The sequence below is a fragment of the Peromyscus maniculatus genome, chromosome 1 (assembly GCF_049852395.1).
Source record: "Peromyscus maniculatus bairdii isolate BWxNUB_F1_BW_parent chromosome 1, HU_Pman_BW_mat_3.1, whole genome shotgun sequence".
NCBI classification, from domain to species: Eukaryota; Metazoa; Chordata; class Mammalia; order Rodentia; family Cricetidae; genus Peromyscus; species Peromyscus maniculatus.
The window spans coordinates 68,780,467-68,852,555 of record NC_134852.1 but is presented as its reverse complement, the minus strand read 5'-3'; the positions used below and the strand labels follow the sequence as shown (position 1 = coordinate 68,852,555).

The following is a 72,089-nucleotide window of genomic DNA, read 5'->3' as shown; positions in this document are numbered from 1 at the left end:
CCTGGGTGACTAAGCACAATCCATCCTTTCTTTGACCTCTTGCCCTTATTTCCTAGCTAGTACTTTGGATTCCTGTTGCTAGGCAACTTCAGAGTCTAGAATGTTGCTGGGCCTACAGTGAGCTCAGATGGATGAAATCATCAAGCAGGTGTGACCCAAGGATGAGTCACATATTTACATTTTTTAGAGACAGGAAGCAACAATATCTATTCATAGTCTGTTCCCTGATAATTGGTGTTTTGTGTGCTTCTCAGTGATTTTCATCATCCCTGAACTTTCAAAAATGAATGTGTGCCCTCCCAATTACACGCAGTGAGAAAGCAAATGTTAACAAGGTCTGTAGTGCTTGAAAGAAAAAGCAGACTCTTTCCTGTTCACATTTTAATGTAGATATCGATTTTTAAATTGGCCCTTAAAACACATTATTTTCACATCCCGGATGTGACACAGCTACTCTTGTGCTAGGAAACCATTTGAAAACTCTTCTGTCAGAGGGAGAGGATTGGCCTGATGAATAAACCTGCTTTCTGCTTGGGCCCATTTCACCCTGTCCATTTGTTTCCCTCTTTTGAAAAGAGTCAAAGAAGAAGCAGACTAAGTTCCTCCCCACTAGATGCTCTTTCTTAGGTATCAAAATACTCCTAGTGGCTTGGAGTAAGAAGAAAAGAAACCCACAGTCCTTTAGTAGCGTGGGCTGGCATTCCAGGGAGAGCCTTGGGTCCGATTTAAAGATACAGTCTGTACACACTCAGTAGGTTCTCAGAATGCTGGGCTAGCTGAGGGAGAAGCCTGGGGGGGGGTGGTATTTGGTGTTCCCAGCACTTAGGTAAGGCTTGTCTCCAGATGTCAGCTCTGCCTTTCACTTTCATTAATTGCACTATTGGCTTTGTCCACACTGTCACCAGATGACAGAGCTCAACACTGTCACTAGATGACAGAGCTCAAGCTTTTTTCTTTGTGTTACTAATAGGCTTTTTTTTTTGTCCTGAGCCTTAAATGCCTTTCTTCAAGTTTCTTATTTTTCTGTGTTAAGCACATTAATATATAGTGAATTATCTTCCATAATTCTATAATTCTAAACCACTCCCCAAATCCACAATTAAAGGTTTAAATTCCAGCTTAGTACTATTGGGAGATAATAGTACCTCTAAGATTTGGGCCCAGTGGGAGGTCTTCTGGTCACTGGGAGCAAGTACTGGCAGGAAATTGTGGGACCCCAGTACCTCCTTCTTCCCTCTCATTCATTTATAATCACAAGATAGAACATTTAGCGGGGTCAGAGGGGCTAACTGTGGTGTGCTATCTTGCTAGAGGCTCAAAAACAATGACCCAAACTGATGAAACTGAACAGAAGCAAGTCTTTCTGTTTACAAGCTGATCACCTAAGTTATTTCTCACAGTGACAGAAAGGAGGCTAGCACAGATAATACACCTTAACAAATGATTTTAAGACAGTGTCACTGTGTAGCTAGTCTAGCCCTGAATTTACAATCCTCCTGCACTAAACTCCAAATTCTGGGATAATGAGCCTGTGACATCATACCAGGATCTTATATAAGTTTTTAAAGTATTTTTGATCAAGGTAGTATGACAATTGTTTCTTTTTTATTATTATTGATTAAATTTACTATTTATTTTATAGCCCAACTGCAGTTTCACCTCCCTCCTCTCTTCCCATCCCCTGCCCTCACCTCCCCTTTACTCCCCACCCCAATCCACTCCTCCTCTGTCCCTGGTCAGAAAAGGGTGGGCTTCCCATGGGTGTCAACAAAGCATGGCATATCAAGTTGAGGTAGGACTAAGCTCCTCCCCTCATATTAAGGCTTGGTAAGACAACCCAGTATGAGGAATAGGTTCCCCAAAGCCTGCCAAAGCATCAGAGACAGGTCAAGCTACCACTGCTAGGAGTCCCACAGGTAGATTAAGCTATACAACTGTCACACATATGTAGAGGGCCTAGGTTGGTCCTATGTGGGCCTCTTAGCTGTTGGTGCAGTGTCTGTGAGATCCTATGAGCCCAGAGAAGTTGTCTATGTTATTTCCCTCATGATGACCTTGAACAGCACCCACACCCACACACAAACACACACACCCTGTGGCTAGTATAATCCTCCTTCTCTTCAACAGGATTCCTGTAGCTCAGACCAATGCTTGACTATGGATCTCTGTATCTGTTTCTATCAGTTACTGGATGAAGGCTCTCTGATGACAATTAGAGTAGTCACCAATCTGATTACAAGAGATGGCCAATTCAGGCTACCTAGCCACTATTGCTAGGAGTCTTAGCTGGGTTATCCTTGTGGATTCCTGGGAGTTTACCTGACACCAGGTTTCTACCTGACCCTGAAATGCGCCCCCATCAAGACATCTCTTTCATTATTCTTCCCCTCAATCCCGCCTCCAACCCTACCCTCATGTTCCCATCCCCACCCGCCCCCAGTTTACCAAGGAAATCTCTTCTGTTTCCCCTTCCCAGGGAGATCCACATGTTCATCACCCCTTGAGCCCTCCCTGTTACCTAGCTTCTCTGAGTCTATGATGTAGCGATTTACTTTACAGCTAATATCAATTTATGAGTGAATAAAAAACAGATTTGTCTTTCTGAATCTGGATTACCTCACTCAGGATGATTTTTTTTCTAGCTCCATCCATTTCTCTTCATATTTACTGATGTCATTGTTTTTTAACAACTGAGTAATAATACATTATGTAAATGTACCACATTTTCTGTATCTATTCTTCAGTTGAGGGATATCCAGGTTGTTTCCATGTTCTGGCTATTACAAAGAATGCTGGTATGAACATAGTTGAGCAAGTGTCTTTGGGTACATGCCCAAGATTGGTATAGGTGGGTCTTGAGGTAAATTGATTCCCAATTTTCTGAGTAACTGCCATATTGATTTCCAAAGCGACTGTACAAGTTTGCACTCCCAAACTCCCAACTCCCAGTGAGATTTGTCACCAGCATAAGTTGCTATTAGTGTTTTTCATCTTTTCCATTCTGACAGGTATAAGATGGAATCACAGAATTGTTTTGATTTGCATTTCCCTGATGACTAAGGATGTTGAACAATTATTTAAGTGTCTTTTAGCCATTTGAAATTCTTCTGTTGAGAATGCTCTCTTTAGATCTGTACCCATTTTTTAATTGGATTATTTGGTTTTTTATGTCTAGTTTCTTGAGTTCTTTATATATTTTGGTGAACAGCCCTCTATCAGAATTGGGATTGGTGGAGATCTTTTCCCATTGTGTACCTTTCCCATTCTGTAGGCTGCTGTTTTGCCATATTGACAGTGTCCTATGCCTTACAGAAGCTTTTCAGTCTCATGAGGTCCCATTTATTAATTTTCTCCTGTGCCAATGTGTTCAAACCTACTTCCAACTTTCTCTCCTATCAGGTTTAGAGTAACTGGTTTTGTGTTGAGGTCTTTGATCCACTTGGACTTCAGTTTTGTGCAGAGTGATAGATATTGATCTGGTACATGAGTTGGCTTTTTGGAGCTCATTACCTGTGGTGGGACACCTTGTAGAGCCTTGATACAGGGGAAGGGGCTTGGACCTGCCTTAACTGAATGTACCAAGCTCTACTGCCTCCCCATAGGAGGCTTTACCTTGTCAGAAGAGGAAATGGGGGAGTGGATTGGGGGGTGATCAAGGTTGATGGTTTGGGAGGAGGGAAGAGAGGTGGATCTGTAGTTGATATGCAAAATGAATAAAACATTTCTTCATAAAAAATGTTTGGCTTCTTTGTCAGAATTAAGTGTTCATAGGTGTGTGGAATTATGTCAAGGTCTTCAATTCTATTCCATTGATCAATGTGTCTGTTTTTATGCCAATAGCATATGCTTTTTATTACTATAGTACTGTAGTAGAGCTTGAAATCAGGGATAGTGATACCTCAGGAAGTTCCTTTATTATACAGGATTATTTTAGCTATCCTGGGTGGTGTTTTTTTCATATGAAGATTAATATTCTTCTTTCAAGGTATGTAAAGGATTGTATTGAGATTTTGATGGAGAGTGTGTTGAATCTGTAGATTGCTCTTGGTAAAATGGCCATTTTTACTATGTTAATCTTTCCTATCCATGAGCATGGGAGATCTTTCTATTTTCTGATACCTTCTCCAATTTCTTTCTTCAAAGTTCTTGTCATATAGACCTTTCACTTGCTTGGTTACAGTTACCCCAAGATATTTTATATTATTTGTGACTATTGTGAAGTGTGTTGTTTCCCTGATTTCTTTCTCAGCTCATTTATTGTTTGTATATAGGAGGGCTACCGATTTTGTTGCTGCTGCTGCTGCTGCTGCTGTTGTTGTTGTTAATCTTGTATCTAGTCACATCACTGAAGGTGTTGATCAACTGTAGGAGTTCCCTGGTGGAATTTTTGGTGTCACTTATATATACCATCATATAATCTGCAAATAGCAATACTTTGACTTCTTCCTTTCCAATCTATATTCCTTTGATCTTCTTTTGTTGTCTTATCATTCTAGATAGAACTTCGAATACCATGTTAAATAGGTATGAATAGAGTAGACAGTCTTATACCTGATTTTAGTAGAATTGCTTTGAGTATCTGTCCATTTAATTTGATATTAGCTGTCAGCTTGCTGTATATTGCTCTCACTGTGTTTAGGTATGTTCCTTGTATCCCTGATCTCTCCAAAATCTTTGTCATCAAGGGGTGTTGGATTTTGTTAAAGGATTTTTCAGCATCTAATGAGATTACCATGTGGGATTTTTTTTCTTTTAGTTTGTTTATATGGTGGATTACATTGACAGATTTTTGTATGTTGAACCATCCCTGTATATCTGGGATAAAGCCTACTTGATAATTGTGTATGATTTTTTTTAATGTGTTTTTGGATTTGGTTTGCCTGTAGTTTATTGAGTATTTTCACATCTATGTTTATGAGGGAAATTGGTCTGTAATTCTCTTTCACTGTTCAGTCTTTGTATGGTTTGGGTATCAGGATAACTGTAGCCTCATAAAAAGTATTTGGCAATGTTCCTTCTATTGTGTTGAGTGATTTGTGGAGTATCGGTATTAGCTTTTTTTGAAAGCCAGGTAGAATTCTTTGCTGAAACCATCTTGCCCTGGACACTTTTTAGTTTTTAATAACTTTTAATAATGCTTTTATAACTTCTAATATTACTTTTAATAACTACTTCTATTTCCCTAGGGTTATTATATCTATTTAAATTGATTATCTAGTCTTGGTTTAATTTTGGTATGCAGTGCCTATCAAGTTATTTGCCCATTTCTTTCAGATTTTCCAATTTTGTGGAGTACAGGTTTTGAAGTATGATCTAATGATTCTCTGGATTTCCTCAGTGTCTGTTGTTATGTACCCCTTTTCATTTCTGATTTTGTTAATTTGGATATTCTGTCTCTGCCTTTTGGTTAGTTTGGATAAGAATTTGTCTATCTTATTGATTTTCTCAAAGAACCAACTCTTAGTTTCATTGATTCTTTGTATTGTTCTTTTTTTTATTATTATTATTATTTTTTTTTTTTTGGTTTTTCGAGACAGGGTTTCTCTGTGTAGCTTTGCACCTTTCCTGGAACTCGCTTTGGAGACCAGGCTGGCCTCGAACTCACAGAGATCCGCCTGCCTCTGCCTCCCAAGTGTTGGGATTAAAGGCGTGATCCACCACCGCCCGGCGTATTGTTCTTTTTTTTTTTTTTTTTTATTTAAGCCTTCAATTTGATTATTTCCTGCAGTCTACTCCTCTTCTTGAGTGAGTTTGCTTCTTTTTGTTCTAGACCTTTCAGGTGTGCTGTTAAGTCACTAGTGAGAGATTTCTTCAAATTCTTTATGCAGGCACTTAGTGCTATTTTCTTTCTTCTTAGCACTGCTTCCATTGTTTCCCATAAGTTTGGGTATGATATGCTTTCGTTTTCATTGAATTCTAGGAAGTCTTTATTTCTTTCTTTATTCTTCCTTGACCCAATGGTAATTCAGTTGAGAGTTGTTTAGTTTCCATGGGTTTGTAGGCTTTCTGTAGTTTGTGTTGTTATTGAACTCCAACTTTATCCCATGGTGATCTGTTCTTCAGACTGGTGTGGGCTGTGCCTGTGCCTATGGAGCTTGCTGGAGGTACAGGAAAGGACTGGCCACAGGGAAAATGATAGGGTGGTGGGATTGGGTAGTGGAGTGGGTCTTGGGAGAACAGAATCCAATGGGTGGCAGTGATGGTGGTCCAGCTGGCAGGCAGGTCTCTCACCTGCTTGCTAGCTGGTGGGGACTGCTGGCAATCATTCTTTAAAAACATGTTTTTAAAATTGGGTCTCCCTATGTTTTCCAGGCTATCCCCAAGTTCCTAGACCCCAATTATCTTCCTACTTCTGCCTTCCAACATTACCACACTTGGCTCATTGACTACCAAAGCTCTTACCATGCATTTAGCATCATCAAAGTACAGCCCTTCTTCCTGGGAACTAGTGTGCATCACAGGACTATTCCAGCCCATATCTACCAAGCATGTTTCCAAAAAACCACTTAAAATGTGGTGTTCTGATCTCATTGACTCTTGATTTAAAATATTGTCCTTGGAGCTACCACTGTTCTTTTTTTTCTTAATCTTTCTTATTAAAAAGAGCCTGAAATCCTCAGACTTTTTGCTTTTGATTTCTTTTCTTGCTTCGTGGCATTTGCAGTAGGCATTTTGCTCACACATTGGCCAATTAGTTTCCCATTCTCTGTATTAATCTCCTAATTCCTTAAGGTAATCATGCTGTCAGCATGAACAACATCAACAAAAATCAAGGCGAGGCCGTCAGAAAGGGAGTGATCAGAAAGTGCCTCATTTCTCTTGCCTTCATTTCCCTGCAGAAAATAGTGTCAACATATGGAATCAGCTGGCAGAGCTAAGGCTGCATCTTCTGACTTGAGTCTATAGTCATGTTTCTGTCCCTTGTACATACTATTTGCCGATGCAGAATACACTGAAAAGACCCTTTTTAAAAGTCCCATTAGGACAACTTTAAAGAAAACTGAACAGCTCCATTGCTGGGAAGAAAAGCACATTCTTTTATATATAGGTCCCTGACTATATAGTCCCCAATTCTCATTTGAATGCCAAAAATAGAACAGGCTAAGTCAACATAAGCAAATGTCTTACTCTAGGTCCTGAGCAAGGCACCAAATCTTTGAAATTAAATAGCCAATGAGTGTGGTGAACAAAATCTCATCCTGTAGGATGGGACGTTTTCTTTATAAGAGTCCACAGAGGACAGACACCTTTCATTGCAGGTGACATGTTCTCTCCACAAATGTGTTTTTTAATTAAATTTTGCAATTAAATTTTTATGAAAATGTGATGTTTATTATTGAAATAATCACATGGTAAGATCTCTCTGTAAAGTCAATGAAACAATTCCTAATGATATTTTGCTATACTCATAGATCATTGCCTAGCCCAACTGTCATTAGAGAGGATCAACCAGCAACTGATGGAAACAGATGCAGAAACCCACAGCCAAACATTAGTCAGACCTCAGGAAATCCAGTGGAAGAGGAGGAGGAAGATTATGTAGGCCAGAGGGGCCCAGGACATCATGGGATAACTCACAGAGTCAACTGACTTGGCCTCATGGGAGAACATGGAGACTGAACTGCCAAACAGAGAACTTGCATGGGACTGATCTAGTCTATCTGCACATGTGTTGAAGTTGTGTGGCTTGGTCTTCTTGTGGGACTTCTGGCAAGAGGGAGTGGGGGCTGTCTCTGACTCTGTTACCTGCTCTTGGGATCCTTTCCTCCTGTGGGCTGTCTCAACCAGCCTTTATAGGAGATGAGGTGCCCAGTCATGCTAAAACTTGATAGCCAGTTGCTGGCTGATATACAAGGGAGGCCTGCACTTTTCTAAGGAGAAAGGAGAAGAGGATGGGGAGAACAAGGAGGAAAAAGGAGAAGGTTGTGAAGAGGGACTGGAAGGAGAAGAGGAAGGGAGGGGAAACTGTGATCAGGCTGGCAGATTAATTAACTGATTAGTTAAAAAAAACTCTTTGTAAATCAATGTTATCTGTTTAATTGTAAAGCCAATGTAAACAGAATTAAAGATGGGAATAACAATGAATACCATCATCTTTAACCTCTGAACTGGAATATGATTCAGTTATGTTCTTTTGTAACTTTTGAGGAAAAGGAGTATGTGCTTTACTCAGTTGAAACCATGGGATTTGGAGTTCCAGGCTCTTCTCCCCTACTTTAAGTCTGGGCACAGTGAAACCACCAAACTAGACCATTCTGTGAGTAGAAAAAGAGGTTTATTCAAACTGCCAAGTCTATCTCTAGGGAGCAGCGAACAGAGAGAATAGCCCAAAAAGTGGGGAGAACCTGCCAATTTTAAAGAGACAGATTGTGGTGGGAAGGATCCTGTGAGCTGGAACAGCCTGGGAGTTAGAGTAGTGGGAGTTGGGCATGTGACCCAGGATAGCCTGGGGAGTTAGATCTGCTATGGACATGTCTGAGTTAATAAAGAACTAGATGACTCACTGTGGAGGTAGTTGGCTAGAGGAGCCAATAAGGGAAGCTAGGGCTTTTCCTGATAAACCAAAATCTACTTTACAAGGTTTGTAAGGAATGCTGAGTGTAAGGTTTTATCTGTTAGCAATCCTTCTGTTTACCTAGTCAGAGTCCAACCTGAGCTGATTTACAATATTATCAGCAGTACTGAAGTTTTTTTTTCGGGGGCGGGGGGCACTTTGGACCCAATACCTACATTGTATTTGCTTAAGCATTCTCTACTTTAAAAAATTAGTGTGCATGTATCTTGCTCCCAAGTTTTTACTTTGTCAGTAAATGAGATAAGTATTTTGAGGTCATTAATCCCACCCACTTGTAATTAATTCACAGCAGAAGCAATGGGAAAGACACTGCCCCTTGTGGATGCATGTACAGATGCTCAGGAGAGTGTAGGCACCCTTGGCTGTGAGTAGAAAGACCCACCCCTTCCTCCTTGGTCTTCTGTAGAATCATTTTCTTACTGAATTCCCAGAAACAGAACACTGGACCATAGCATCCTTTGATAACATAGCCAGTGTTTCCAATCTTAATTGTTTTTATTTTGAGTTTATTTCAAATTTCTACTAGTTTGTTTTTTATATGACTTCTTCTGGTTAATAATGATAACCCACTCTTGAGTCTCTTGATTTGGCATTAATCTTAGTTTCATTTGGGAGGAATAGTTTATTTAGCTCACAATTCCTGATTATAATCCACTACTGTGGGGGGATTCAAGGTGGCAGGGACTTGGAACAACTGGTCACATCACATCCACCATCAAGAGCAAGAAGAAAGAATTAATGGATGTGTACTCTCATTCAGCATACTCATTTTTTAGACACTTCTGGATCAAAACCCAGAGAACTATGCCACTCACAGAGAACATGTCTTCCCACTAAATCAAAATAATCCCCACCCCGGGGGCATGAACCTAAATCAATGTGATCTAACAATCCCCTACTGAGTCTCTTGTCCTAAGTTATTCTATATTGTGTGAAGTTGACAATTATAATTAACCATCACAGTTATTTTCTGCAAGGGAATGCACAAATCAGGTAAGTTTTACAAAGTAGGATTTTCTGAAATTGAAGTACATTATAGTTGAGACATAGCATACATAAAATACAATATAGTTGAGACATAAATTAGAGTATAGTTGAGACATTTACACATGCTCTGAGTACAGTAAAGGATATCTTCAGTAAAGCAAAGCTTGAGTGCTGATCCCATGCCCTTTATGATCCTTAACCAAAACAAGTACCCCCAGTTTCTCACAGGACTTTAACTTGTATATATGTCAGTCACATCATTAACCTTGTCTGCTGTAGAGACAAGAAGGAAAAGACAATGTTCTAGTTGTTCTTCCAATGTAATTATTTTGTGTAGCTAATGAGGGAGGTGTATTTTCTAGCTTCTTCTACTGTGACAAAATACCAGAAATAACTTAAAGGGTTATCTGGTCTCATAATCTTAGCAGTTTCAGCCCTGTTTCTTTTGGGTCTATGACAGTACATCATAGAAGAAGTGGCATGATGAAGAAATAGCTCACCTTGTGGTAGCCAAAAAGCTAAGAGAAGAGCTAGGAAGTGATTAGAGTGCCAGCATCTCCCTTAAGAACATTCACCTTTAAGAACTTTCTCCCACTGGGCTCCACCTCCGAGAGTCTCCACATCCTTCCATAGTGCTGCTGGCTTTCCAGGGGCTCTAGGGATACTCCAGTTCCTAATATTTTCCTACTTCATAAAAACCACCAACATTCTCCAGGTCATGCTACCTTCGGGGATTACATTATTCTTCCCACTACAGTGACATTATCCTGATATTGCCTTATGGTTTATATTGGCTAAAATTATATATTTTTTCATATCTGGCCATACCACCCCTGCATACAGCAACACCATGTAAGACACTATATTATGCTTGTAACTCTAGTTCATTTATTCTTAACCATATAATGCATTGTCTTCCAAATTCACTGCAATCAATTTTATACTTTGAATGGATAAACACTTAAGCGGCCCCATGTGTGTGGAGTTTTTGCATATGATGCTATTGTGTACCTTGCTGGCTGCTGTCTTGGTATTATTAATAAGAAGTATTTCTGAGGAAGAAGATCTATCACAATTGATGTGATTATGGGCTCCAGTTTGCTAGAAATAGTCCTGGCCTATGCTGTTGTACGATGAGGTTAGAACCACCATTCAGTCTCCAAAATATGTTCACCCTTGTCATTATGATTCTTATTTCCAGCTCCAGTAATAATGTCAGACAGTTTCCAGTGATGGGAATTTATTTCAGTGATGGGAATTTATAGACCGCTAACAAGAATACCCCCACACCCTCAACACCACACTGTTGTCTTTCTCCCTTGTACTCCAGTTTGAATTTCCCTAGTTGCCAACAAGGCTGGGAGTTTTTTGTGTATTTATTGTCCCTTTTGAGTAACAATCCTATTAGAAAATTCTTGTTTGGAACACATGCCTATTTTTCAATTAAGTAATAGAATGTTTTTCTTATAGATTTGTTTGGAATACTTTTGATATTATGGATGAGTCTTGTGTTGATTGTGAGAATTGTTGATATATTTTTTCACTCCTATTCCTTTTCTTTCACACCATTCCCCATGCCTTCATTTTAATTCTCTCTCTCTTTTTTTCCCTTTCTCCTTCCCTCCCTCCTCCCTCTCTTTCTCTGTGGACACTAAGGATGGAACCTGGGGCTTCATGCATACCAGACAAGTGCCCTTCCACTGAGCTACATCTCTAGCCCCTCCCACTTTCCGAATGATACCTTTTGCAGAACAGGTGTTCTTTCTTTAAATTGGCTTGATGAACTAACTTTTCATCTTATGATTAGCCTTCTTTTAACATCACAATAATATACATTTCTTTCCTTTGAAGGTCAGGAAACTATTTTTCTTTATCGCAACCTTCATGTATTCTGCTTTTTCGGTTTATGTCTGCAATCTACATACACAACTTTTTATAAGCAGCTCAGCTCTAATGCTTTCTTTGAAAGGTTGTACAATTCACTCAATACCATTTGGATAAAATGTTATCCTTTTTCTCCACTGTTTTCTGTACAACCTTAAAAACTATGTCTTAAAATATAAACTAGTCTGTTTCTAGGTATGGTATCATGAAGTATATTTTGGGTTTTGACTCATAACTCCTGACTTAAACCACATAAATTAGAATTTCCCTTCCCAAATGCTATGGAGACTCATCTTCTTCCACCTTTAGTTTGCCACAAGACGTTCTGTGACCTATTTTGTCCAATAATAAATCCCGAGACTCTTCTAATTCCAGGAGTGTCCTATGTTTTACCCATGAGAAAGGGATGCTTAGAATGCAATTCACAGGCCTTGCTGGGTTTCAATATCCAGTCTTACCAATTACATCTCTGCTGTGAAGAATGTTAAAGCCTCTGAGCCCAATTAGGAAGATTTCTGGATAGCTGGACACATAGGGTTTCTAGTGGTGGTTCCTTCAGTGGGCACAGAAGCTCTGAACCCATTCTCCCAGACTTCTCCTTGCATATCTCTCCATCTGTAGCCTTTGTAATATCCTATATAGAGATATATTCTCCTGAATTTTATTGGAGCTTTGCAAAGCTATGAGATAAACCTAATGAGATTGTAAAGAAAACCTTAGTTTAGACTTATTAGCCAGAAGCATAAATTAAACAATTTGGGAGTTGTGACTGCCATCTAAAATGTGGAATAAGCTCAATCTGTGGAACTGGACACTAACTTCAGAAGTGGTGTCAGAATAGAACTGATTGGATTCCATTACATAATCGATCACTCACTTGCTCGTGAATTAATCTGAAATATGAGATGATCCCCTCCCTCCAAAATCTCCCTTTTAGTGTTTTTTCTGGAGATATACCACTTGTCTAGAATTTCTATTTTGCTTTGTTTTGATAAGAACATGTTGGGGTGGCTTCAAGCCTCATTATAAGAAATGGATTTTAAAGACAAAGTGTAGCTAGAGTTTTCCTGCCTGGCCCACAGTCAGGACAAATCTTTCTCACCCGCCAGTCCCACAGCCGCTCAGACCCAACCAAGTAAACACAGAGACTTATATTGCTTACAAACTGTTTGGCCGTGGCAGGCTTCTTGCTAACTGTTCTTTTATCTTAAATTAATCATTTCCATAAATCTATACCTTGCCACGTGGCTGGTGGCTTACCGGCGTCTTCACATGCTGCTGGTCATGGCGGCGGCTGCAGTGTCTCTCCCCCTCAGCCTTCTGCTTCCCACAATTCTCCTCTCCTTGTCCCACCTACTTCCTGCCTGGCCACTGGCCAATCAGTGTTTTATTTATTGACCAATCAGAGCAATTTGACATACAGACCGTCCCACAGCACTTCCCCTTTCTTTTTTTTTTAAAGGAAGGTTTTAACTTTTACACATCTCCAAAGTCAGCTTGGTATATTTGGGAATTTGGGCGTAGCTTCTCTTACTACTTCCTGCTGGAGGGGGGCGCTGTATCTTATGGGGACACAAAGAAAATTTTAGGATCATGGAGTAGTCCGTGAGACCGTATCATCTGAGCCAGTTGCCTTGAAACAATTCTGGATGTTGGATCATCTGGGCCATGGTGTCATCGGAGACCTTTCAGGTGGTCTTGGCTGGTCAAACCTGATGTATCTTAATCTGGAACAAATCCATAGCCTCTGGCTTTCTGTGGAAACAAAAGCAGAGCCTCCTTTCCAAAGCAACATATCCTTACATCCAAATTTTGAAGTTAAGGTACCTTTAAAACACACATTTTGGCATAACTCAACAGATTTTGCAATCAAATGTTTCTCTTCAGTTACGAATATCAAAGAGAACATAATCCAGATTCTCTGTGTGGTAGCCATCTTTATGTGGCTTATGTTTTATATTACCTTGAGCCTATTGCTTTAAACTGCAGCCTTTTAAGCCTGAAATGGTGCTGTGGCTGCTGGCTCTGCCCACTTCAGCTTCCCAACATGGCGGTGGTACGTTTTCCGCCAGCTCTGGGAGCCATCGTGGGTCTGTGCTTTTTCGCGAAGCTGGGACAGCAGGAGGAAGGGTGAGATTTTATCTCTGAGCTCTGAGCTCAGAATTCAGCAAATTCTGGCACCACACTGACAGTTCCTGGTCTTCTAGTAGGCATTTTTTCAAGTGGTTGCAAGTAGTTTTCCACTGATAGCTTAGTTACAGGAAGAGCCTTGAAAGCCAGCAGATGTATGGCATTATCCACAGTTTATACATGAGAAAAATGAAGGCAAAAGCCAGGTAAGTGGTTTGCTTTACCTCCCACATGTATCAACTGACAATGTAGGTATTTGAATTTGGAAAGGCTGGCTTGGGATCTGCAGTTGGAAACTTTCATACAGTATTGCTTTTTACTCCACAGCATACTTTTCTCAGTGAATAAAGAATTGAAAAGAAGATATTCAGTCTTTCATTGATGATCACAAAACAACTGTCACATGCCAGGTGTGTTAGATGCATGGCAGTCAGAACAGAGTGAAGGAAAGCATGGTCCCAGCAAGGTGGAATCCAGGTCTGTTCTATTCAGAGGAACAATGCACCCAGGCTGCTTCCAACAGGTGAGCAAGACTCTGTACAAGAAAAGTCACTTTTCAGTAACGATGAGCTAGGCAGGCTATGAAAAAGTCATCCTGAGTGAGCATTTTACAATGAACTTTAAATTTGAGTTGCCACTTCCAAGGCACAGGAGTATTGCATTCAAACTCACTGTAGCCAGAAGCCTCTCTCCCCAAAATGTTTAGCACTTTTTATTGAATGAAAAACTAAATGGTTGATTGGATTCTTTATTTAAACCCAGTTTTTAATTTGCTTCACTGGAGATTTGCATTAGAAAGGAGAGCAGGATGTCCTGGTGGCCAGGAAGCAGAGAACCATTTGTGTTTGTGACTCTAAATCACCAGAAATGTCAGCACAGCCATTCTCCAGGCAGAAAAGGAAATTAATAAACATATATTGGTCTTATGTGATTTGTATAAAAGTAGGGCAAGAAAATTATATATTTAACAGTAAAATGGGATAAAAATAGGCAACAAGAAGCATTAAAAGACTCCGGTAAAGTCATAGCACTAATATGTGTCAATTGTTTGAGCATCTTGGTCTATCTCAGAGATTGAAGTCCGAAGGATAAAATTGTCATTAGCACAGCACCCTCTCTGCCTCTCCTTCACTTAATCAAGAGTTTGGTCTCAGGAGTAGCTCTGACCCAGCAGCAGCAACTAATTCAAAGAATGAATCTTTCCCTGTGCACAGAGAGGCAGCAGTTCTCACATCAGCTCTGCTGAGCACATAAATAATTCAGACTCTGCATCCTCAGAATCCCAGGGCAGACTTTGCTGCCAGTGGGAGAAAGGCAGAATGAGCTTCCTATGAGTCCTTGTGTAAGTGTGTAAGTGATAATGCTGATTAAAACAGAACGTAAGTCTGTGGTGAAGAGACAGTTGACCATTTTTAAAGGAAACAAAACACGATCAAAGAAAACAAAACTAATATGGGTTAGATTTGAGGGTTCTGGGTTTCCTTTTCACTTTTCACCACCAATTGTATAAACTGTAGACCTGCCATCCCATCCCACCAATGCCTGAGGTGGAATTGGGGCCAGGGAGATTTCCTCTCTCACCTCCTCCCTCCCTCTTTCCCACCTTCCCTCCCTCCCTCTCTCCTTGTCTCCCTTCTCTCTCTAGCTTTCTTGTTTTTTTTTTAATGCCAGAGATCAAACTCAGAGCTTTTCACTACGCTAAACCATAGCTCTTCTGTCAGGCCCTATGCATGTGTGTATAGTGTGTAGTACATACATATATACATGTTCACATGGGTGTGACCTCATGTGTGTGCATGTGGGGACCCAAATTATCAGGAATGTTCTTGCATTCTTCCACCTTCGTCATTGATACAGGTGCTCTCAATCAAATCCAGGGCTAGCTTATTTCATCTTGTTCTGTCTCCATGTTGGGGGCTGGAATTACAGGGGAGCCACCACACTGGCATTTATATGGGTTCTGGGTGTTGGAAACACTCTTTGTTTCCCACAATGAAACATATGACAAAATAAAAGTAACTCTACAAGGCAATTTCTTTTTTTGCAAAAACAATGAATGATAACACAAACTGAGCTAGTGAGCACACTGGGGAAGGGATTTCCTTTAGTGTTTATATCCAGCTCTTGGTGGGCTTTGATAGAAAACAAAACAAAACAAACAAACAAACAAAAAACCCACATTTCTCACAATTCCATTTTTTATTATTTTATTTTATTTTACAATACTATTCAGATCTACATAACAGCCACAGATTCCCTTGTTCTCCCCCTTCCTGCCCCCCTCCCCTTCTCCCCAGCCCACCCCCCATTCCCACCTCCTCCAGAGCAAGGCCTCCCCTGAAGACTGAGATCGACCTGGTAGCCTGAGTCCAGGCAGGTCCAGTCCCCTCCTCCCAGATTGAGCCAAGCGTCCCTGCATAAGTCCCAGGTTTCAAACAGCCAACTCATGCAATGAGCCCAGGACCTGGTACCACTGCCTAGATGCCTCCCAAACAGATCAAGCCAATCAACTTTGTCACCTATTCAGAGGGCCTAATCCAGTTGGGGGCCCCTCAGCCTTTGGTTCATAGTTCATCACAATTTCATTTTATTATGCAGTTTTTTTTTTCTTTTTTTCTTCTTTAAACTCAGCCAGCATACTAGAGACTTTCATCTCTAATAAGATAAATGCAGGCAATTACTGTGTCTTTTCCTCATTGGTTATGTCTGACCTCACAGTCTTTTATGATTGGCTGGTTTTTTAAAGTAATTAACACAAATGGAATAAGGGGGAAAGGAATGACTTCTCAATGCCATCAAGTTCTGGGAATTCAGTAGGTGAACCTTTGTGTCAACAATAGTTTTAGTAAAAGAGAGAGATTAAAAGATTTGCATAGAAGTTTTACTAGGTAGGGGCGATTAAAAGATTTTCATTTCTTTGCATACATGTTTTAGAAGGTGGGAGGTATTTATCAAGTTTTAGCCTTAATGAGCCCCAGGTTCTCAAGTAAATGAATTAAAGTGAGCTTGCCTTCTTAGAGGTCACTTGGGCTTGAGAAGAATGTCTGGCTCTTTGAGTCTTCCTTTTACCAATTGGTGCACCTTTGTGAGAATAAGTCAAAGGCCTTGCCTAGTTGTGCTTCAGTTGGAAGCTCTGGAGAAGTTTTTCCTTTTTACTAACCCTCCTTTGTGTAGACAGGACACTAGTTAGAGTTTATGAGGTGGGTCTCTAAACAAGAGCACACATGAATCCCCATAGTTACTGGGCATTTCCAGAAATTCCCCCACAGTTCCCTTGTTGTGGAAATGTATGCCTCCAGTGAGAAATCACTATACACAAAGATGAAGGAAAATATCTTCACTGAGTAAAGCACCTGACTACTTGAAGCTAATGTCCAAGTAAGAGTTGACCCCAAACAGATTACATTAGTTTGTCTATGCCTTAAGCTTATGCATTTTACAAATAATGTCATTGTCTCTTTTGGGTACTGACCCATGTTACACTTTGAACAATTTAAACAAAGACAGGAGATTGCAAGTCTGGCTGCTTAGGCAGATAAGGGATTTATACAGCACAGACATTAAATATTGTCAGAATTTTTTAAATTATACCAGTGTTGTTATTATTTGAATAGCTGTTCCCCAGGTTCATCTTGTCCACCTGACAGAATCGGTTTTTTGTTTGTTTGTTTGTTTGTTTGTTTGTTTTCCAGATAAGAGGAAGGGGACTTATTGGCAGGCCTAGACCTAATGATGGTTATGACCCTAAACTGCTTCCTTTGAGGTGCTCTTTAAAGGTATGCCTCAAAAATGGTAATCGGGGACTATGGCTGGTTGTAAGTTGGGCCTATCTTCTTTGTTATGGGAATGGACTCCAATGGCTGGTCAATCCTGGTGAATAAACATTTCCATTCTACCACCCTGAATTTCTCTCATCCCTAACAGACCTGGTCAGCAGACTACTTATCTTTGGGGTATTTTGGAGACAGTGCTCTATTAGCTAAATAAATTCTACTTGTGTGACTTAATGTCTCCTAAGAAAATATATTAGTAAATACATTATAATAGCAATTCTATCACTTCAGTTTCTTCTAGGCCCTGGATTCTAGTAGACCTTGGGAGGCAAGAGGCAAAATATTGTCTCTTTTTAATCCTTCTGACTATATTAGTATAGGCCTCCACGTATGACTATTGAAATCCCAGGCCAGGCAGTGGTGGTGCAAGGCTTTAATTCCAGCTCTCAGGAAGCAGAGGCAGGTGGATCTCAGGAGTTTGAGGCCAGACTGGTCTACAGAGTTGTAGCAGGGTCCTTGCTGTTGTTCCCTTTGGGGGTGGGGGCCAAGTAGGTGCAGATCAAACCACACAGACTCCAGGAGAATGTCAAAACAACAAGCTCAGTTTATTCAGGACGAGGCAAGCCTTATATACCCTCCACCCCACCCTGGGGGGAGGTCTGATGAATATGCATCTGCTGGTGTGACATGGCTGCCTCTCATTGGTCCAGGTCATCTCCAGATCATGTTTCAGCTGCTGTTGCTAAGACCCTTAGGCAGACCCAGGCTGACTCTCAGAAAGTGTCTTTTTTACTTGTTTGAGCTGTCTGGCCCTCAAGTCCGTGAGGGATGAGTCATCCCACACAGAGTGAGTTCTAGGACAGGCTCCAAAGCTGTCCAAAGCAGAGAAACCCTGTCTTGAAAAACCAAAAAAAGAAAGAAAGAAAGAAAGAAAGAAAGAAAGAAAGGAAGGAAGGAAGGAAGGAAGGAAGGAAGGAAGGAAGGAAGGAAGGAAGGAAGGAAGGAAAGAGAAAAGAAGAAGAAAGAAAAGAAAAGAAAAATCCCAGAAGGTCACTTACCAGTCTGGTATTTCTAACTATTCTATAGTATTTTGAAAAAATTAGACAAAACCCAAAAACTTTTAAATAAGCTTCCTTTAAACATACATTTTTCTTTTTGTTAACCCAGCTTTTATAATTACGTATGAGAAGCATACCAATGGCTCTGTTGATTTAGACAGATGTTTGGCCACAACATATTAAACTTTGACCCTAGAAATTTTAATATCACTCATGAAGTATCATCTTTTAGGGACCTTATATTGTTTGTCCAGATCATCATAACTGGCTTCAACTTTCTAGCTTTCTGTTACATTCTAGAAAAACTTCCAACTATTTCGTACTTTATCATAAGTACTCTTTACTAAAAATATTTCCATTCTTGCATCTAACATTTTATTTTATTTACTGGTTTTCTTTCTTAAGACCTTTCTTAATACATAAGAACATTCACAACTAAATTTAGCATCTGTTGTGAGAATTTTCTTCTTGGGGATGGTGGGGGCTTATTATGTAATGCCTTTTCTCTCTCCATTAGTTCCCAATGACGAAACAAAATTTGATTTCACCAATGTTCACCCCACAGAACCAATGACTTTATTGACCTTACTTACAGAGCACTTATAGAGCATGGGTGAGGTATTACCGACAAGAGTATAAGTGACCTGAAAGTAATCACACTAGAAAATCTACTGCCTAATATGGCCTCCTCATGGCCACATAGGTGGCATCCCCTCTTCGTAGTCTTCTCCAGCCCATATACTTTAAGTCCTCCCCAGGACTCCAAGGCCACATGCCATTAGGGTAGAACTGCATACAACTGGCTGGGAAGAGAGGCTGAATACTCAGAAGAGGGCCCAATGGCTTTGCCCATCTCCTCCTTCTATGAAGGAGCAGCAATAATTCATAAGCCCAGCTGTGGTGATCTTTTATAAAAAGGCAAAAGTGCTCTTATGAAGATGGCAGTTGTTTAGCTTAGAGGACAGTTCTGTGCTTTAATAAAAGAAAGCTGAATCCAAACTAAGCACACTGGATAATGTTGTGTGTATACATAAATATTGGTAAATGATGGGGCTTTATAAGTTCCTCCCCGCCAAAATATTATAGAAAACACAAGACAGTCAAAAATAGTTGTTCTGTTTCATAAAGTTGACAGAATGATCTACCATTGTCTATCATAGGCTTGCTTTTGGTTTTGAATGAGCACAAATAGCAGAGAGGGAAACCAGAAATACATAGTAAAACACTGTTAGATTGATGTCTACAAGGGCCCAACAGAATTCAGCCAAGGAAGACCTGTTAAAACTATGATGCCAAAATTACTACTATAAGATTACTTTAAGGCAGAGGGTTTTTTCTATCCATAGACTGACTGTCAACAGTTTTTTTTTTATATTAGTAGTCATATTGGTAGTAGTAATATCAATAATCTAGAATATACAGAACAGAGAAAACAGTAACTTAAGAACCTAGAAATGTATTTCCTTAGCCTGTTTATGTCATTGTAACTGAAGTAAAAACAAAAACAAGAGTTCCCAGAACTTTCTGTGGCAGAAACAAGAGCAGACAAAAAGCATGGAGCAAAGGAGTCTGGAGAAGGTAAAGAATGTTATTTCTCAAAGAAAAACAGGCTAGGGGATGGCAGGCAGACAAAACAAGCTTCAAGCCCCAGCATGGTCCAAGTCTCCAACCTCATAACTATAAAAAATAAGAATCTTACTCTATAATAACCAACTCGAGAGACTAGTAAAAATGAAGCAGCTTTAATATAGCATTCTGTAGAAAGTGATACTGCCATAGAGAGAAGGCAAAATGTCTGGTGTGCTTATTTAGCATAAGATGCTCATTTTGAAGTCCCCCATCATTAGAAATTTCTGTCCTCTTTCCCATAGGCTAGTACTTGTATATTCCCATATTCCCCCATCCACTTAGTTTAGGGCACAAAGCTTTATCTAATGAATAATCTGAGCCTTGAGACCACTCCCTTTTCTTATTGTGGACTCAGTTATTTAGCAGACTTCCTGAAACTTTCCAACTCTCCGAATTCTGGAGCAAATAGGCACTAGATACTAGCTAGGGAATTTAAGGGCTTAGTGTTTCTTGCTTATCTGTAACTCTGATGAACTCTAAGTGTACCTCATAATGAAATTTGACCATAACAGTTTATTTCATGCATGCCCAAGCGGTTGATATCTCTTTGCTTCTAGCTATTACAGGATCCTGCTGGTAGCAGCTTATTTAGTATCTGTAAATCCATTGTTTGTGTCCCTGTTGGGATCTGTATTTCTCCAAGTCTTGGTCACTGCAAAGTCACATAAGTTGTCCAGGTGTAGCCATCACAGTGTTACTCCCGTTGGTAGCTGGCTAGTGTTAGAGGCACACAGCTAGAAAAACTGGTAAGTTCTTTCTAGAAACCAGTACATATATTATGTCAAACAGTTGCCCAAATTAAAAGTAAAACCCACCTTGGAAGGCTGGCTTTGCCCCCTAAGTTTGATATAAAAATACACTGATCTTCCACTTGGCAGGACAGCGCTTGGAGTCTACTCTCAATTTCTCATTTTCAGGTTCACATTGGGCAACTGAGAAGGTAAAAACAAAAAGGGAAGAAAATTGGAGAAGAGGATTAGGACATGTGACTGAATTTCTCTGTAAACCCATACAAATCTTTCCTTCTATAGGTTGCCTGGGTTGTGATATATTATCACAGCAACAGAAAAGTAAAATAATATAAGGAGACAGTACATGTGGCATAGGCACGTAAGCCCAAAACAGCAAAAGAAAGAAACAGAAGGAATTTCATGATCTCGGTGCAAGAAAACTGAGTCTACACATCTTACCCCACAGACTAACTGTGATCACATGGTGGTGCAAGCTTTAGTGTTGTTCTCCACAGTGACTGCACTACTCACATTTCTACCAACAATGATGAGTTTCTTTTCTGGGATTTTAAGACAGTCCTTATGACTGTATTAGGGTAGTGATTTCTGGTCTAGATTGAGGACTCCTCCAGCTGTGCTTTGGGTCCCTGGAGCATGCACAGGACTCTCCTCCTCTGTGAGCTGCATTGCTTTATCAAAGATGACCTACTTCTGAGATCTAGGCAGCAAGCCAAGGCATAGGAACATGTAACTGAAAAGGAGAGAACCTCATCTGTCTTCTCTGTTTCATTTGGGTCACACTGCGAATGGCATCAGGACAGGGAGGACATATTTGTCTACTGTTTTGAATGAGGGTTGCAGTGGACCCCGGTCTGCACACTATCTGGCGGGGCACACCCAGAACTGAATCTACACATGGTCTACTCCCTGACTGTTCACCTCCCTCCACCCCCTGGTAACAGTTCAACTTCCTCTCAAATCAGTGTCTATCTTAATGCTATCTTTCTTTTCCTACTCTTCATCCTCCTATCAGACTCCATAGCTGCCCCTTCTTTTCTTTTCCCTGATGTATTTTTCCTTCCCCTTTCTCATTGTCCTTCTCTTTGAGTTTTTACTTTTTCAAATTTTCTTCACTGATATTTCTCTGTTTGTGTCTTACAGTATCTGCTGTGATATGTGGATATTCAAGAAAATTTAGACTCTTAGAATAGGCAGATTCCTCTAAATCCAGTGAAGTTAGTCTCTCCTTGTGCCCAGGGATGATATCTAATCACTTGACAAAGCAGTCTAACAGCATGAAGACAGGAAGAATCATGCATGATGAGAAATTATGGTCATGAGGCTGGGGATACCTCTCAGAGTATTTGTGCAGTATGTGTGAGGTCCTAGGAACAATCTCAATCCCTAGTAGTACACACACACTCACATGTGCACACACATATATATATATATTATACATACAAATACATATACATATATATGTAATTAGTAACAGTCATGATTGTAAGATTCCCAAGTAGATACCAGAGAGTGAGCATAAAGAAATGAACATACCACTTCTATCATTAAGAACATAAGCTTACATCCATGGTCTGGCTCCAGAGTTGTCCAGTTAGCTTTCACTGTTTCACATAAAGAAGACGACAGGAGTAGGGCTCAGCATGGATGCATGCAACCATTAAGTGAGTTAACTAATGCCCAATGATTTGATCATGACTCAAAGCAACAACTACCTGTTTTACCCTAAATATTTGCAGCTGAATTGTGGTAGACAAGACCTGGATGGGATCCCAGTTGAATCATATTGTCTAACAGGTAATCTAAGGTCTACAAAAACTCCTTTGAACGACTTTTTATGGTGAACTAAACCAGAATGTGCTGCAGCCCGCACAGCTGGAGCACAAAATCTGGCGAGGGACGCCAAGGTTAAACAGCACTCTAGACACCCAGTTTCAGTTCGGCAGGGAAGCAGCTCTCTTTATTCATACCAACATGGGCTTATATACCCCTCTAACAGCAGGAGTCAAGGAATGGTTACTCTGTATCTGGAGGCAAGCAAGACACTGTTTTCCAAACAGGAAAAACCACAGGGGAACTGATCCCCAGCACCCTCCAGAACCCAACTGCACATTTTTCACACAAACAACTTAACTGGGACAGAACAAAAAAAGGGCATTTAAAATTAAGGCAGCAAACTTACTGCTGCCGACACGAATGTAAATCATTAACCACACTCATGTAATATAACCTTTATTTATTTTTTGGAATCTGGATAGAAATAAGATGTAAAGTGATCTTGGGCTTCCATGGTTAAGGTATTCCCAGAAGAAACATCTCTGAAACAATATCATTAGTTTATGTATGGTAAGCATACCAGACATCTTCTCTGCCTATACTAAGGAGCACGTAATGTCATGCACTGTCAAATTGATGGAGTTTCTTTGTTTTTGTTTTGTTTGTCTGTTTGTTTGGTTGATTTTTTGTTTGTTTTTTGTTTTTCGAGACAGGGTTTCTCTGTGTAGATTTAGTGCTTTTTCTGGATCTTGCTCTGTAGACTAGGCTGGCTTCAAACTCATGGAGACCCACCTGGCTTTGCCTCCTTAGTGCTAGGATTAAAGGCATGTGCCACCACTGCCCAGCTTTTTTTTTTTTTTTTTTAAATCAATGTTGGTTTTCTTTAACCATTTATTTATATTTTTATTATGTATACAGTGTTCTGCTTGCATGTATTCCTGCATGCCAGAAGAGGACAACAGACCTCATTATTGATGGTTGTGAGCTACCATGTGGTTGCTGGGAATTGAACTCAGGACCTCTGGAAGAACAGCCAGTGCTCTTAACCTCTGAGCTATCTCTCCAGCCCTTGATGGAGTTTCTCAATGAATTCAACAGCAACTCTAAGGGGCTAAGCATTTTTATGTAGGATCCACGGTGTTATTAGATTCTGGTGAAAACATGTCATGATAATGATAAATCTCCTCAGCTGTAACCTCCAAGTTTCACACAGTACAAAAATTATCAAAACCAATCTCAAATACTCATGCTTCTTAATAATGTGGTCATGTTAGGGCTTAATAAGCATTTGTAATGTATATCTCTCAAGAGTCCATTGCAATGCTTGCCTCCTATCAAGCAGGTGACTAATTAAATTTGTGGATAGTTGACTTGATCTGGTAAATCCAATTGACCAGATGGATCACTCATTTCCCATCATTGCTTACAACATCCCCTCTATATATTCTCTTGCTGTTTAATCAGGTCAATCTCCCTAATGAACATAAACTCAAAATTTCTCAATAATGTAATGACAAGAACACACTCAAGAGATTACTGACCATAATCAAGTTGTCTTTATTCCAGAGATACAGAAGTGATTCAACTTGTGCATACAAATAAACATAATTTGCCACATAATAGACTCAAGGACACAAATCATACGGTCATTTTAAAGAACAATTCTTTAATGATTCTTTGGGAAATTCACATCATGCACCCTAATCCCACTCACCTCCTAGTCCCACCATATCCACCCCTCAGCCCTGCAATGTCCCCCCACCCAGAGAACCCAAAAAAATTAATTAAAAAAGAAAACAAACAAAAAACCACCTTGCTCCTCCATCTTTCCTGCCTCTCCAACACTTCTCCATTAGTCCTAGTGGCATCAAAAGCTGCAGTATGTCATGCAGTATATCCTTTTGCTCAGTCAGTCCTACCTACAAATGTTCACTACTATGATTCATTGGTCTGGTTCAAGGCCTCTGGCCTCTGGAAGAGCATTATCACTGGATCCTCATTGGAACTCATCTAGGATATCTTGCCATTGTCCCAAGTCATGGAGATCCCATGGCCATGGTTCCACAGGACCAACCCATTCATTCGCTCTTGTAAGTCATAAATGGGGTAGATGTGAGGGTGGGTGAACCCAAAGGCCAAAACGTGGGCCTAGGTAGTAGCTGTACCGGTCAATTCAGGCCACTGGGACTGCCCCTCTTAGGTGAGAGGCAGAGCCAGTTCCCTTACATTCATGCCATCAAAGTCAGCTCTCTCATGCCTGTGGTGAGGGGTAGCCTAAATGTGGGAAAGTCAGCTTTCCCATGAGGGGTGAGGCCAGCTCTCCTGCTGCAGCATCCAGTGAAGGGCAGGGGCAGGGATAGATATCTATCTTAAGGCAAGTAAAGGATGGGGCTGGCTCAGCATGGCCCTCAGATTTCAACCTGCATGGTTCCTGTGGCCCACAGTGATAACATGTGATATGGACATCAACACAGATCCCAGTTGCAGCAGGACCACTGACCAGACATAACTATAGGCAGCAACTCAGGCCTGGACATCACCATGGCCCCTGGTGGTAATGCAGATCACCCAGATCAGCATGGCCCCTGCAGTCATATGGCCCTCAGACACCAACATGGTTTCAGGTGGCTGACCAGACCCTGGGCATCTGAACTTTCATTGGTAACAGGAGCCATGGACATCAACTCAGACCCTGGCTACTGCAGGGCCAAGAACCCAAACTTGGCTTCTCCTGCAGCCCAGGCCTGGATGTCACCATGGCCCTAGGTGGCAGTGCAGGACACTTAGATCGGCATGACTCCAGTGGCAATATGGTTCTTGGACACCAACAAGGCCCCAGATGTCAGCCCAGACCCTTAGCATTGGCATGGTCTTCCATGGAAACAGGAGCCATAGACATCAACAGACACTAGCTGCAGTAGGGCTACGGACCCAGACATGGCCCTATGTGATAGCCTATGGCTCAGATGTCACCATGACCCTTGGTGGCAGCACAGGTCACTCAGATCAGCATGGCCCCAATGGCAGCATGGCTCTGTCACCAACCTGGTTGACTAGACCCTGGGCATCCTATGGCCTTTGGTGGCAACATGGGCCATGGATGTCAACACAGACCCTGGGTGCAGTGGGACCATGGACCCAGACATGGCCCTTGGCAGCAGCCCAGGCCCAGACATCACCCTAGGCTTAGGTGGCAAACAGGCCACTCATATCAGCCTGTTCTTCACTACTCTCATCTCTTCAACTCTGCCTTTTTCCATAGCATTTGAACCACTCTGGTTCTCTTCCTCTCCCAATTCTCCACCATATATTTGCACATCATAATGGCATCTATGTTGGTGGCCTGTGGCTGTCTTTCACCCACCTGAGCCAGCAGCCTGTCCAGACTGCAAGGACCCAGGCTGGCCTATGGGTTTCTTTCACCTATCTGAGCCAAGTGGCCTCATATGGTCATTTTAACTGAAGCAGAAAAGTCCTTTTACAAAATCCAACCTTTCTCCAAGATAAAATTCCCAATAAGAGTAGGAAGGGAGGAAACATATCTCAATATATTAAAAGCCATATATAACAAACCTATAGCTGCCATGAAATTAAATGGAGAAAAGGTTGAAGCATTTCCCCTAATATTAAGAATAAGACAAAGGTGTTGATTTTTGCTACTCCTATTCAACATAGTGCTAGAAATCTGTCCTAGTTAGGCTTTCTATTACCGTGGTAAAACACCACAACCAAAAGCAAGTCGGGGGAGGGGAGGTCACTATTAATTCTTACAGTTTATAGTCATCCCATCATCCTATAAAGTCAGGGCAGGAACTCCCTGAAGTCAGTCAGGAACCTAGAGGCAGGAACTGTTTCAGAGACAATGAAGAGGTACTGCTTACTGGCTTGCTCCTCATAGCCTGCTGATCCTCCTTTCTTATAGTACCCAGGACCACTGCCTAGTTATGGCACCAATCACAATGGGCTGCACCCCATATCAATAACCAATTAAGAAAATGTGCTACAAGCTTGTCCACAAGCCAGTCTGGTGGGGGCACTTTCTCAGTTGAGGTTCCCTTTTCCCAAATGGCTCTAGTTTGTATGAAGTTGACATAAAACAAACCACCACCAAGTCCTAGCTAGAACAATATGACAAGTAAACAAAAGTGAAACCAATAGGAAAGGAAATAGTCAAGTATCCCTGTTCAAAAATGACATGATTGTACACATAAGAGTTTCCACCAGAAAGCTCCTAGACCTGAAAAACACTTTCAGAAAACTGGCAGGTTCCAAAATTAGCATGCCCCAATCAGAAGCCTTGCCTATATAACAAGGAAAATTTACCAAGAAAGAAATCAGGCAAAAAACTCCATCAGCCTAAGAACATACTTTAGAATAAACCTAACCAAGGCAATGAAAGACATAGACAGTAAAAACTGCAAAAAAAAAAAAAAAAAAAAAAAAAAAACTGAGGATGACACCAGCAGATGGGAAGATTTCCCATGCTCTTGGATTAGTAGGATTAATACTGTGAAAATGGTCACCCTACCAAGAGCAATCTATACATCAATGTAATCGTCATCAAAATTCTAACATCACTCTTCACAGATATTGAAGTAACTACCTTAAAATTCATATAGATAAAATCCATATAGATAAATTCATAAAGACCTTAGATAGCCAAAACAACCCTGAAGAATAGAAATGCTGCCAGAGGCATCACCATTCCTGGTTTCAAGTTATACTTGAGAGCCGTAGTAGTGAAAACAGCATGGTACTGAAACAAGAATAGACACATTGTGTAATACAGTTTAGAAACCAGACAGAAGTTAATGTACATACAGCCTACTGACTTTTGACCAAGATTCCAAAGCTGTAAAAGAGCCAGTATCTTTAACAAATGGTGCTAGGAAAACTATATATCCATATTTAGAAGAATAAAACTTGATACCTTTTTCACTCCCTGCATTCAAACTAATTCCAAGTGCATCAAAAATCTTAATTTTTAGACCCAAAACTCTGAAACTTCTAGAAAAAAAGATGAGGTAGTACTCTCAGGATATAGGCCCATGTAAAGACTTTCTGAATAGGATTCTGGTTGCCCAGGTACTAAACCCAACATCAACAAGTGTGACTTCATGAAATTAAAATGCTTCTGTACTGCAAAGGATATTATTAATATACTGTAAAGGCAGTCTAAAGAATGTGCACACAAAGGATTAGTGTCTACAATATACTTTTAAAAAGCAAAAAATTAAACATCACAAAGAATCGAACAACCCAACTAAAAACTGGGCTATTGAATGGAATAGGGAGTTTTCAGAAGAATAGATACAACTGGCTAAAAAATATTTTAAAATGTGTCATCATCCTTAGGGAATGAAAACTAAAACTGCTTTGTGATTTCATCTAACCTTAGCCAGAATAACTAAGACTAAGAAAACAAACAACAACAACAAAAAGTCTTGAGGATCAGGGAATTCTCATGCAATCTTGGTGGAAGTGAAAACTGATGCATCCACTATGGAAATCAGTGTAGAGGTTTAAAAAAAAAACAAAACAAAGAAAACTAGAAATAAATCTACCATATGACCCAGTTATACCATAGATAGTCATATACTCAAAGAACTGTATTCCCTAATATAAAGATACATACTCATTCATGTTAATCATTGCTCCATTCATAAGAGCTAGGATGTCCATCAACTGATGAGTGGATAACGAAACTTGTACCTATAAACAATGGAATTTTATTCACATATAAAGAAAACTTAATGAAGTTTTCAGGTAAATGGATGGAACTGGGAAACATTATACTGACTGAGGTAACCCAGATCCAAAAATATGAACACCACATAGTCTCTTTCATATATGGATTCTGGCATTAAGACTTTGATTTGTGTGTTTCACTTATGGAATCTGTAGAATGAAGACAATTAGAAAAGGGCCATTGGTGGAAGGAGGAAGGAGGCTCTTAAGAGAGGAAGAGCATAGAACACAGGTGACATGAAAGGGAAGATGAGAATGATGGAGAGGGAAGTTTAAGTGGGGAGAGGGGTGGGAGAATAGGGTGGAGAAGGGGTGGGATGAGGAATAACTAACATTAAAGAGTTTGAAAAAGTCATATGGAAACTTAATATTTTATAAGTTACATGAGCATATTTATATAATATAAACTATTTTAATTGGAATTATCCACACAGGAGTAATGATCATCCCCAAAACCACAGTTTGTCAAGTAAAAAGCCCATTGCCAAATATAGGATAGTTCCCCTTGAGATCAGGGGTATCCTGGAGACCTCCCCTAAACGAAAAAAAAAAAAAAAACCAATATAGGCTATTGCCATTGCTCTGAGTTGCCCATAAGAAGTTTATGGAAAGACCCTAGCGCTTATACCATACTACTTAGTCACTGGACTTGGGGAAATCAAGTAGGTACTGACAGAGAAGCCTCCTACCTGTTGGCTACCTTTTGTAGGACCAGAAGATGCTATGCAGGGTTGCTTGTGGGAAAAAAGTGATCAATAGCTTTTACCTATCTATGAACCCTGTGAGCTACAATAATACCTGGAATGTTAAAATATGCCCAGGGTGCAATAGTGACCTGAATATTATGGGAGTAGCCAACCAATTTCTGATTAGATTTAGGGCCCATTACACAGGAGAAAACCCATGCCTGTGTAGACGAATTTCTAAACAGTCTTATTAAATAAGAAACATGGAGCCAAATACAGAGTTAAACCCAAAGAGGTCAGAGCAAAAGCCACCTAACTTTAGCTTACCACCAGCAGTAGCTTCCTGCGTACGCGAGAGAGACCTTCTAATGTGTGACTTGGGTTTTTATTGCTTTCCTGTTCTGCTTTCTCATTGGCTCTAAGCCCTGCCACATGACTTACTCATCACTGTTTGTCTATACACACCTCCTGGTCTCTATGGTTGGTACTGGGATTAAAGGCTCATGTCACCACGTTTGGCTGTGTCCTTGACCACACAGACTCTGCCTGCCATATGATCGGACTAAGGGTGTGGGCTACCACCGCCTGACTGCTGTCTCTGGCTCACTATGATCTCTGATCTCCAGGTAAACTTTATTTACTAACATACAAATAAAATCACATTTCAGTACAATTAAAATATCACCACATGCCTGGAACTGTAAATCCATACAGAACTCATGGTGATGGAATTCATAGGCAACAGGAGTGAATCTACTGCGATTATTTCGCTAAATGGACATAGTATCAAAGTGCTCTAAATGTATATTTCTATACACATAGTTTCTTTGTTCAGTGGACAGTGGTTAACACACACTCACAACTAGTCAAACCGAAGAGAATGAGTATGGCACATCAATATCACAGCTGAACTCCAAAAGCCTAGGGAGCTTCTTAGAAGAGATGTCAGAAAGATTGTAATAGCCTGAAGTTGGGGTGACCAGAGCAAAACAGTGTCTTCTGTACACAACAGGACTACTATATTCATGAGCTCACAGCAGCTGTGGTTCTTTGCATAAAATCTGAAAAGGATAAAACTAGCCAGCACTCTAACACAGAGTTCAAGGGACTCATTAATCCCCACAGCTTGCTGAAGATCTATTCACCATTGATAGCTTCTAGGGGAGAGAGTCATTCTCTTTAAGGGTATGGATCCTGGTAACTGATAATGCTCCAGTGGATGACCCCTCACCCAGGAATACATCAGCAGCACAAATGGGACATGGTGAGTTTAAAAAAAGAAAGCACAAAGCTGGGAAGGGTTGGGGTAGATCTGGAAGGAATTGGGGTTGGGAAGGGAGAGTCAATAAAAATGCACTGTATGCACGTACAAAATTCTCAAAAAAATTAAAAATATTATATTAAAAATCTTATCCCAGTTAGAATGGCTAAGATCAACAAAGCAATAAACAACAAGTCCTGAGAAAATGTGGGGATAGGGAAGCCCTCACTGACTGTTGGTGGGATTGAAAACGGGGGACACTACACAGAAAACCAGTGTGGAGAATTCTCAAAAATCTAAAAAGTTATTGCTACCATATGACCCAGCTATACCACTCCCAATGCTCAAAGGATTCAACATCCTACTCTACAGATGCTTGCTCAACCATGTCCATTGCTACTCTACTCACAATAGCTAAGAAATGGAGACAAATGTCCTTCAACTGATGAATGGATAATGAAAAAAGTGGTCAAAACACATTGTCATACTATTCAGAAGTAAAGAAAAATTAAATCATGACATTTGCAGGTGACTACATGGACCTAGAAAGTAGCACATTGAGTAAAGTAACTGAGACAGGGAAACAGAAATACCACATGTTCTCTCTTGTCTGTGGTTGCTTGCTTTAAATCTTCAGATGTCGACATATAACATGGAGTAATTGTAGAAATCAAGAAAGTAAAACATGATTGGCGGGACACTAGAAAGGGGAACACCAGGAAACAAGTGTTATGAAAAGGGAAGTGGGGGAAATTGGGGTATGAGGTTCAGTTGGAAAAAGGGTAGGGTAATCAATACATATATAGAGAGAGGGATAAGTAACATTAAGGATCTGTTAAAAAGCCATAGGGGATCATACTGTTTTATATGTACTTAAATTACATATAATACATGGTAAGTATACATACACACTTATATGCACCTAAACTATATATAGTTTCAATAAAGCAGTTCTACTTGTAGAAATAATGCCTCTAGCAAGAGCCATGAACTATATGACAGAGACCCCAGTGCCTGCTGTAAGCAACCTCCTTTCAAGTTGTTGGTCTGGTGAGTGCAAGAGATTCATAAAAAATATAAGCTACTGGGCTGCCTCCCAGAAGTTGAAGGTAAGTTTCTATTGCTGACAACACCATGTACTTTGAACAAAGGACTTTAAAGATTTGATCTGGCTCTGGCTCCTCCCTGAGAACTAACTTTCACAGTCTGAAAAGTGCTATGCAAGCTGCCAACAGAGAGAAACAAGCAATTGTCCTACTTAACTAACAGCTGTAAACCACAGCAGTGGCCAGTATGGTAACATAGCCTGAAAGTGTAAGCGTGGCACTCTTATATTGGCAGTAACCAATAGTTTTCTAATCAGACTTAAGGCCTGCTCAATAGGAGGGAAATGAGGTCTGGTCCTGGAAATCTAGCCAGCTACCCGAGGCTAGCAAGTGAAATCGTGGATCCTAGAGGAGAACTTACTACTGCCACTTTACTAAGCCAGAATAATTCTTAACTACATTCTAAATACTTATGCTTATTCCTGTATGTAAGTGTAGCTCTCACCCTTCATCGAGGAAATTTCTTTCCATAGCATGTGGAGACCCTTACGGAAAGACCCAACTAGTTAAAATGCAGAAAGCAGCTGGTTGTGGGGTATGCAGCCCCAGCCAATATATCTGCAACACATCCCCACACCTAAGACCCAGAGAACATTTCTGAGAGGAGGTTCAGAAAGACCCAGAGGACCAGAATGACCTATGAGAAATAGTGTTTTCTAGACCTGACAGGTATGCTATACCTATGAAATCCCAACAATATGGTTACCTCAACAAGACCTGCAGTGACCACACCAGTTGATGTTCCAGAGTGGGTGGAAAAAATTTCACACAGCCCCTCCACTAGATTAAGAACTGCAAGAAATCAATGGGTTGGAGGATGGGAATCAGTTTTCTTTCTGATAGGTTATCCAATCCTAAGTAGTCAGATCTAGACACATGCACATATGGACAACATTAATTGGACTTGTGTGTGTGCACGTGCACATGTGAATAATAATTGAAGAAGTCATGATTTTGAGGGGTGAATCAGAAGACATGGAGGGGGAGAGGAAGGGGTGGAAATGACATAAATACACTATTCATGTATAAAATTCTAAAATATAAAAAGTTTTTAGACAAAGTTAATAAGGGAATATGTACTGGAAAGAAGTTTATAGATATTTTCACAGCTTTGGTACAATGAGCTATATAAAAGAACCCCAATTCACCTACTATGGACTAGATCATTTGAGTAGCTTACCACTTAAAACTCTGCCAAAAACAAATCTCCAGATGGAGCTAATAGGTTTTCTGCCCTACCCCCCATTATAGGTTTCTTGGTGGCACAGCAAGCCAAATCAAGCTGAATTGAAAAAGTATAATAACAGGTTTATTTGAGCAAAGAAACTCCTAGATGGGTTCTGCAGTCCCAGAGATTGAGGTCAAAGAAGCTACATCCCCCAACTGTGGCAGGGACACATTCATTATAGGTTGTAGGCGAGGAGTGATGACTTGTCTGCCACAAGCTAGGTTTGTGCCTGAGTATGGTCAAAAACTGAGCACTTTTAGGTGGGAGACTTGGGTGGCTGGCAACTTCAGCAGAGGAAGCTGCAGTTGCCACCAAGAAAGTGGAACTGGGCTTTTTTATGCCTTTCCTTTGTTTGGAGACTCTGAGCTGGCAGGGTTTGGAGAGAGAGAGAGAGAGAGAGAGAGAGACAGAGACAGAGACAGAGACAGAGACAGAGACAGAGACAGAGACAGAGACAGAAATGGGGTTTTCTGCATCCTGCAGTGGTGAGCTGGAGGTTCCAACTGATCAGAGGCTAGTTCCACTTTTACAAAAAGAGTACTTAGTAAGCAAATACCAATTCTATATGATCTCTTTCAGAATATCTATCAACTTGAATTATAAGTATGGTATTATATTGCTACCAAAACAAGACAAAGATAACATGAAAACCCCATTGTAGACTAACTGCCCTCATGAATATAAATACAAAAATCTATTTACATTTAGCAAATATGATTCAGCAATATCTAAAAGTAATAAGGAAGCAGTCATAAACAATGACCAGGCAAGTGTGGATTAATATGTGAAAGTTATCATATTAATAAGTTAAAGATAGAAATGTATAAAATTTTATCAGTTGATGCAGAATAAGTATTTGACAAAATTCAAACTTTTTTCTCATATAAGTAAGCCCTTAGAAATAAAAGGAGCTTCTTCAACTTGTTGAAAAACATCTACAAACCTCATGGCTAATTCTTATATATAGCAGTGCAGACTGAATGAATTCTCTGGAGACTAAAAACTAGGTAAAGATGTCCATTTCCATCTCTTCTGTTCTGAAAAATACAGGCAATGCTAGGCAGCATAAGGAAAGATCATGGAAGAGAAGGCACACACAGAAATAAACAGACCTGTTTCCAGAAGACATTATGTATATTCAGAGAGTATACAGAAACTCCTAGGCTTGGCGAACAGAGTTCATCAATGTTATAAGATACAAGATGAAGCCGGGCGGTGGTGGCGCACGCCTTTAATCCCAGCACTAGGGAGGCAGAGGCAGGCGGATCTCTGTGAGTTCGAGGCCAGCCTGGGCTACCAAGTGAGTTCCAGAAAAAGGCGCAAAGCTACACAGAGAAACCCTGTCTCGAAAAACCAAAAAAAAAAAAAAAAAAAAAAAAAAAAAAAAAAGATAAAAAGATACAAGATGAACATGCTAAAGTTAACTGTATTTCTTCTATATGCCCACAGTGAACACATGGAAACCAAAATTTAAAATATGATAACATTAACAATTACTCAAACCAAGAAAAAGATATAGCTGTAAATCTGGCAACACATACATAAATTTTGTGGGATTCAAAGTATAAAATGTGAAAGAAAAAATAAATGATTTAAATAAATTATGATTCCATGTTTATGGAATTGGACTTGTATATGGTTAGGTCATTGAGGGCAATACCCTTCAAACAGATTAATGTAGCACCAGTTGGACCTAGTTAATTTTCCAAAGAGAAGCATGAAATAAAAATAGCAAGCATGGCTTCTGAATCATTTTCTCACTATGAGATCTTTTCTCCATGGACTCCCACCATGATGCCATCTGCTATGTTTGATGTAGCTAGAAGGCATTCCTAAGAGGCTAACCTCTCAACTTTCAGCCTCCAGACTTGTGAGTTAAATAAACCTTGTTTTTCTTTACAAAATAGCTAGGTACAACAAAAGAAAAAAGACCAATACAACAACTGGAAACTAGAATAAGTACTATTACTGTTACAAAGTTGTAAAGAACTTGAGTGCATTGTGTCATGTCCTAGGACTTTCTAGAATGCAGAAATTGCAATGAATTGCAGTACATTATGCAATAGAATTTTTTTTTGATAAGGATTTCCGTGTATAGCTCAGGCTGGTCTCAACCTTGTTATTAACCCAGGCTAGCCTGGAACCCCTGATTCTCCCACTTCAGTCTCCCAGCTGCTAAGATTACAGGTATAAACCAACAAGTTCAGCTTGTCTGACTATTCAACTGCTTACAAAGAGAGAGAAGAGATGACTTAGAACATCAAGTTAAAAGGGAAACAATAGAAAGACTTGGAAAATTCTCAGCCTAGCTATATGGAGGATGAAAATTCATTAAAAAGAGAGGAATTAAGAGTGTGACTAAGTAATTAAAGAGACTGGCAGGAACAGAAGAAATCATCAAGCTAATGAGAGAAAGACCAGACATTTTACTGATGGTGGAGTTTGTCCCTTCCTTCACAGGTCCACATGACTTACCTATACCACTTCTTGGCATATGCTCAAGGGACTTGACATCTTGCTTTACAAATACTTGCACAGCCATGTTCATAACTTCCCTATTTACAATAGCCAAGGAATGGAAGCAAATAAAATGTCCTTCAACAAATGAATGTATAATGGCAATATGGTACTTCTATACCATAGAATACTATTCAGCTATAAAGGAAAATGAAATCATGAAATTCACAGATTAGTGGATAGAACTATAAACTAATGCACTGAGTGAGGTAATCTAGATCCACAAAAACAAACACAACAAGTTCTTTCATGGGTGCCTAGTTCTGAATCTTCAGGAGTTTGTATATAATCTAGATTAACCACAGAAACCATGAAAGTAAAGGAGGATCACTGTGGAATGTTAAGGATCACAACTAAAGAGGGGAATGGCAGAGGTAGGTAAAATTTATTGAGAAAGGGGAAAAATAGGGAGAGGAAGCTTTAGTGGGGAGGGTGGAGGAAGGCCCAGACAGAAGGAGAAGGGGAGCAAGGAATAAATAATGCTACAGATGCTTGAAAACATCGTAAAGAATCATATCATTTTGCATAATAATAACACAACAAGATATCTGTAGTCACACTTGTACCTTGATGGTAACCAATAGCTGTCACATTGGGTTTAATGACTGACCAAGAGGAATAAAATCATATCTGCTACTGGAAACTTAGCCAACCACCTAGTTAGGTCATATATCTTGGAGGAGTACCAGCTACTGCCACTTTCCTAAACAAGAATAATTACTAACTGCATTCTGAATATTTATTCTTACACCCACAGATATGCATAGCTCTCACCTCTCATCAAAAAAGCTTCTTTCACAGCAGACAGAAATTATTTAAAAAAAAAATACAACTAATCAAAATGCAAAGAACAACTGATTGTGGGGTGCCCATTCATAATTGATACATCTGCAATGCAACCCTTACACCTAAGGTCCAAGAGCATTGCAGAAGAGGGGGCAGAAAGGTTGTAAGAGCCAGAGGAACAGGGAGTCTGCTGCAAGACTGCAACTCCTAGATTTGACAGCGGAGACATGTGCATGGAATCTCAAAAATATGGCTGCTTAAAAAAGACCCGAACAATGACACCATTTAACAAGTCAACGTGGATGGGGAAAATCACATGGGGGTCCTTTCTCTAGGTGAAGAGCTGAAAGTAATTTAAAATGTCTGAGTAAAGGAGAATTAGTAGTTTCCAGAGATGAGGACCTAAATGTTTATCCAATCCCAAGTGGTCAGCCCTTTTAAAAATGCAAAAACAAACAAAAAAAAACAAAATAAAACACAAAATGGACTCAACAGATTGCATTTACATATTTATTTTTATATATATGTAACAATAATAAACACTAAGAAGTAATGAATTCGAAAGTGAGTATCAGGGTATTGTTGGAGTTGTTGGAGGGAGGAGAGGAAGGGGGAAATGGTGTATTTAAGTTAATTAAAATATATAAATTAAATTAATTTTGTGATTACATTTTATAATTATAAAACATTTAAATACCATGGCCATCTCATAGAAGGTCGAGTTTATTTAGACTTATGGTTCGAGAGGGTGAATCCATAATGATGGAGAAGTGTGGTAGCAGGAAAATCAGAGCAGGAAGCTGTGGAGAGGGTGAACAGGAAGTGGAACAAAGCTATAAACTCTCAAGGCCTACTCCCTGACTCCTATGAAGTATTTTCTTCAGTAGATATTTACCTCCTAAGGTTTCCTAGTCCACCTCCTCCCAAAACAGAGTCACCAGCCCCTGGAGACCAGTGTTCAATTAGCTGACCCTATGGAAGGTATTTCTGAAACGACCACATTTATCCTTTTACCCTAAGGTAATGTCCAATCTTGATGATAAAGTGAGTTTCTTGAAGGCAGCAAAAAGAGAGATTTTTTTTTTCTAATCCAATCTGCTGTTTTGTGGGTTTTGACTCAGGAATTAGTATTCAGAATTATTAATGAATGGTGTATATTAATTCCTGTCATTTTGCTGATTTTATAACATTGAGTGGTTTCGTTTCCTCATTTGCTTAACACGTGTTGTGGATTCTTTTTGCCTTCTGTAGGTTCTTTCATGTGTTAACCTTCTCAACAAATCTACAATATTCTTTCTAGTATCCCTGTAGAGTTGGCTTGGTGCACATGAATTGCTTTAATATGCTTTCATCATGGAAAGATGTTATTCTCCTTATTGTGACTCTTTTGCTGGATATGGCAGTGTGGATTGGCTGCTATGGGCTTTTATAACTTGAATTATATTCTTCTGTACCCTCTTGCTTTCTATAGAGTTTGCATTGAAAAATAAGCTGTTTTTTTTTCCTGGTGGGATTACCTTAATATATATCTTGATGTGTCTTTCTTGCCACTTTCAATACACTTTCTTTATTCTGTATATCTACTATTTTTACTATAATATATTTTCTTTTCTGTTACTATATATTTGATATTATATATACCTCTTGTACTTGGGTGGGCATCTTCTTCCCTTCATTTAAGAAAATTTTTCTGACTTTATTAAAAATATTTTCTATACCTTTGATGTGGAATTCTTCTATGTCCATCATTCATAGATCTGATATCCAAAATATTTTCTATGTCCTATTAATATTTCATATTTATCATTGATTATGATTGAATCATCTCATTTATATACCTTGTCTTCAAGCCGTGATATTTTGTCTACCACATAATATATTCTATTAGTGAAGATTTCAAATCATCTTTTCATTTGACCTACTGAAATTCTTACTTCTAGCATCAATCTTAATTTGGGTTTTCTTTAGTATTTCTATCTCTTTGTTGAATTCTATTTTCATATCTCAAATTGGCTTCTTATTTAATTCATTTTTGTCTGTGTTCTCTTCAAATTAATTCAGGAAATCATTTCTGTCTCAGGGTTAACATTGCTGTGATGAAACACCATGATCAAAGCAACTTGGGGATGAAAGGTTTTATTTTGCTTACACTTCCACATCACTGTTTATCAAAGGAGTCAGGGTGAGAGCTCAAACAGGACGGGAATCTGGCTAGAGGCAGGAGATAATGCAGAAACCTCAGAGGAATGCTGCTTGCTGGCTTGCTCATCCCACCCTAAGACAGAAATTGGTAACAGTGGGGTATTGCTGTGGCAGACCTACCTATGTGTTTTTGGGAGGACTGTGGAAGGACTTAGGAACTTTCAGCTAGAAAAGCCATTGAGTTTTCAAAGTTTTGTGAGCTGATCTGTGGGAGGTTGAAAGATTAGAGTGTTGAGTGAATTGCAGGCTATGGAGGCCTGGTGTGTGAGGTTCCAGAGAGAAGTTTGAGAGTTACTTAAAGACTCTGTCAGGGCCATTGCATATTTTGAGTTAAGAATCAGAATCCTGGTCAGCTGGGACTGAAGAATCAGCTGTGATTAACAAGAGATCAGAAACAGTAAACTGAAACCTTTGCTGGTCAGCTGGAGCTGAAAACTTATCGGTGATTAAAAAGAGACCAGCATCATTTGAGGTGAAGTCTTCTTGGGAGCATTTCCTTAGAATGAACACACTGAGGCAGTGTTCCAGAGGCAGCCAAGGTTGTACCTAATGCTGACAGCTGAATGTGGTCATGTGTAAGAGTCTCCTAGGTGGTACTGGCTTTGAAGTAATGAAGGAGTCATTGACAGCAGCTGAGGTTAAGCACTGTGAGAGGCCAGGAGAGGCCTTTGGTCAAGGTGCGGCCTCAGCAGCTGAAGGCCCAGGAGTCAAGAGATCATGTAGATAAATTAAGGCTTGGTGCCAGAAAGAGAGGCCAAAAGAGGCTATTGGTGAAAGTAAAACCTTGTTCTAAAAGACCTCAGCAGTTTGGAGATGCCAGGACCATGGGATGATCACTAAGAACAGCAGCAACTGTGGAGTAGAGCCAGGCAGTAAACAGCACTCCTCCATGGCTTCTGTTTAGCTCCTGCCATCAGCTTCCTACCCTCTTTGAGTTCCTGCCCTGACTTCTTTCAATGATGAGCTGTGATATGTAAGTGCAAGCCAAATAAACTCTTCCCTTAGAAGTTGCTCTTGGACGTGATGCTTTATCACAGCAATAGAAACCTTATCCAGGGTGGGGGCTCACAATCCTCTACTCTTATGAGCTGGGGTACACAAGCAGAAATACCAAGAGCAAGTCATCAAAACTGGTGTGCCCACAGGGTGCTAAGTATGTGCTTTGGGTGAAGGAAGTGTCTTGGAGCTGGAAGTTCAGTAGAAGTGCATGCCAAGACAGGGGTCATATGCCCTCTGGCTTCACCAAACAGGAATACATACTAAGATGTGAAAATTTCACTAGGGCCAGAGGTCCCACACCCTCTAGCTTCACTAGACAGGATATGAGCAGTGTGGCAGGAGTCTGTAGAATGTGGGCTTTTAACAAACATAATACAATAAAGATATTGTTAAATGTAAAAAACAACAACAACAAAAAAAACCTGGGCCAAAAGAAAGATAAACTTTGAAGCTGATTTTTTTTTTGGGGGGTGTCCTTAAAATTGGAAATGTCTGGTTATATGCATGTAGGGGATCCATAGAACTTGTGCTGTTTCTATGAGTTACATAAAAACTTGTGATTTTCTGTTCCCAATGTCCATCAAAGCTGTTTTCATTGTCCTTCTGTGTGTACTTGGAGGCCTCTATTGGCCACCTTAAACTTCCCTGTCTGTGGGGTAGACATGTTCTCCTATGTTCTTGAGACTCACATCCTGTGCCCTGTGTGTCTCGTGTTCTAGTTAGGAGATGTTGCCTACATCCACTGTTGAAGGGAGGAGAAACCACAACTCTAGAAACAGAATAGGCCAAGGACTTTTCTCTGTGCTTTCAAACCCAATTTAGTGTTAATCACCCAACTAGAGGAACATAGTTGTAGATGCTAAGTATTGTGAGGAGATTCGGAGTGTTGGGACTCTACAGCAGTGGGTGGCAGAGAGCTGGCAATGTGGGTTGATTTAGCCACTGACCTCAGATTCAAGCTATTAAATGCCAGAGTTATTTTCAGTGACTGAGGTTTTCTCTTGGCCACAGATGGTAGGACTGCCTTTCTGTATCTACTGCCTGTGCCAAGGTGTCTGGCACATGTAATTTTTGGTTTGTCAGAATCTGGCCTTCCCACTCTCCAGTGCTGCCCCCTGGAGCTCTTTCTCACCCTGGGATTATGGCAAGTTAAATTCAGGATTCTGGACTTGTAATTGTTTCCTGTTCTCAGGTCTGCAAGCAAACTAACTTTAAATATTTTTTGGCAACTTTTAAAAACATTTTAAAGTAAAATACAATTGCATCACTTCCCCCTTCCTTCCCTTCCCTCAGCTTCTCCCAGGCACTTTCCCTCCAACCACTTCCCATGTCCCCCCAAATTGATAGCTTCTTTCTTTTGGATTATTATTATCAGAATACACATATATAACTAATATAACCAACTTTAAAGCCACAAGCTCCCTCTTAAGATTACATCTTGCTACTGCCCTCTGACTCATAGAATAGCAAATAGGATTCTGCTCTCCTATTGACCTGTCAGAGGAATCACTGTCTCACCAAACTCACAGCTGATTATGAGGCTTGTGGGAGTAACTGAACCACAGATTTTTTTGGACAAGGCTGCCTAACTTACTGTCTGAATGATGCTTTGGCTTCCTATACCCACCTGGGAGTTATATGGCTGGAGGTGGTTTTGATTTGTCTTATTTCTTTTCTTAGATCCCTTCTCTTTTTCTCTGCACTTTCTTTTTTCTGTTCTGTCACTACCTTTATCAATTTACAAAGCACTTCCTCTCTTTTTCTCCTTGGGATAAAAATGATATGTTAAATCTGAATTCTTCTCTCTCACAACATCACACAGAGGTAACTTATAGTTTGACACTTTCTCAGAAGTCATTCTAGCTCTTCTTAGTGCAAGTAAGATCCCATTCTCTGTATCTCCTAAAGTATATGTACTCAGCTATTAATGGGCATCTATAATAACTTTAACTTTAATGATGACTAAAACTGCTACAAATGTTCATGTGTAGATTTTTTATGGACATGGGTTTTAGCACATTTGAATAAATACTAATGCTTAAAATTTCCAGGAAATATGATTAATGCATATTTTATTCTGTAAGAAATTGTCACACAGCTTCAAAATTTTTGTTTTATTTTGTATTTTCTTTTATTAACACCTTTCATATCTAAGGAATTCTCAACTATACAATTTAACCCGTTAGAAAACTAGAGCCAAGTTTTGTAGTTGAGTGGTGAAAGATTCATCCAGGACTGCAGGGAGAGGACAAAGCAGGGCCTCTGAGAATCCAGTACCAGCACTTACAGTAAGATGCATCTGAAAAGTTCTTTCAAATACAGAGAACCAGTGTCCTAACTAAATGAGAATCTACAGACACCACTGCAACAGAAAACAAAGTTCTGTTTCTAAGGACTAAAATGGAAGAGATTTGTGTTTTCACAAAAATATTGCCTCAAAGTTCTCCAAATGAATGTTCCTCCTTGGTGTATTTGCTTTGGCTAATTGAAAATATAATTTCCACATAGAAATTCCATATGTTGCTATACTGTCAGTTCTTACAACCAAAACAAAGGTTCCTGGTAGATTTTTACATCTTCAAATCACCTCTCACAAAAAAAAAAAAAATCCCTTTTCCTTTAGAGATGTCCACATTTCTTGGTTTTTGTTGTTGTTATTGTTTGTTTGTTGTTTTGTTTTGATAGAGAATTTTCCTATAAAGCTCAGGCTATCCTTGAACTTGCCCTTCTCTTATCTCAGCTTCTCAAATACTGGGATTACATGATGCCTCTGAGAGAATTAGCATCTTCAGGACAAAAAAAGGCAGTTCTCAATTAACTTGAGGATCTGCTTCTCAGTATCATTTTTAAGTTCTTTATATAGTAAGTGAATAAAAGGTCTCTGGTTTGAGGTTCAAGGGGGGACTAAAGCAAATTATCCCTTTGAGTAATATGCTGAGTAATTTTTTTGTAGTCTTGATATCAGCTAGGTTCATCTGAAAAGAAGGAAAGGCATCTATTCTATGGCCTGTAGGCAACTCTTTGAGGGCATTTTCTTGTTTGCTGATTGATGTGGGATCAATACTATAGGTGGTGTGCCCTTGGCTAGGTGGTCCTGAGTTGTACAAAAGAGCAAGCTGAGTGATCCACAAAAAGCAAGCCAGTAAACAATCCTCCATAATCGTTGATTCAGTTTCTGCCACAAGATTCCTGCTTGAGTTCTTGTCTTGTCTTTTTGTGATGATGGACTCTAACCTGTAAGTTGTAATGAACCCTTTCCTAACTATAGCTGGTTTTGGTCATGGTGTTTATAAAGGTAATGGGAAGCAAACTAGAACAGGTAAGATGTTTATTAGAAGAGTTATTAATGCCCTGGACCAACAGACAACAACATGACAAGGGCGCTGAGGAGCACACAGGCCTGTAGCAGAACATGAGTCTCTTAAAGGTTTCAGAAGAAGGCAGAAGTTTCATGGTACATGGTTGAGTAGTAAACAGAGCTCCTTTGTAGTCAGGCTGTCTCTGGCCTCAGAAGATGGAAAGAGGTGTCTTGTATTACCAGAAAGGGAGGAAGGATTTTTGATAACATGGGACTTAGAGAATGTGGTAGAAGTGATGGAGAGGCACATTTAGTTAAGATGTATCCATCATACAGCTAGAGGGTGTACCATCTTAGCTCTGATACCTTGGCATCTGGTAGCCTTAGTTTGTAAATATATTCAAGGAAATGAGAGTTAAGGAGTTAGTTATTCTGGAATTCAGTCAGCTGGGAAGTCTGTTAGGATACTTTTGATTCACAGACAAGCTGGCCATTATTTCACAGAAGCTATGAGAAAGAGACTGCTGCAGGTTGATGTGGACTTATTAGACCCTAGCCTAGACCCAAACCTTACAATGAGATGGTTAATTGTGACTATTTTGTTGGTTATTGTTGGTAACCTGCCAATTCAGACTACCACTACAGTGAAGTGAGAATATGTGTGTAGTGCAAGAGATGTTTTAGGGGGCCTCTTGCTGTTACTATACCCTATGATTGAGGACAATGGGAGATTTTAACATTCAGGCATATTGATAAATAACCTAGACCCTTCAGGAATGAAGGTATAGATCATACTTATCAGAGAAAAACCAAAAACTTATGAGGTGCTTGCTGAGGTGGAAGTAATACAAAATGGTTAGTAGGTTATACGTAGCTATAAAGACAAGTTCAGGCTATGTGACAGTTATAGAAACAAAGATTGTGATTGTCATGTTCCTGTCTTATTTTGTTAAGACTATGTTTGTGAAGATATACCATATATTAAGCAGCTATTTATATTTAATTTCATTTATTTATCATGTAATGTAACATCAATTGAGATAGTATTAGCAGTTAAGTGTTATGCATCTGTTATCATATTTAAACTATGAAATATTGAAAGACTAAACATTCCTCTATTTTTAGAGGATTGTGGATTTTTGCCTTCTATTATGGGAAAAGAATATTATTTATTTGGTCTCACATCAGATAATTATAGCATGTTAGGCAGAATTATGAGATTGTCTTCATATGGAAATTAAGCATGACATAGGGAAATGTGGCTGGACTTCGAGTTGGCAAGCGTTGGACCCATGATGGTTAATCCTGGTTGTCAACTTGAATAGATATGGAATCAACTAAAATACACATCTATGGGAGAGTTTGAGATGACATTTCCAGGAAAGATTACCTGAGGAAAATCCTCCCAGAGAGTTGATGGCCTAAATATGAAGAGGTCCAAGAAAAAGCAGTGTTGCTGGCCTGCTTGCCTTCAGCGCTTGCTGGTGAGTATATTTATCTTTTGTCATTATTAACACTGATGCTATTTTTCAGCCAGCTTCTGTCGTCTTGCAATGCAGACTAGAAACCAGTGGCTCTCCAGGAATCCTTTAGATCTTCATCACCAGATTGAGATGACTGAGACACCTAGCCTCATGGACTAAGCAGGTACTGTGTTCTCAGATTCTCTAGTGTGTAGATGACTATTGGATTATCCAACCTCTATTGTGCAAGCTAATCCAATAACATTTTATATTATGTAGTCATTCTGTCAATTCAGTTCCTCTAGGGAGTCCTGATTAATATAAAAGCTTCTAAATAAATGGGCTCTGACTTCTTTTTACCTCCCATGTATTTGAAAGGACTAGTCTCAGAAACACATAGCTGTGCATCTTTTATAATACCAAGAGCTTGAAGCCACTGCCTCCTCAGCTGTCATAGCAGATGACACTGCCCTCTTCCCACATGAAGCTTGGAAACTTGCTTTCTTTTGTAGTTTTGCTCCATGAGGGAGCCATCCTTGAGCACTGTGGGCCTCCTTTAGTAATTCCTGGTATGCAAGGCAATGGTTGGTAACCCCATTGTTCTGTTTGCTTTGTCGTCATACCTTGTAATTTCTTCTGTAATGCTCAGGGATTTCCTCTGGTAGCAAGATTAGACAGCTCCACTCTCCAGCCATCTCCTTCTCCCTGATCCTAGCGAGCATTGACTTTGAGAATAAAGCTGAGCCCATGGGTCCTAATCTGGGTTAGTAGGTGTCTATCTTTCTAGACACTTAGGATCTGCATAAATGTAGATGTGTATATTTTAAGGGAACTAGATAACAGATGTAGAAGAAAATTATATAGAGAGAAATGAAATAAGATGCTATTTTACCTTTAATATCACTACCAAAGAAATACAGTTTGATAAAGAAAAAGCTAGTGAGCCATATAGATGACTTTCTGTGAAAAGTTGCCTCTCCTTGCGGATTAAACATCATAAAATCTTCCTGCTTTCCATAAGTTTATAATTCAAAAGCCAAACATATAGCTCCAAGATGAACTTTGTCTATCTGGTTAGTGGTCCCTAGACTTTCAGAAAAAAAGGCAAATTAAAAAACTCAATTTTCAAACTACTATTTATAGTCACTATTATTTAATTAGGGGAAGAACTTGTTTTAACACTTCTGGGCATGTGGTTTAGTGGAAGAATACATTATTTGCTTTCATGGTTGCCTGGTTTCAGCATCAAGTACCCCCAAACAATAATAAATTACATAATCATTAAAAAGTATTACAATAGGGAAATAATCTCAGATTGATTATATTTTGTTCTCTGAAAATTCAGCACACTGAGGCACATACTTTATATATATTGACTGAGACTACCAAAACTTTAAGGCAGAGAGACTGGCACCTGGGGACCTTTTCTGAAAACTATAGCAATAAATGTTAAGAGCTATCCATGCCAGGTGATAATTGGCAGGTTTCTTTGCTTATGTCAAATTCTTTTGGAGGCTCTTGGATGTCAGCATGCTACCCACATATAACATTGTACTTTATACATACTACTTAGAATGTTACATTTCTGTTTGCATTTATTATTATACACACTTGGGTGGAATTGCCATAGACTTTTCTGTCCCTGTGTTGGAGAAGCACCTTCTGATTTTGACAGGGAAACTGCACTATGCAAAAGTTGAGCAGAGCCTTTTCTGCAGGCTGTGCACTCTCACAGTGCTTCAGTATCTCCTCCCGAGAATGTGGGATCATTGTGTTCCCACTGTCTTCCTTGTGGTACAAAGCAAATCTTTACTGACTTTGGCAGCACACACTTCCAGTGGGAAGTAAATCTAGAATGATCAAGAGAAAGGAGTGCCAAGGATGACTAAGTGGGAAGGCACTCTATTCTAAAATCCCTCTTCCTTTGCATTTTCTCCCAACCAGGGGATATTTCATCACACTTACCAGCCCACAGGGAGAGGATAGATGCATCAAACTGCTGAAATCACCAAGGAGATGAATTAAGGTAGGATAGAACGGTAGACAACCCATTGATATGGTCTGGATATATCCAAGGCAGTAGAGATATGGCCACCTTCTAGGTATGCGAGATGACAGACCATGGCTGACTTCCAATGTCTGTGCTTTACACAGTCCTTGGCTAGATCTCTAAGGCAACATATAAGACCTTGAAGAGAACCTTTGGAAAAACCCTTCCAGTCCAGAATTTTGGAGAGCCCTTTCATAGTATATCACAGATATATATCTTGCCCTTTCTGATAGATATTTTAGTTTCTTGGCCTTGGCACCTAAACCAGTGATTTTTAACACTTTTTCTGTTCTACTGCTTAAGAAACACAACACATTCCTAGTCAAACAGCAGAAAATCCCACATAGTGGGGAAGAGTGATTGAACACTCTTTTATATGATTTATAGGCTTATCTCATAACTCAAATGCTATTGAAAATTATTAATCTCAACTATAAGAGAACATATGTATTTGTCATAAATTAACTTGATACTAGAACACATATCTTTTCACTGTGTATGTGGTTTATGTTCATGTGTGTGTGCATGCAAGTATAGCTGCACATGTGTTTGCACTCTTGTGGAGGTAGAGGTCTATATCAAGAGTTTTCTTCAATCATTCCCTGACTTGATTTTTGAGACAAGGTCTCTTGCTGAACCTGAAGCTTACCAATGTGGCTAGGCTGGCCGGCCAGTGAGCTCTAAGTTCCTCCTTCCTACTTCTTCAGCACTAGGATTACAGACATGTACCACTAGACCCAGATTTTTTTCTGTGGGTGCTTGGAACCCAAACGTGGGTACTTATGCTTGCCTAGCAAGCACTTCATCAATGAAGCCATCTCTCTATCCCTTGAACATGTATCTTATTGCTATGTCCAGTATAGAGTACACAGTATTAGGTACATAATAGTAAATCTGAATAAATGTTGGCTGAATAAAATTGAATAATGGATAGACAAAATATTTGCAGAATAATGCAGTAGAATATTTTAAGATGTGTTACTTTTGTTCATGTTGCATTTGTTTAACTCTGTGAAGCTGTATTACTGTGCCTGTGTAAAACACCTGATGGTCTATTAAATAACGGGGGAATATCAAGGCAGGAGAAAGGGTAGATGGGGCTGGCAGGCATATAGAGAGGAAGAAATCTGAGAGGAAAGACCTAGCAGCCAGAGAAGGGGAAGGACATCAGAGGCCAGCCACCCAACTACACAAACACCAAGCCATGGAGAAAGAGTAAGATTTATAGAAGTAAGAGAAAAGGAAAAGCCCAGATGTAAAAGATAGATGGAATAATTTAAAGTTAAGGAAAGCTGGCAAGAAATTAAGCCAAGCTAAGTCTGGGCATTCATAATTAAGAATAAGCCTCCGTGTGCACTTTATTTGGGAGCTGGGTGGCAGGCACCCAAAAAGAGAACAAAAACCTCCAACAACAAAATGAATTGATTGATTAATAAACGTAAAAAATGTGGGTGTTATTTAAGAAGAAATTGCCCAGCTATGAAGCTGACTAGGCAATGCCTTTTCAGCCCACAGCCAAAGATTCAGGTATAGATGCCTAACAGAATCATGGTATTCACACCAGATATTCAATAAATGGATTCTGGGCCAACTCTGTTCATGCCATGTTTTTATATTTGTTGTTGTTGTTTGTTTTTTACTTTTTTACAGTCTAGATGACTACCTATAGTAATCAGAAGAGCTGAGTTAAGGTGGGAAGCATTGAGACTAATTCTAGGATGGCATTACCACACTTAAGCAGCCCTAAAACTATTGGCCGGAACTCAATGCAGTGTTTGAGGGGTTTCCTATAGGTCTGAGATGGTGAATGTCTACTTGTCCTCATTAACATTACTTTCATAAATCTCATCCAGACCCTAGGCTCTTCTTCCTCAGTGTCCCAAATCCCCTCCCTTATCTCCTTATCTGAAGCCCATTTCTGTATTTCCTAACCCCATTAATCCCTCCATGTGGGACATAACTCAAATATCAGAATCCTGCTTTGTATCAGAGGTCTGTAGAACAGAATCTAGCCTGGGAGAGGAAGGCCTTCTGTTCTGGGTTTCCTGAGATGCAGATTTCTCCTAACCATCCAGTCCATTTAGTATATTCATGTGTAATCACATCTAAGTGAAAGATGTTGGGATTTGTTGTTGTGTTTTTATGAATGACAAATTTCATTCCTTACATTTCTCTCCCTTTATCATTCCCTACTTCCCATGCATCCTCTAATTCTGGGACATCTGGATACTGAGGTGTGTACCTTGACACTGTGACTGTTCTCACTGTGAGAAGAGGAAGAATTGTGGAAGTATTATTTATCTTTGCATCCCCAAATAAGTAGTGGTAGAAAAGTACTTTTTGTGTTGTTTGTGTAAAAAAAATGTAATGTTTGTGTAAATCTCTGTCAGCGTTATGACCTCGTGACTAATCAGTCACTAATATAGAAAATACATAATTTCATCTCATACATACCTATAGATCATGCAGGTAAAACCATGATATAAACTTTTTCAGTAACTAAATGGGAAAATATTTTTCCTTGATGCACAGTAGGAGTGGAGGATGGAGTTAAGCTATTGATAATCAGGATGATGATATATCAGCTTGATCTCATGAGGATAAATGACAGCAATGGCTACATCACAGCCTTCAGATGTGGGGTTTGAGGAAATAAATGAAGGCTAGACAGAGGGTAGGGCTCATGAGTCCCCACCCCTAACAGAGAAGCTGTTTGCACTTGATGGCTACTAGGGAGTAGAGAATCACCTTTCTTTGGTGGGTGGCTGATGATAGTTTGCCCGAGTAGATGATTTCCACACCCATACGCATATGGGCAGCACTAACTGGACTCAGGGGTTTATAAAAATATGAATATATAGGACATGAAGTGAGGAGAGGGGGAAGTAGGAGAGAGGAAGTAAATATATGTGTATGATTAAGATATATTGCATTAATGAATGGAAACACATGAACTATGAACCAAAGGCTGAGGGGCTCCCAGCTGGATCAGGCCCTCTGAATAGGTGAGACAGTTGATTGGCTTGATCAGTTTGGGAGGCATCTAGGCAGTGGGACCAAGTCCTGTGCTCATTCCATGAGTTGGCTGTTTGAAACCAGGAACTTATGCAGGGACACATGGCTTAGTCTGGGAGGAAGGGACTGGACCTCCCTGGACTGAGTTTACCAAGTTGATCACAGTCCTCGGGGGAGGACTTGTCCTGGAGGAGGTGGGAATGGAGGGTGGGCTGGGGGTAAGGGGAGGGCGTGGGAGGGGGGAGAATAGGGGAACCCATGGCTGATATGTAGAACTGAATGGTATTGTAAAATAAAAAATATATATCACAAAAAAAGATACATTGCATTGTATATAGATATGAAAATTACAAAGCATAAAAATATTTTAATTAAATTTCTTTATTAGCTGATAACCTAAAAATGTAAAATAGTATATATACTAATGGGGCACCAGGGATATTTTGCATACAGCTAAATCAGGTTAATATATCTATGACTGACCTCAAATGTTGATCTTCGAGATGAGAAGCATATTGGATTATATTAAATTTCTTCTTGAAGTTTATTGCTAGAGTGTTGTAGAAAAGATTCACCTAAAACTGAATTTTTACTTTATTGTATTAACAAAAGCTTTGGTTTTCAATTTTGTATTCCTTTTCTTACATTTGTATATTGGATAATCCTTATTTTGGAAGACACTGCATTTTTCCTTTTTTTCTTATATACTTTTGCTCATATTTTGATTTTATCTTAGTATTTTTATTATGTTTTGTATTTATTCACATTCTTACATTAATCTAATTTTGATTACAAGCTTTCTCATTGTTATAAAATACCTTTTGGAGTTTCCTGTTTTTGTGTTTTGCAAGTCTCTTGATCTTTTCTCTTCATCATGGCCTTCTTCTATAATCCTCATCTTTGTCTTTTCATTGATTTAACTTTGCTTCTGCTCTCACCCTCTCTGCTTGACCTGGTCCTCTCTACCTCATCAATTTCCTATTTCCACGTTTACTCTAAATAATGAACGTCATAGCACACTACATTAGTTTTGCCATCTTCTATTTTAAGGTAATTAGCTATATGTTAGTGGGCTTTAATTGTTTTTAAGTGTACATATCTGTCTTGCACAGTCTTGGTAATATTGCTGCTACTGCAGTGTGTTTCTTCTCTTTGAGTTGTGTTTCTCCTCTCTGAGTGCTCCTGGGGATTGAGCCCTCAAGAGCAGGCTGCTCACTAACAAGATCCAAAACTAAGCCTGGAAGATATATCCAAACCAATAGATGCACAGACTGCAATACAGACACTCCAGAAGCATTGAGAAGCAAAGTGGCATGACTTCTCTAGAGACTGTGACTTCTCTGCTACTTTGTTCAAGACACTGAATGGATAAAAAGTTGGATGAATGTTCCAGTAACATCAAAACTGACAAATACAAACAATATGATGAGTAATAGAAGGAGATTATTTCAGGACCTGGAGAGAGTGCCAACAGCATAGAGAAGAAAGTCAGTAAAATAGATGAGAAAAATCAGCAATAGAGATGAAATAATCAGCAAAAGAGATGAAATAATCAGCAAAGTAAATGAGAAATACCACAACGTGTACTTCCACTGGCTTCTAACAACCTAACCCTGCTGTCTCTATATCTGTGTGGAGAGCCTACCTGCTGCACAGATCAAGGACCCTACACTGTCTCCCTCTAACACCTAACCCCCATTATCTCAGGACCCACATGGAATTCCTGTCTATTCTTCAGGCCAGCAGCTACACCTCTGCCAACCCTGGCACCCCATCTCCTTTCTGCCAACTCACACAGAAGGCTTCTGGTGAGGTCAGAAGCCAGGCTTTCCCTAGATAAACTGGAATTCCCTCAGAAACTCTATCTACAAATCAGTATCAACTGGCTCTTCAAGCATCACATAGCTGATCCTGATCCAGCCAAACTGATATAAAAGCAAGCAGAGATCCAAATACCTATTCAATATAGAAACTCACATCAAAAGACACAACAAAATGGACAAGTCCCAAAATGAAATGACAAGATAATACATCTCTTCCAAAAATTAGCAGTCCATTAGTAACAGTCCAAAATGAGAGCAACTACAATGAAACTCCAGACAAATATTTCAAAATAATGACTGTAAATATGTTCCACCAAATCAAGAACACATAAAAAAAAAAAAACTCTTGTACGAATTTCAAGGGAATAGAAACAAACTCCTGAATGAAGAACAAAAGGATCCAAACAAATAGCTGAATGAAATAAGAAAGACAATTCATAATACGAAAATAGAACTCAACAAAAAGGTGAAAATACTAGAAAAAAAATGAAGCTGGGAAGAAAGCTTCAATGAGTCAAAACAAAAAGTTCAGTGGAAAGTCTCACCAGTAAAGGGCTCACATGGAGAAAAGAATACCAGGGCTTGAGGACTGATGGGTGATGGTGCTTTGTACACTGTGAATGTGTTGCTCTGATTGGTTGATAAATAAAATGCTGATTGGCCAGTAGCCAGGCAGGAAGTAAAGGCAGGATAAGCAGACAAGGAGAATTCTGGGAAGAGGAAGGCTGAGTCAGAAGACGCCAGCCTGGTGTCAAGGGAGCAGCATGTAATGGCACACAGGTAAAGCCACAGAAAACGTGGCAATGTACAGATTAACAGAAATGAGCTGAGTGTAAGAGGTAGTCAGTAGGAAGTCTGAGCTAATAGCTGAGCAATTTTAATTAATATAAGCTCCCGAGTGATTATTTTATAAGCAGCTGTGGGGTCTGTGGGGCTGGGCAGGACCTGAGAAAACTTCAGCTACATGGGACAATGTAGAGGGATTGGAACATTCAGGACAAATTGATAACTATAAAGAAACCCAGTAAATGAGGTATATGAAATCTTTGGGAAAAAATGAAAATACAAAATCTGAAAATGATTGGTATAGGAGAGGACTTCTATGGCAAATACATAGAAAGTATTTACTGTAAAAAATCATAAAATAAAGACAGGACTTCCTGAGGAGAACTCCATCTGCCCAAGAATTAAGGCAAACAATTGCCAAGTGGGGCTGCATTAACTACAAGCTTCTGCACAGTTAAAGAAATAATCAACAAGATAAAGAGGAAGTGTAGTCTATTTCTGGGGGTTTTTGTTACCCCTTTCTGTTTATTTAGCATATCCTTTAGAGTTCTGTTTGATCTTTTTATAACTGCTTGACCTGTAGGATTGTGTGGTATGCCTGTAATATGGTTTATATTATAATAAGCAAAAAACTGTTTCATTTTAACAGAGACATATGATGGAGCATTGTCAGTTTTAATTTGTGCATGGTAGAGCATGAGACTCTTGATCTCAGGGTCGTGGGTTCAAGCCCCATGTTGGGCGCCAAATATACATGTAACCAACCATCTTATTAAATAAGAAACACAGAACCAATGCAAAGAAGAAAGCCAAGAGGTCAGAGCTAAGAGGTAAAACCTTACCCTTCCTCCTGCGGTGGTCCTACCTCTCCAAACCAGAGATAATTCCTGTGTTAAAGTCTTTATATAGAGTTTCTGTTCTGCCTTCTCATTGGTTGTAAACCCAACCACATGACTGCCTTGTCACAGCCTGTCTGTATAGACCTCCAGGTTTTCTATGGTTGGTATTGAAATTAAAGGCATGTGTATCCAAAACTGGCTGTATCCCTGAACACACAGAGACTTACCTAGCTATGCCTACCAAGTGCTGGGATTACAAGCGTACGCCACCACTGCCCTGCTTTCCTATGGCTTGCTAATAGCTCTGACCCCCAGGCAACTTTATTTATTAACATACAAATAACATTTTAATACAAATAAAATATCACCATATGGAAGCCTACAAGTGGGAAAGAATCTTTGCCAGCTATACATCTGACAGAAAATTAATATCCAGAATATGCAAAAAACAAACAAAATAGCATTAGTAATAATAAAACCAAATGGCCCATTCAAAAAATGGGCCTAGACCTTCACAGAGAATTCTCAATAGAAGAAATATCTAATAAATATATTTCAAATGTTCATCATCCCTAGAAGTTAGAGAAATGCAAAACAAAAACAAAAATCAAACTTTAAACTCTCCTCTTACCTTAGTCAGGAAAGATCAATAGAACAACTGATAACAAATGTTGGCAATAGTGTAGGGAATGAGAACCCTTAGTCACTGTTGGTAGGATAGCCCTGGTACAACCACTGTGGAAATCAGGGCAAAGAATTCTCAAAAAGCTAAAACCAAATCTACCATCCGACCCAGCTATGCCACTCTTTGGCAAATGCTCAAATGACTTGATTTCCTGCTCCACAGATGCTTGCTCAGTCATGCTCATAGCTGCTCTGTTCACCATAACTAGGAAATGGAAGCAGCCTAAATGCTCTACAGTGGATGAATGGATAATTAAAATATGGTACAGACATACTCTGGAATGCTATTTGGCTGTAAAGAAAAATAAAATCATGAAGTTTGTAGGGAAATGGTTGGAACTAGAAAAGATCACATTAAGTGAGGTAAACCAGAACCAGAAAGACAAACATCATATGCCTTCCTAAAGCAGCCTGGGGCAAGAGAAAGACATACACAGGACAGCCCAGGTCCTCACAGTTCAGCCTGCCTGAAGCACCCACATGCCCACCCAGTGCTACAAGGTGCCATTATGATGAGCAAGAATTTGGTGGTGAAATGGGAGAGAGAAGCAGATAGTTCATGTGTTGTGGTAAGAGGCAGTTCTGAAGAACTGTGAGGAATGGGCTGATATTGGCAGCCTGTATCCCCCCCCCAGGTGACATCATGGCCATATCAGGGTTTGGGACAGCTGGTGTCTGTGTTGACATCCATGACCTATATTGCTACCAATGCCACCGGGATGCCTACCCAGGGTGTGGGCTGCCACCTGTGGCCATTTTTGTGTCCAAGGGCCATGCAGCTACCTGAGCCATGCTGATCTGAATGACCTATACTACTGGGGAACATAATGACATCCAGACCTAGGCTACAGGGAAGGGGGCATGTCTGGGTCCATGGCCCTGCAGCAGCCAGGGTCAGTATTGATGTCCAAGTCTTCAGTGTAGATGACCAGAGTCTGGTAAAACACCTGAGTCCATGTTGGTCTCCAAGAACCATGCTTCTACCAGGGCCATGCTAATCTGGATAGCCTGTGCTGCCACCCCGGGCCATGGTGACATCCAAGCCTGGGCTACAGCATGGGGCCATGTCTGGATCTGTGGCCCTACCTCAGGCAGGGTCTGGGTTGGTATCCCTGGATCCTGCTATTAAAAAGGCCATGCCAATGCCAGGGGTCTGGGCCGACACCTGGGACCATGTTGATGTCCGAGGGCTACACTGCGGCTAGAGCCCTACCAATCAGAGAGACCTGCACTTCCACCTGGGGCCAAGGTAATATCTAAACCCCACCCACGTTAACACCTGAGGGTCATACTGCCACCAGGGCCATGCCAATCTGAGTGGTCTGTGCTGCCATGTGGAACCATGGTGTCATTGAGGCCAGGGCTGCTGCCAAGGGCCATGTCTGGGTCTGAGTTGATGTCTGTGACTCTTGATATTACCTAAGGCAATGCCGATGGCAGGGGTCTGGGCGGCAACCTGGGGCAATGTTGATGTGCAAGGGCCACACTGCCACAGAGACCACGTTGATCTGAGTGGCCTGCTCTGCCACCTAGGTCCATGATAACATCCAAGTCTAGGCTGCTGCCAGGGACTATGTCTGGATCCATGGTCCTATCACACTCAGGGTCTGTGATGTCTGTGGCCTGTTGTGCCACCAAAAGGCACATGGATGCCCGGGGTCTAGGCAATATCCTGTGGTCATATTGATGTCCAAGGGCCATGCTGCTACTGGGGCCATGGTGTCATCTGGGCCAGGGCTGTTGCCAAGGGCCATGACTGGGTCCATAGCCCTACTACAGCCAGGGTCTGTGTTGTTGTCTATGGCTCCTGATACCATCAAAGGCAATGCCAATGCCAGAGGTCTGGGCCACCACCTAGGGCTATGTTGGTGTCTGGGGGCCTTGCTGACATGGAGGCTATGTCAATTCCTGCGCAGCCACATGGGGCTGGGTCTGGGCTGCTGCCATGGGCCATGACTGGATCCATGGCCCAAAAGCAACAAGGACCTGGCCTGATGTCAATGGCTCGTATTACCACAGGGAGTCATCGGAACCATACATATTGAAATCCTAGGGCCCTGCTGAGTCAACCTTGCCCCTCACTGGCCCCAGTATAACTGGCATTGCCTCTTTGCAGTAGGAGAGCTGTAGCCAATACCCATGGGAGCTAACCCCTGCATTCAGGAGAGATGGCCCCACCCCTTACCACAGGTGTGAGAGGGCTAGCCCTCATGGGATGGGCCTAGAAGAGCTTGCTCTGCCCCTTGCCTGAGGGGGTAGTCCTAGTGGCCCAAACTGACCAACTCAGCTACCACCCAGATCTACATCCTAGGCCTTGGATTGGCCCACCCTAACATCTGCCCCATCTATGACCCGCTTTAGTGCCTGAAGGGGCTTATTCTGCAGAATCTCCATGACTGGGGCAACAACAGGATATCTAAGAGGAGTTTTGATGAGGGCTCAGTGGTGATGGTGTGCCAAAGGCCTTGAACCAGACCAATGACCCACGCAGTGAACATTTTGCTGATGGGACTGATTGGACAAAAGGGGTACACTGTGTGACACACTACAACTTTCGATTCTACTAAGATGAATGAAGAGGTATTGGAAAGGTGGAGAAGTGGAGTGGGTTTGTTGTTGTTGTACTTTTTTACTTTGTTTTTAATTAATCTTGGGGAGGCATATTCAGGGTTAAGGGGCAGATATGGAGCAACTAGGAAGTGAGCAGGATCGGGTTGCATGATGTGAAATTTCCAGAGACTCAATAGAGAATTACATTAAAAAAAATATCACATGTTCTCTTTCATCACAGGCTCCCAGCTCCAACTTTTCAGATGCATTTTTCTTAAATTCATTGAGGTGGGAAGAGCTACCCAAAAAGTTCCACCATGCCATGAACTGCAATCCCGGATAGAACACAATGGGGAAAGTGTGCGAAGCACAAGCAGTCGGCACCACCTGCTCCAAGCTCCTGACATGAGGTACTTTTGGACGAAATGTATTTGCACTATGAACCTGACTAAGTTTAGGATAGAAACACATCTTCAGGTGTATTTGCCAGAAGAGTTACAGAAACTTGACATCCTAGGGACCCACCTTAAATGTGAGCAGTTCCGCTCCATAGCCCCAGCTTCCTGAGACCAAACAAAAAGAAGAAATCAAGCAGAGCACCAGCATTCAGTCTGCTCAGCTTTCTAACTCCAGACACCATGTGATAAGCTGCTCCAGACTCCTGGAGCTTTGCCTTCATGGTCATGACGCCCCTTCAAACTGCAAGCAAAAATAAACTCTTCCTCAAACTGCTTCTGCTGGGTATTTTGACACAGCGATGAGAAAAGGAACCAATGTGCCAGCTCAAGGACTTTGGTGCACAGGAACTTTGGGGGAGAAGGCAGAGAGTATTTGGTGCGATAATCTCTGCTCCTTCTGCTTTTGCTGTGAACCTGAAGCTGCTTTAAAACTAACATCTACAGATCGAGTCACCTGTATAAAGTTTATATCAATTATCTGTCTCATCTCTGAGTCGAGGACATGAATTCAGGGAGTCAAAGTGACTACAGATAATGGGTGTAGAAGTTTCCAGAAGAGCATGAACCACTGGGGTTGTACTCAGTCTTCACATGGCATTATATGATTCCAGCCAGTCCTCAGGGAGGAATTAACAGTAGAGATGTTTAAATGAGTTCAGCCTCAAATACAATAATCTGGAATCCTGAATCCATTATGCACAGCACTGTGCTCCTCAATGGGCCATTCATATTTCTGGGTGTGTGACTGCTCATAGTAGGGCCACTAGGGTTCCTGAGTCTGCCTCTTGAGCTGGAAGCTGCTGGCTGGATTTCACAAGCTACTTCTAGGCTAGCGCTTATGCTTCCTGCTGTCCCTTAACTCAGCAGGGTCACAAGTGCAGCCCAGGTAGAGCAATGCAACTCATAGAAGATCCGCAGGAAGAGAAGCCCAAAAAACATCACGTATTCTGAGGAATCTCGCTCAGTTTTATTCCTGTTGTGTTTGGTTTATCCGTAATAATTGATGTATTAATCACAGAACTAATTCAGTGTGCAGAATTGTAATTTTAATAAGGCCTTCATTTAATCTCTTTAAAAAAGATTAATGTAGTAGCAGATATGAAGAAGCAGATATCAAAAACCTCATGACTGTAATACTAAAATATCATGAAACTGACATAGGAAGATTGAGAAAGAAAGTGTGGAGACAGAAAATTCTATTTATTGGAATAACCTCATGACACCTTTTGTCTTTTACTTAATAATAAAAGAAGGAATGAGAAAAATATCATTTTTGAAAGTTTTAATTCTGCTGTATTAGTCAGGATTCTCCAGAAAAACAGAATCAGTAGGGCAACTGATTGATAGATGGGGGAGGGGGGCATTTGACAGGTGGTTGGATAGATGACAGCCAGATGGAGATATTGTAAGGAACGTAAGGAACTGGCTTATGTGTTTATGGTAGCTCAGAAGTCTAACTACCAGTTCATGCACTTCTGAAAGCCTGAGAGCCTTGTTATTTGGTGTCAGAGGGCTGGAGCACTTAACATATAAAATTTAGTCATCACATCCATTTTCTAATGTTGCATATAAGAAATATCCATTGTGGGTGGGTTTTTTTTTTTCATTTAAATTTTTTTATTTTTATTATTATTATTTTGTTATTTCACATGATATACTTCTCTTAGTGCATATTGTGGGCATTTTTGTTGTGTGATAGTTTAAATGAGAAACATTCAAATACTCGGTCTCCTGTCGGTGTCGTTCATGGAGGTTACGGAACTGTTAGGAGGTACAGCCTTTCAGGAGGATGCACATCACTGAAGGCAGGACTTGAGGGGTTTATCCTCATTCCCATTGCTGCCTGCTTCCTCTGCCTCCTGTATGAAAATGAAAACGTGCTCTATCAGCTGCCAGCACCGGCTGCCATCCTCACCCTGATGGACTCCACTCCATTCCTCTGGAACCAAAAGCCAATGTAACCCACTTCTTCCTTAAGATGCTTTCCATCAGAGTGTTTTACTACAGAAACAGAAAAAAAAATACAAATGCATTTTTATTTTATTTGCTGATATTAACATTTATTGGAAATTCTTGAAATATAACCAATGATGACCTAAGAGGTATTATATATGAATAATCCATTTTAAAAAACTGTGTTCTGCTTATAATACTTAAATGAAAAAGAGATGACAAAGAAGACTCCTCAGGAAACTGTCTATGTAAACTGTAACCTACTAAATATTAGAACTCATGAATTATAGCTAAGGTAACCCTCAATAGAAAATGTCTTACTGTTCTTACAGAGGACTAGAGTTTAGTTCCCAGCACTCCCAGCAGGCAACTCACAAAGTCTGTAATTCTAGCTCCAGGGGATCTAATGCCCTCTTCCATGGACACCTGGGGTACATACATATATATAAGCACAGCACATACACATATATCCATTGTTTTTCATCTTAAGATAAAAGGAAGAAGGCAAATTCATTTTTCATCAAGGATATTATTTAACATTGTTCTAAAAACAAGAAACCAATCAATTATATGAAAGACAATTGTGCATCATTTCATGGTGAGGGAGGTGTTGTGGAGCTCTGTGTCCTGTGAGCGATGTGCTGGTGCCCTCTTGAAGCTCCAGTTATAATTAAAGAAATGCACAAGATGGGGACCATTAAGCATTTTATAATGGAGGGTGGAGAGAAAGGCCCTCGAAGGCCCTGCCTGTCCCTGAGGATCTATGCCTACTTAATAGTTTCTAAGAATGGAGAGAGGGAGGAAGGGAGGTACTGAAAGAGTGGGGGGAAAGGATTTTCTTCACTGGTGTACCCCATGTTCCTGTAGACAACTCATCAATGCTCCTGGAAGTACTGTAATTAAACTTGTTGGTTGACTAAGGTATATTTGGGTGAAATAATTTCTGCATCTGTCACTAGTCTCCCCAGGAAAAGTTTATACAATAGGAGAAAACAACATTATATAAAATCTATTTTTTTCTACTATCAGTAGGATATTATTTAGAATTTCCATAAGCTAATTTTAAAGTTATATAGGAAAAATGGGTAAATAGCTTAAAAATATGTAAAAAGGTATGAAGAGAGAATATCATCAGTCAACATTAGTTTCAAGATGGCCTGATTTCAAGCTACTACAATTACCACTGTGACCTAGTGAGGCATGCATATGCAGCAGATGAGCCGAACAGGGGAGCACATGCTGAGTTCACAAATAAGGTGATATTAATGGAAGAGAAATACAGACTTTTAAAAATGAAATTAGGAAAGCTAGAAAAAAAAAAGGGTTGGCTCAATACCTTATGCTTTTCAGGAAAAAAAAATCTAAAAAAAAACCTGAAAGTTTACAAATAAAAAGGCAAACCATAAATTAACCAAGATAAAATATAAGAGCTGTTTTAAAACATCTTGTCTTGGAGGATATCTTTCAGGGAACAGTTAAACCAAGAAGGCAAAACACACAACACAGAACAGGGAGAAGGGAGGAAAGAGGAAGGCAGGGAGGAGGCCAGTGCCAACATCTTCAGAGAGAAAATGCTAGGTGGTGTTGGAAGATGAGTCATTAAAAAGGCTACATACAATTAGGAAAACAAGTAACAAAAGAAAAAGATACTCTTTCAAAAGCTCCAGGATACTACTTCTCACTGGCCAGATTTGCAGTCAGAGTTTAATTATGCTTCACACTGAAAAATATATTACAGGAAGCTGGCATGTCCACTGCTGTGGGATGGTCTGTATGTCAAATTGCTCTGATTGGTCAATAAATAAAACACAGATTGGCCAGTGGCCAGGCAGGAAGTAGGTGGGACAAGGAGAGAGGAGAATTCTGGGAAGCGGAAGGCTGAGGAGAGAGACACAGCCAGCCACCACCATGACCAGCAGCATGTGAAGATGCCGGTAAGCCACCAGCCACATGGCAAGGTATAGATTTATGGAAATGGATTAATTTAAGCTATAAGAACAGTTAGCAAGAAGCCTGCCATGGCCATACAGTTTGTAAGCAATATAAGTCTCTGTGTTTACTTGGTTGGGTCTGAGCGGCTTAGGACTGGCAGGTGACAGAGATTTGTCCTAACTGTGGGCCAGGCAGGAAAACTCTAGCTATAGTCCACAGAGTATAAAGAACAACCAACTTCATGGAGAGGAGCTGGGCCGTATAACACAGTGTGATCCCACCTTGACATTAGCCTGCAGGTGCATTTGCAAATGTATGAAATGATGCATGTACATTGCAAGTCCTTGAGGCATTTGTGTAATAGCAAAACATTAGAAATAGTCTTGAATCACCATTGTTGCAGTTTGGGTTACGTGCCCCCAAAGCCCACATGTTAAAGGATTGGCCTCTAAGCTCTTGCTTTGAGGTGGAAGAACTTTTCAGAGGGTGTGCCCAGTGAGAAACTAGTTCCCTAGGGGCATGCCAGTCAGAGAACACAGAGACTGAAAGCCCTTCTGCTTCTTCTCTTTGCTTCCTGACCATGATGATGTGAGAAGCATCTTCTGCCTTATGCACCCTCTCTACAGGCCCAAGAATAATGAGCCAAATGACCATGGTCTGAAACCTCCAAAACTGAGGGCTAAACTAAATCTTTCCTTCTCATAAGTTGATTATCTCAAGTATTTTGTCACAGTGATAGAAATCCGATGAACAACACAATATCAGACAAATATTCGCAGGATAGAAAAACTGTACAACTATTTAAAAGAATGAACTAATATGACACAATAAATTTTTCCCAGCCAAAAAAAAAATGTCTTTTTATTGCTGTTGTTTTTTTTTTTAACATTTTGTTAAGTTCTTAGATACATCTAGCATTTCAAACATCTGAAGTATACGTGTAAAGAACAAGGCATGGTTGCTAGTGGGGCACAGTGACCCTGCCTTGACAAAGTCTAATACTTTCCCATCATTCCTTTCCCCAGAAGGACAGGTAAATCCTCTTATAGCAGACTTCTTTGTGACTTTTATTCATGCTCTAAGAATATGGCATTTTGTGGAAATGATGAGTCCAGACCTGAAGAACAAGTATGAATCTGACTGAAGGTGGCTGAGTGACAGGAACCATGCAAAGTGATGGGGCAGTGTTCTGCAGAGTGGTACAGAATGCAATCTGCTGTTGTCACTTGCCATTGTCATATGCAATTATTTATTCAGCAGATTATTGGCCTAGGAGGGGAAAGACACAAGCTTGGGGACAGGCCATTGTGATCTCTTCATAATGAAGAACTTGTGAAGGGCTTTAAAGCATCTCTGCTTAGACAGGTAGACCAGAGGTCTCATGAGGAAAGAAGAAGGTCGTGGATCAGGGTAGTATGTAGGCACTCACTTTGATGTCCTGCTTCCAGGAGTTGATTGTGTGTGTGTGTGTGTGTGTGTGTGTGTGTGTGTGTGTGTGTGTGTGTCTGTCTGTCTGTCTGTCTGTCTATGTGTAAGAGACAGAGAGAGAGAGAGAGAGAGAGAGAGAGAGAGAGAGAGAGAAGAAGGAGGAGGAGGAGGAGGAGGAGGAGGAGGAGGAGGGAGGGAGGGAGGGAGGGGGAGAGAGAGAGAGAGACTGAGAGAGAATATGTGTGTATGAGTGTACAAGAGAGAAAGAATATGTGTTTGTAGGTAAATAGTTCCTTTTTATTAATATTTATTTGTTTGTTTGTTTGTTCATTGATTTTCAAGACAGGTTTTCTTTTTCCTGTGTAATAGCCCTGACTGTCCTGGATCTACTTTGTAGACCAGTCTGGCTTCAAACTCACAGAGATTTGCCTGCCTCTGCCTCCTGACAGCTGGGCTTAAAGGCATGCATCACCACACCTAGTTTCCTTTTAATTCTTTAAAAAGATGGAAACTTCTGTAGTTAAAAATGTTCAGTTCTGATATGAACATAGCTGAGCAAGTGCTATTTTGGTATGATTTAGCATTTCTTGGGTATATGCCCAAGAGTGGTATAGCTGGATCTTGGGGGAGATTGATTGCCAATTTTCTAAGAAAGCACCATATTGATTTCTAAAGTGGTTGTACAAGCTTGCATTCCCACCAGCAGTGGAGAAGAGTTCCCCTAGTTCCACATCCTCTCCAGTATAAGGTGTCTTCAGTGGTTTTGATCTTAGCCATTCTGACAGGCCTAAGTTGGTATCTCAGAGTTGTTTTGATTTGCATTTCCCTGATGATTAGGGATGTTGAGCAATTCCTTAAATGTCTTTCAGCCATTTGAGTTTCCTCTGTTAAGAATTCTCTGTTTAGTTCTATAGCCCATTTCTTAATTGGACTGTTGGTCGTTTTGATGTCTAATTTCTTGAGTTCCTTATATATTCTGGATATCAGTCCTCTGTCAGATGTGGGGTTGGTGAGGACCTTTTCCCATTCTGTAGGCTGTCGCTTTGCCTTGTTGACTGTATCCTTTGCTCTACAAAAGCTTCTCAGTTTCAAGAGGTCTCATTGATTGATTGTTTCTCTCAGTGTCTGTGCTACTGGTGTTACATTTAGGAAGTGATCTCCTATGCCAATGCGTTCAAGACTACTTTCCCTCCTAGCAGGTTCAGAGTAGCTGGAATTATGTTGAGGTCCTTAATCCACTTGGACTTAAGTTTTGTGCACAGTGACAGATATGGATCTATTTGCAGCCTTCTACACGTTGATATCCAGTTATGCCAGCACCATTTGTTGAAGATGCTTTCTTTTTTCCATTGTACACTTTTGGCTTCTTTGTCAAAAATTATATGTTCATAGGTGTGTGGATTAATGTCAGGGTCTTCAATTCAATTCCATTGGTCCACATGTCAGTTTTTATGCCAATACTAAGCTGTTTTTATTACTGTAACTCTATAGGCATCTAGGCAGTGGTACCGGGTCCTGTGCTCATTGCATGAGTTGGCTGTTTGAAACCTGGGGCTTATGCAGGGTCGCTTGGCTCAGCCTGGGAGGAGGGGACTGGACCTGCCTGGACTGAGTCTACCATGTTGATCTCAGTCCTCAGGGGAGGCTTTGCCCTGGAGGAGGTGGGAATGGGGGGATGGCTGGGGGGAAGGGGAGGAGGGCAGGAGGGGGAAGAACAAGGGAATCCGTGGCTGATATGTAGAACTGAATGGTATTGTAAAATAAAATAAAAGGAAAATAAAATAAAAAGAATTTTTTTGATTGTTCTTTGTCTGTTCGTTTTCTCTGGGTCACTATTATGTTTGTGCTTTCCTTATTGCCATAGGAATCAAGACCACTGCAACACAGGAGAAAAAAAACAAAACTGACTTAACTGTCAAATACAGTATAAACAGCTAAGGCGCTTTAGCTAATGGGCACAGGAGGAGGCCAGGGCTGGAAGTTTCTAAGTGGAGTTGGATTAGTGATTGAGAGCAGGAGCATCTTCGTTAAAGCTGGGTTCCGCCAGCACAGGGCAGAGGTGGCTGAAAAGGCAGTTCAGAGAAGGTGGCTAAAGCTTACTCAAGGAGAGAGTCTTCATCATAATTCAGCGAAAAAACCAGACTGGCACACTGGAGGGCAGTTCGTGGAACAGAATCCAGCAAGTGCGGAGGATTTAGGCTGTTGTGATTAGGGAGGAGGCAAAAGCGCTGGCCAAGGGAGATGGGCGCCTTTTGAAGCCCTGGGCATCACAGCAGAGACAAAGGCAGACAAGAGGGCTGTGCTGTAACATGGAAAGGAAGAGTTTCATTTGATCTGACTGCGATAATAACGGTGGGCTATCGAAAACTTGTAAAACATGAAATCATTCTTGTTCAACCCAGAGAAAGTCAGAGTTAGGAAACAATGTAAGGAACCCAGACTGCCAGCCTCAGATAAATGCTGCCTTAAGTAATTTCTAAAACCCAGCAAGAAATTCTTCACATTCTGCACCTCTGCATCCTTTGCATGTCTTCTGTCTTCCTCAAATATACTGCTTTCTATAACAAAGTTTGTCTTTAGCATTCTGTAAGACTGTAGCAATTCAGAAAGGATCTTTTCACAGAACACTTGCACAGCAACAGCACTCCACCAATGAGCTGACACCAACCCCTTTCTCAGGTCTCCACAACCAATGAATGCCGTTTCCAAGCAACATGAGTGACTCTGGCGTTGCTCACAAAAACTTCCCTTGCCTCAGCCTTCTTGGATACACACATGCTTTACTATGTGTACATATTCCCCTAGCAATGCTATTTTCGTATTCAGTTAATTAATGTTTTGGGACTCTCTCATTTATTATTTACTTTGACAGCCATAATGGAGAGATGGTACTTCAGTGGTAAATGCAATCTGCCAGTCTCTAGAGGATCTGCAGAAGACAGTGGTCCATGGTGTGTTTCTGAAAAGTGGTCATCTTCAGGGAGGAAGCAGGGGCTGGCACGGCCATCTTTCAGCCATCTCCTGGGGCTTCAGCCTCCTAGGAAGATGAGAACCACTGAACTGCCTCGTGTGTAACAAAGTGTGGGGCCACCTGAGTTGTCGAGAGAATCAAAGTGGCATTATTAGAAATGAACGAATTTCTTCCCTGGCCCTCAGTTCTGCTCAGCCTCCTCTACCTCATGCTAATTTGAGAGCACATCTCAGAACCTTTCTCAAGTGACATTTGCACTGTGTACACACATTTTTTAGCTAGGTGGGAAGAAAAGACATTTGGGGGTATTACAAAAGGGGGTTCTATATGGACCTTGTTGAACATTTACCGGGAAGAGGGGGGTGTTGAAGAAATAGTGTCCTTGCTGGAGCCACCAGTCCTCTGGGAAGAGGCAGAGCCTGGAGCTCCATGTACAGATTTGAATGCTGACAGGCATCTGTGAAAGGTAGCCAATGCATCCAAGTGCCTTTTGACTCCTCATTACGATACAGGAGAGCAGAGGGGCTCAACCCAGACAGTGGACATGTGCCTTGATCAAGAGGGGTACCTTTGAAATCTTTATTTAAGTTTAAAAGTTTAGTTCCTTGGTTCACACAGAAAAGATTTTGAGGAACAATTAGTCTCCCGAGAACACAGTTTTGATAGCCTCTAGGGATGCTAGTGACTGATTAGAGGAACCAACTTATATTCTTGAAGCTCAGGAGCTGAAGTCAGGACTCACATTTAAAACGCACTTCAGAATAGGCCAATAAGGTTCCAGCAAGATCCATCTCAGAATTCTTTGGAAAACCACTGTATTTTCATTGCCAAGGATGTTCACTTCTGGAAGTCAGGTTTCTACTCAGAATTGGTCACCATAACCTATACATCATGTTAGTTTGTAGCTATTGCTAGTAGCATCATGTCTAAGTTTTTCCTCGATGCTTAGAATACAGAAATGGATGTCCAGCTGGGCTCTCTGTATTTTGTTCAATTTTTTTATCAATTGCATGAAAATGATAGTAATTGTTCCAATCAAAATGTAAGATTATTTTTGGTGTGACAAATAAGTATCACAGGAGTCCACCCCTTTAAATTAAACACCTGTACTATGACCCAAAAGGCCCAAAGACACACCGAAGTCTCAGTGCACTGAATGATGCTAAGTTGATATCTGTCCTTCTGGTGATACCTTGAGAGGGCACAGTGAAACTTTCCATGCAGGCCAACTTCCACAGGCACACTAGTAATAAAAGTACTTCTGCTGAGTTTTACACACACACAGAGAGAGAGAGAGAGAGAGAGAGAGAGAGAGAGAGAGAGAGAGAGAGAGAGAGAGAGATATTGAAGTAGAATGGTGTTAATATTTTAGCTATTTTTCTATTCTGTTTTCAAATTAGAAGGAAAGTAACTTTGAAATGATCAATATGCCCTTTGATTTTTAACCTTTTTTTTTTCAGTTTTAGAACCAATGTCTTCTGATCAGACCATTGGAGCATTTATTTTACTTTGGGGAATGAAATGTTGCCTGGTACTAAAATTAAAAGTCAAGCCTGTGAAAAAGGTGTAGCTCATTGGTAGATCACATGCCGACTATGTTCAGGGGACTATGTTTGTTTGCTAGCATGCTAAAAATAGAAAAACATTGACAGGGGCTGGAGAGATGGCTCAGTGCCAGCACCCACCATGGGTAACTCACAATGGCCTTTTACTCCAGTTCCAGATTTGATGCCCTCTCCTAACTTCTGTGAGCACCCATACAAATCACACACACACACACACACACACACACACACACACACATTCACACACACACACACACACACACACACACACACACACACACACACACCACATGCACAAACACACCTTTAAAAATGGCAATTAAGATCTTTAAATTATGTTTTAATTTTGTTCTTTGGTGGTTGACAATAACCACATAAATGCAGATTCTAGCCATCCAAATCATAAACGAGACCAGTGACTGGGAAACAATTGTGAGATAGATTAGTACAGTAGGCATTAGGGATGTGTGTGTCTCTTAAAGTAACATATCTCTCAGGACCAATAGCTAAACTGATGTTCGCTATTTCCAGGGGGATGGTTAATGATCAGAATGTGAGTCTCTTATCTCCCCATGCCAGGGGGTGGGAAGGTGTTGACCAAAGAATTCAGTTTTGGTTGGACATATGGCATGCCATGGTGACTACAATTAATAATACTATTTTGAACTACAAGGAGGGAAAACCTCAGAAGTCATGGGTTGATGTGAATTACCACAAAAATTATGGCAGCCTGCAATACTGAGCCACTTTAAGGTACCACAGCCCTGGCAGCATCACTCAGGCCCATGGCCCACTATAAAAGTGAGGGGGAGCCGGGTGGTGGTGGCGCACGCCTTTAATCCCAGCACTCGGGAGGCAGAGCCAGGAGGATCTTTGTGAGTTCGAGGCCAGCCTGGGCTACCAAGTGAGTTCCAGGACAGGCGCAAAGCTACACAGAGAAACCCTGTCTCCAAAAAAACAAAAAAACAAAACAAAACAAAAATATGGGCCTTTAAAAATCAAAATAAGGCCAGATATGCTGGTGCATGCCTGTAATCCCAGCATTTCGGAGTCTGAGACAGGAAGATTGAGAGTTCAAGTCAAGCATAGGTTACATAGCAAGGCCCTGCCTCAGTAAATAATACAACTCCCAAATAAGCCAGGTATAGAAAAAACAAAGAAACAAACAACATATATGGAAGCTATACATTTTGAACTCAAAGAAAGGAGCATAAAATGATTTCTATCAATGATTGAGTTATTAATGGGGAATATTGGTCTAAGGGCCCAAAGTTTTGTTTAGGCAGGAAGAGTAATATTTTGAAATCTGTCATATGGTATGGTGTAGTTGATAATAAAACAAATTTCAAAATTGCTAAAAAGCAAATTCTGGAATGTCTCACCACAAAAAATTTGATTAACTGTGATGTTAATCTTGTCCATCAACTTGATTGGCTCTGGAATCATCTAAGGCACACACATACCTCTGGGTGAGTCTATGAAAGAATTTCCAGAAAAGGTAAACTGGGAGGTGAGAATATACACATATTATTGATTCTATTCCCATTAAGAACCCTGTCTGAAACAAATCATGGTTGCTTCTAAGAGTGGTTTTAGAGAAAAGGAATGGAAGAATGAATTTTTCTCCTGGGCTTGATAGTATCTGGAGCTAGCTCTTCAATTCCTAAAGTTGATAAAGACTCTTTTGGTAGGATGAAATACACTCAGAGTTAATGGTGTAAATTATTTAAAGAACTATGTAAGGAAAAGAAATCTAGTACTCATGATTCATCTCTTATAAGGCATGAGGAGTGTAGTAATTATCTCTATAAAGATTTTGAACATTTTTTGTAAAAACAAGAAATATGATTATGAGGGTTTGTTGCACATAACATTTTTGGATAGAGTTACAGCAGAAAAGTATGAGCTCAGAGACAAAATTTCTCCAGCTTCAGATGTGCATAAATAATCTTGAAACTTCTAAATGTGTCCTGAGAATCTTCTTTGCAGCAGAAATATAGAGCTGAAATTGTCAAAAACCAGACCCAATCTGTCATCATGTGACTAGATAATTTACAATGCAAGTATAAATCCCAGTATCAAAAAAATGTCATCAGTTAAAGTGAAAACATTGATTAGAAAAGAGGATAACTTGGGATGGAGATGTATATGATGAAGCTCATGAAGCTAAGGATGTTGAACTCTAGCAAGTACACTCTATTGAGTACACCTTTTCTGCTCTACCTCAAGGTTTATATTAATTATCCATGATTTGTTTTACAATGTACCTCACAGGAATCTTGATCATTCATCTCTACTACAAGGTATCACAATGCTCCATTATGTTGATGAAATTATGCTGACTGGACCAAATAAGCAGGAGAGAGCAATCACTCTCAAATTCTTGATAAAGCATGTACACATACAAGGACTGGAAATAAATCTGGACATGGTGGCACATGCTTGTAATCACAGCACTGAGGAGGAAGAGACAAGGAGATCCTTAGAAGTTACTGGTCAGCTACTGCTATTAAATCAGTCAGTTCCAATTTCAGTGAGATACTCTGAAAATGAAGAGTGATAGTGAGAGATAAGACAACTGATATCCATTTCTGACATGCATACAACTGAGCACAAATGCACACATGCAGTGTGTACACAATCATGTACATATTAATACAACACATATGCACATATAAACACTGGTAATAAGAGGGGAACGAAGAAAGAAGTGGAGGAAGGGAAGGAGGGAGGGAAGGAGGGAGAGAGGGAGGGAAGAAGGCAGGAAGGAAAGGTGGGAGGGAGGAAAGCCATCAAGAAGTTAGGACTGCTCAAGTTCAAGTAGAAGGCCTAAAGTGTTCTGGCCATACAGATGATTCAAAGCCAGGTTGTAAGTCTAAACATGGGTTATGTCTATGTCACTCTCCCCTTGAGAGTGCTGGTGTTTGGGGTACAAATTTCACATGCATGCAGATTGCCTTGGCATTGATTGTGATTCCAAGTAACCCAATTTCAAGTTTCCTGCTGCATATTTATAGAAGAATAATGGAGGAAATTTTCTCTGAGATTTCAGCTTTCTTTTTTGGCTCTCATTCAAAGTGCTTTACTCTGTGGTTGGCTCTGAGATACTCTTAAGGTGATAAATTTTGACATTCTCCAGATATTTTTATTTTTCTCAGAGTATAAGTTGGTCTGAATTACCAACTCTTCCATTTTTGGAAAAATATATTATCTTCATGGTTAGGGGGAAATATTAAAAAGAAAAATCTGTGCATACCTGGAATCTAAGCATCAGCTTTGATACTTATCTTTAAAAAATAGATATGCTTGTGTTGAAAAGAAATAGATCATCTGAGCAATAGCCTGTAATGCCATGGGAGTCCCTTCAACAACCCTGACCAAGAACTCATGCCCGCCAGAGGTGGAAGGTAATTCCCTATTACTGATGACATCATGCACTTCAGAGGCCCCTGAAATGAAATTGACCTGAAAGTCTCCTCTCTAAGGACTAGCTTTCATGGAACCATGCAAGTTTCCAAAAAAGGAAAACAACCACAGTTCTACCCAGGTATAGTGTGTATGAACCACAACAGAAAAAAACATTGTATGATAACCCTAAGGATGTGTGCCTTAGTTTTCCATTACTGTGAAGAAACACCATGACTAGGGCAACTTATAAAGGAAACCATTTAATTTGGGGCTTACAGTTCTAGAAAGTGAGTCCATGACCATCATGATGGGGAGCATGGCAGCAATCAGGCAATTTTGGTGCTGTAGCAGTAGCTGAGAACTTACATCTTGATCCACTAGCACAAAACCATACTTCCCAATCCTTCCCAAAGAGTTCCATCCACTGAGGACCAAGTGTTCAAATACATAGGCCTATGAGGGCCATTTGCATTCAAACCACAGTGAAGAAGTGGTATGCATAGAATGTTTGTAACCAAAAAGTTTCTAATTAGGATTAACTTACTGAAGAAATGGGAAATCATGCCTGGTACTGGAAACCTAGCCAACTATTCAAGACTAGAGAACTCACGGAACATAAGAGAACCTACAATGATCATTTTACTAAGCCAGCATAATTCTTAACTACATTCTAAATATTTGTCCTTATATCCACAGATATGTGTAGGCCTCAGCCCTCATCAAGGAAATTTATCTTTACAACAGAGACCATTAAAGAAAACCACAATCAAATGGCAGAGTTGTGGAGCCCAGTCCCAGTGAGCACATCTGCAAAACAATCCCTGCACCTAAGGCTCAAGGATCACTGAAGAAGAGGGGACAGAAAGATTGTGAGAGCCAAAGGAACAGAGATTTTGCTGTGGTTTTTGTGTGTGTGTCTCTTAGTAATCTCAGAAGTTAAACCCATAATGTCTCATCAACAGAACTGCCTAAACATGGGCTAAATAAGGATAACAAAAATATAAATGTTTAAGTGGAAGGGGGAAAGACCAGAAACCTCAACACTATACAACAGATTACAGATAACTATGAAATACTAAGAGTAGGAGAAATAGTTACCAATTGGTTATCCATTTACTAAATGGTCATCTCTGACAACATACATAAAAGTAACATTATATACACTGAGCAGGTTTTACTCATGCATTTAGGAGGATAGATAGATAGATATAGATAGATAGATAGATACATACATACATACATATAGATATAGATATGTGTGTATGTATATTGTATGTGTGTGTGTGTGTGTGTGTGTGTGTGTGTGCATGTGTGCATGTGTGTGTAACAGCAAATGATGGGAAAAGAGGCCATAAATTTGAAGGAGCACAAATAGGTGTATATGGTAGTGTTTGAAGGAAGAAAAGAGAAGGGGGAAATTATATATTATAATGCCCCAAAAATAAAATCATAAAAATAGACCATCTTAGTATTTTCTTCAATGTGAATATAATGATATTCTTTCTAATAACATGAATTCAGTACCTTGGAAAATAAAGACTCTGTGGACACCTTAGAATGTTCTAGAAACAGTACTAGGTAATAGGCAGTGGTTTTTAGTAAATATTGTAAATATTTTTAGAATTTTAGGAAGTATTATAAATATCCTTCCAAAATGCCCCAATCTCATGGTCTCAAGTTGAGGGAAGTTGTATAAGTTGTATAGGCTTCCAGAGCTTGGAATGAGATCATCAGAGATTCTGATGGATTCTTGTTTCAGCAAAGTAAAATATGCCTTTTTCTAAATGTTCCTCCTCTGCTCAACCCCTTATCATCCTTATCACCATGTTTTCACACAGGCTATTAATTATCATGGCATGGGAGTTGTTCAGATGAACCACCTCTACTGCTGCATCTAATATAGAGGTGCTACATGATCACATAGTTAGATACAATACATACATGGAAGAATGAATAAATGAGAAAAAAAAGCAAAGATTACTTGCTTCTAAGTCTGAGCCTAATGAGGAGACTGCAACTACATTTCTGGTAACTTGAAACCTAATTTGTCACTAAAATAATATGCAAAAACGTTGAAATGATTGTGAGTGAAGTACGTGTGCCCAAGTATACGATTCATTTGACACATGGATGTCTTTCCCAGGGACACTGAAACTCTAGACAATAATGAGATGACCTCTCTTGAAAGCACATTGAGCAACATCATTTGACCTGGGACAGTAAAGAAATGAAAGGCTTCCATATAGCACAAGAGCCAGGCTGTTTGTAAGAAGAGCTAAAAGCCATAGTCAAAGTAGTCACTTGGGGAAGAGGAGGCATGGTTGAAACATAATTGAACTGACAGCACCTCTACTGTCTCCTGCCACCAGTGACATGTGGATAAGCTATGGCTGTTGTTCTGGATCTCGCCTTCCACCCTGTGATGGTTATCAAGGCTGATGGGAACATGAGCTTTGAGGAGACAAGGGTAACAGAACATTTAGGCTAACATGTGTCTGACTTTGTTGGAGGGACCCATGTGGCTTTATCATGCTGAATTCATACAGTAAGAAGGGTTGCATGTAAATGGCTAGTTGATGTGATATAACATCTGTGCAAACAGAAGCTTCTTCCCAAAACTGTAGCCACTGTCTTCCTGGCATGAGGTGGGCAGTGGAGTGTGCATAGATACTATAGAGGAAGATCATGTGGGTGCTGGTGGTTAACTGTCACCTGGGACAATAGAGCCTGGAGCTCTAGAGCACTTGCCTGGTAATCAATCTTTTCAGTCAC

At 40.3% G+C, this 72,089-nt stretch overlaps 1 long non-coding RNA gene across 1 annotated transcript; it reads left to right on the top strand.

Moving 5' to 3' along the window:
- The first annotated feature begins 38,931 nt into the window (after positions 1–38,931).
- LOC143267101 (uncharacterized) lies at positions 38,932–55,973 on the top strand. Its single transcript, XR_013042023.1, has 4 exons — positions 38,932–39,068; positions 43,926–44,039; positions 45,800–45,881; positions 55,844–55,973. It is a non-coding gene; the product is annotated as an uncharacterized LOC143267101 (long non-coding RNA).
- Positions 55,974–72,089: the final 16,116 nt, after the last annotated feature.